The sequence below is a fragment of the Saccopteryx leptura genome, chromosome 1, assembly GCF_036850995.1.
Source record: "Saccopteryx leptura isolate mSacLep1 chromosome 1, mSacLep1_pri_phased_curated, whole genome shotgun sequence".
Taxonomy (NCBI): domain Eukaryota; kingdom Metazoa; phylum Chordata; class Mammalia; order Chiroptera; family Emballonuridae; genus Saccopteryx; species Saccopteryx leptura.
Window position 1 is genome coordinate 351,370,608 of NC_089503.1, and position 61,032 is coordinate 351,431,639.

The 61,032-nt window shown below is 42.3% G+C and overlaps 1 protein-coding gene across 1 annotated transcript; it reads right to left on the reverse strand.

Annotated features, from left to right (window-relative positions):
- Nucleotides 1-25,818: 25,818 nt before the first annotated feature.
- MTO1 (mitochondrial tRNA translation optimization 1) lies at nt 25,819-58,781 on the reverse strand. The gene is made up of 12 exons (XM_066359024.1): nt 58,462-58,781; nt 56,267-56,466; nt 56,071-56,188; nt 49,161-49,450; nt 46,211-46,323; nt 45,922-46,112; nt 45,555-45,685; nt 37,149-37,353; nt 36,900-37,071; nt 32,186-32,304; nt 28,253-28,413; nt 25,819-26,500 (listed from the first exon to the last, which is right to left on the reverse strand). The coding sequence occupies exons 1-12, from the start codon at nt 58,676-58,678 to the stop codon at nt 26,339-26,341; spliced, it is 2,079 nt and encodes a 692-aa protein (XP_066215121.1). The 5' UTR covers nt 58,679-58,781; the 3' UTR covers nt 25,819-26,338.
- Between the last annotated feature and the right edge of the window lie 2,251 nt (nt 58,782-61,032).

Consider the following 61,032-nt stretch of genomic DNA (forward strand, 5'->3'; position numbering starts at 1 on the left):
GTTAATTTTAAGAACTCAAATATCAGAAGTTTACATATAACTCTGCTATATTTCATCGTTTTGTTGAGATAATTTCAAATCTTGAATCTTCTAACTAGCATGTTACATAAAAATGTGGGCTTTGCCATTTACACATATGATACTTATAATTATGTTTTTGTAGTTTCATTTTTTTTTTTTTTTGTATTTTTCTGAAGCTGGAAACGGTGAGAGACAGTCAGACAGACTCCCGCATGCGCCCGACCAGGATCCACCCGGCACGCCCACCAGGGGGCGACGCTCTGCCCACTAGGGGGCGATGCTCTGCCCCTCCGGGGTGTCGCTCTCTTGTGACCAGAACCACTCTAGCGCCTGGGGCAGAGGCCAAGGAGCCATCCCCAGCGCCCAGGCCATCCTTGCTCCAATGGAGCCTCGCTGTGGGAGGGGAAGAGAGAGACAGAGAGGAAGGAGAGGGGGAGGGGTGGAGAAGCAGATGGGCGCTTCTCCTGTGTGCCCTGGCCGGGAATCGAACCCGGGACTTCTGCACGCCAGGCCGACGCTCTACCACTGAGCCAACCAGCCAGGGCCTTTTTAAATATTTTTTAAAGATTTTATTTATTCATTATAGAGAGGGGAGAGAGAGAGAATGGGGGAGGAGCAGGAAGCATCAACTCCCATATGTGCCTTGACCAGGCAAGCCCAGGGTTTCGAACTGGCGACCTCAGCGTTTCCAGGTTGACGCTTTATCCACTGTGCCACCACAGGTCAGGCTGTAGTTTCATTTTAATTATTGTTAACTACTAAACAAAATGGGTCCAAAAATAGAGACCTACGGTATTGCACTAGAGCAGTGATTTTCACCTGGTGTGCCACAAGAATTTTTAAAACACAATACTTATTTACTCAGGGGCACTGACCTCTTTTCCCTTAGACTGTCAAATAAAAAATGACAACAGTCAACACAACAATAGCCATCTGGTGTGAATGAATCAAAATTATACCTATATATTTTTTTGTCAGGCCAGCAAAACTATATGTTTTGGTGTGCCACAGAATTTTAGTAATTAGTTTGTGTGCCATGAGATAAAAAAGGTTGAAAATTGTTAGAGAAATATTCTTTGATTATAGTCCAGCCAATTGCAAATTCACCTAATAATTTTGCATAACAAGATTATTATCTAGGTCATTCTAGATCATTATTATTATTACCAAGACTATAATCTATGTTGCCTGACCAGGCAGTGGCACAGTGAATAGAGTGTCAGCCTGGGACACAGAGGACCCAGGTTCAAAACCCCGAGGTTGCCAGCTTGAACAGGGCTCACCAGCTTGAGCACAGGGTTACTGACTTAAGCATGGTATCATAGACATAACCCCATGACCACTGGCTTGACCCCAAAGGTCGCTGGCTTGAACCCAAGGTCTCTGGCTTGGCTGCAGCCCCCAGGTCAAGGCACATATGAGAAAACAAACAATGAACAACTAAGGTACCGCAACTAGGAGCTGATGCTTCTCATCTCTCTCCCTTCCTGCCGGTCTGTCTCTATCTGTCCCTCTCTCTGTCTCTGTTTGTCTTGCTAAAAAAGACAAAACTATACTCTATGTCCTATTTCACCACTTAAATCACAAGGTAGGCCCTGGCTGGTTGGCTCAGTGGTAGAGCATCAGCCCTGCTGTGGATGTCCTGGGTTTAATTCCTGGTCAGGGCACACGGGAGAAGCTCCCATCTGCTCTCCACCCCTCCTCCTCTCACTTCTCTCTCTCTCTCTCTCTCTCTCTCTCTCTCTCTGTCTCTCTCTTTCTCTCTCTTCTCCTCTTGTAGCCATAGCTTGACTGGAGCAAGCTGGCTCCTGGTGCTGAGGATGGCTCCATGAGCTCTTAGCTAAGAAGAGCTCGCTTGCTGAGAAACAGAGCAATGCCCAGATGGGCACAGCATCGCTCTCTAGTGGGCTTGCAGGGTGGATCCTGGTTGGGGCGCAAGGAGTCTGTCTCTCTGCCTCCTCTCCTCTCACTGAATAAACAAAACAAAACAAAAAAATTACAAGGTAATTATGATGAAATTTTTATCAAATATTTGGTAAAAGCAAAGTTAAATAGGTGATAGCTTTAAATTTACTTTCTCTCTTTGGGCAGACAAAAATAATTTGCTCTGCACTTAAGGTTACAAAGATCAAAGTGAGTAAAATCTTCTTGGAATTTATTTATTGATTGATTGATCAAGGAGATGACATCAGAGTAATGGCGGGGTAGGAAGCGATACCGATAAATCTCCCCCAAAACTCAACAAGATCTTCAACCAGAAACAGAAAAACCTATACTTGGAGCCTCCAGATGCTTCGCAATACACCCAAAGGTATGGTCGAGTGAAAAATTGGCTAAATATATAACCAAACCCCGAAGGAAATAGGGAGTAAGAAATGCTCTGCCTTCCTCACTAACCTAAACAGGGCGGCTTTCTCTGGTAACTGTGAATATAGAAACTGAGGCGGGCAAAGGGGGTGAATAGATCCAGGCCGCGGCACAAACGGCCGAACCAGGCTGTGGCACGGAGATCCAAGCCGAGGAAAAACTGATCCTGTGGCAACCCGGGCAGTACAAGCTAACACTCGCGCCAAACCCAAACAAAGAAAGACAAGCGGGGCGGCCATTTTACCCGGTCTCCTGGTTGGCGTGCGCACAGTTAGTGGGCGAGAGATTTCTTCCTAGGCTCCGAGAGTGGGTGCCCGTGTTGCCCCACGGAGAGGCAGGGTCAGAGGCCTTTCTGTGGGCCGAGGGCAGAGTCTCTGGGCAGCCCCAGCGCCCTGGGAAAGCCACGCACGGGAGGGAGTGAGAACTAATTCCAACGGTGGAAATTTTCCGTGCTGGAGCGGGTTTCACTCAGAGGGAAACGCGGCCAGCCTCATATCCTGGTTTGCGCGCGCAGATAGTGAATGAGAGATTCCTCCGAGTGCCTCGGCAGTGTGCGCCCGTGTTATCGCACAGAGGGGCAGAGTCAGGGGCCTTTGTGTGGGCCAAAGCGGAATCTCGGGCCGCCCCAGCGCCTTGCAAAAGCCGCGCACGGGGACGGAGCGAGACTCAATTCCAACGCTGCAACTTTTCCCTGCGGTTGGGGGATTCACTCAGAGCGTGAGACTGCTGGCCGGATATCCTGGTCTGCGCGCACAGCCAGTGAGTGAGAGTTTCCTCCAAGCGCCCCGGAAGTGGGCGCCCACCTGTGTTACCGGACAGAGTGGCAGACAGAGCCAGAGGTCTTTGAGTGGGTCTTTGAGTGATTATGCTAGCAGCTCTGACTGACTGAGCCTTACCCAGAGCCCTGTGCTGAGTGGAAATAGAGTGGGGAGTTGCCAGCTCTTTGAGCCTCTTACTATCCAGGCAGAGGCAGCAGCAACCCCATAGCTGGATTATCAGGCTACTAATTGAGGAAGGAAAGACTAGGAGAAAGGCTCCAGGAACACGGACTCTCTCACTGTCGGAGCCTATAAATGCTAATGAGCCTCGACTGCCAACGAGACTAAAGCACAATACATGACATTGCCATAGAGACTTATCAACTGCAAACCTCTACCTGAGCGTGCCAAAGGGGCAGAACCTGGGGTACAGAGTCACCGACCAGGAAGAGGAAGAGAAAAGAAAAAGCAAGAAGATAACCTCTCAAAATCAAGAATAATCTGCAGACTTTATAACCTATCCCATTTTATTATATTTGTTCGTTTGTTTCTCTTATCTTCATTCTTGATACTTTTTTTCCTCCTCCAATTTGGCCGATTAACTCTCTGCCGGTCTTACTCTCTCCTCTCCTTGAACTACACTACCCATAAGTGTTACATCTCCCATTATCTTTTCTCTTCTCTTCCTTTCTCTCTATGAGGGTTGCACTCCAAAACCCTTAACTCTCTCTCTCTCTCTCTCCTTTCTTTTTTCTTCTTTTAGTGGTTCCCTCTTTTTTTCTCTCTCTCTCTTTCTTTTCTCCCTCTATATTAGTTTCTTCCTTTCTCCTTTACATCTCCTCTCATTCAAACCTCAATAACAAACAAATTATCTTATCTGGGACTCAAACTTATGTTTGTGGCATTTTGGGGGGTTTTTACTTCACCTTTTTAACTCACTAGCAGTGCTCCCATCCCTGGCTCTCCATTTTATCTAGTTCTTGTTCCACTAAATACAATAGTAATTTTTTAAATTGTCCCCCCATTTTTCCATTTTCCTCTTATTCCTCTCATCATAACTCTTAGACAACCAACACCTAAAAGCAAATCATTTTATTCTTGACCCAAATTTTTTCCTTATTTGCTTTTTGTGGGTCCATACGCTCTTTTTTTTTCTTCTTTCTTTTTTTTTTTTTTTTCGTTTTTCTTTTTTTTTTTCTTGTTTTTTTGCCCCTTTATTACTTTTCCCCAATTCAGGCCCTCCATCACAGGCATTGTTTGTTATAATTCACAGTTCACCACAAGATTTTTCTCATGAAAGAGGGGAGAGGAGAGGAGAGGAAAAAAGGAGGGGGGGAATAATTTCCTTTTTTAAAAATTTTTATTTTATTTTATTTTTCTTTATTTCATTATTAATTTTTTAAAAAAAAACAACTCTTTCCGATTTTTTATTTTTTTTATTATTATTTTTTTAACTTTTTATTCTTTATTAAATCTCATTAATACTATCAACAAAACCACCCTCAGATGCCATTAAGGAAGAGAAAATCGAATATCATGGATACAAAAGAAAGAGAGGTAACACAGCTAGATGAGGAAAAATCTATGGAGAAAAAATTTAATATATTGGAAACCTTGGAGCTAAATGACAGAGAATTCAAGATAGAAATCCTAAAAATCCTCCGAGATATACAAGAAAACACAGAAAGGCAATTTAGGGAGCTCAGAAAACAACTCAATGAACACAAAGAATATATGTCCAAGGAAATTGAAACTATAAAAACAAATCAAACAGAGATGAAAAACTCAATTCACGAGCTGAAAAACGAAGTAACAAGCTTAGCTAATAGAACAGGTCAGATAGAAGAGAGGATTAGTGAAATAGAAGACAAGCAACTTGAGGCACAACAGAGAGAAGAAGAAAGAGACTCAAAAATTAAAAAAAATGAGATATCCCTACAAGAATTATCTGACTCCATCAAAAAGAATAACATAAGAATAATAGGTATATCAGAGGGAGAAGAGAGAGAAAATGGAATGGAGAACATACTCAAACAAATAATAGATGAGAACTTCCCAAGCCTGTGGAAAGAACTAAAGCCTCAAGTTCAAGAAGCAAACAGAACTCCGAGTTTTCTTAACCCCAACAAACCTACTCCAAGGCACATCATAATGAAATTGACACAAACCAACAGCAAAGAAAAAATTCTCAAGGCAGCCAGGGAAAAGAAGAATATAACATATAAAGGAAGGCCCATTAGATTATCATCAGATTTCTCAGCAGAAACTCTACAAGCTAGAAGAGAGTGGACCCCAATATTTAAAGTCCTGAAAGAGAGGAACTTTCAGCCACGAATACTATACCCATCAAAGCTATCCTTCAAATATGAAGGAAAAATAAAAACATTCACAGATACAGAAAAGATGAGGGAATTTATCATCAGAAAACACCCACTCCAGGAATTACTAAAGGGGGTTCTCCAATCAGATTCAAAGAACAAAAAAAAACAGAGCCACAAGTAAAAGCTCCAAGAAGAACACAATAAAACCAAATTTAAACTGTGACAACAACAAAAAGAAAGAGGGGGAGAAGATGGAGATTAACAGTAGCAAAGGACGATGGAGTGCAAAAGTACTCACAAAATAGTTCGCTACAATGAACAGGGTAGGGACCCTTTTCATTACTCAAAGGTAACCACCATTGAAAAAACCACCACAGAAGCACACGAGATAAAAAAGATAGCAACAGAGGAAAGATGTATGGAATACAACCAAATAAAAACAAAAGATTAATCAAGTAAAAATTGAAACTTTTATTTTGGACATGGATGATAAATACATTACATTAAAAATCTGAAATCAAGCCTGACCTGTGGTGGCACAGTGGATAAAGCATCGACCTGGAATGCTGAGGATGCCAGTTTGAAACCCTGGGCTTGCCTGGTCAAGGCACATATGAGATGTAGCTACTATGAGTTGGTGCTTCCCACTCCTCCCCACTTCTCTCTCTCTCTTCTCTCTCTAAAATCAATAAATAAAATCTTTTTAAAAAGTGGCAATTTTTCTCATACTTCATGCTGCCCCCATCCCAGAAGCCTACAAACATATTTCTCTACAGAGGGGGACAGGTGGTGCCTGCTCTGGTGGCCAAGTCTGGGTCTGGGGACAGGCCCAGGTGATCTGTCTCAGAGCCGGGAGGGGACAATGATCCCCTCCTTGTTGGGCGGTGGAAGGTGCAGAGGGGCCAGGTCCTTCCAAGTGGTTGTGGAGGGGGTTCTGTGTGGGGATGTACTAGGAATTTTAATTTTTCTATATTAAGCAATTATAATTACCCCAAACGGGTTCAGGTAATTTTGGTTTTCTGTCAAACGTTATACTGAGAAGAGATCAAAACAACAGCAAATACAATCTGAATATCACCTTTAATACAATCTCTTTTGAAAAGTTGTCTAAAATGTAGGTTATTGCTTGGGCAAAGCAGAATAGATTTTAAAATAGACATAGTCAAAAGTAGGGGGTTCTGTTTATCCTAGTGCGAGTAGCCGGCCGCAAAAGCTGCAGCAGACAGTGGGGGGTGATCCTGCAAGCGTGGTTTCAGGAGTCAGAGGACAGGTGGCTAACACCAAAAAACAAACAAAACAACACAAAATATTCTACTTGGTTACATTTTCAGTAAAATCATGTGATTGAGGGCATGAATATCCCAGTTGGTGTTGTAATAAACTGTAGAGTTGCCACATCAGCAGCTTGAGTTTCAGTGCTGCCTGGACCCCGAGGTAGTGGTTCTCAGCCTTCTGGAGAGGACATTGACAACATTTTCTGGGCCCTGGGTTTTAGCCATTGAGATGATTGGGGTGCAGCAATATCATTGCAAAAAAGGAAGTGTGACAAGCCTTGACCCGATCAGATTAGTGACTGATTAGATTGGCAGCTGATCGCACTGGCAGTTGATAAGATCAGCGGCCAGTCAGATAGAGGATGATCAGATTTTTTCTTTTTAAGCGAGAGGAGGAAAGGTAGTGAGACAGACTCTCACATGCGCCCTGACTGGGATCCACCTGGCAACCCTCATCTGGGGTTGATGCTCGGACCAACAGAGCTATCCTCAGTGCCAGGGCTGATGAACCAATGAAGCCACTGGCTGCAGGGGGTGACAGAAACACAGAGAGAGAGAGAGTGAGGTACAGATATGGACAGACAGGAGATGAGAAGCATCAATTTTTAGTGGAGGCGCTTTAGTTGTTCATTGATTGCTTTCTCATATGTGCCTTGACCGGGGACGATAGCAGAGCAAGTGACCCTGTACTCAGGCCAGAGACCCCGTACTGAAGCTGTTGAGTCACGCTCAAGCCAGATGAGCCCATGCTTAAGCCGGCAACATCGGAGTTTTGAACCTGGGTCCTCTGCGCTCAGTCCGACCCTCTATCCACTGCACCACCGCCTGGTCAGGCTGTTTCTAGACTCTTGTCAGCTTGCATGGAAAGATGGCAGGTGGCACTCGGGTCATCCTAAAAATGCAGCCAACACATAGCAAGGTGACAGCTCTGGAGCTGACAGAAAATGCCACTGCTAGAAAGAATATAGCATTCTTACACCTTCACTGGGCCCCAAGGAGCTTAAAGTCCAGCCAACTTTTCTACTTTCTCTCCATCTCATTTGGTTTCCTGCCTTTTTCTCCTCATAACTTTTCACCACAGGAAAAAACATCCTTTACCAAAATACAGAAGCTCTTCTTATTCTCAATATATTTAATATTTGAACTTTTTCATAATAAAAAACTTTTAAAAAAAAAATTCAGTGCAACTACAAAGTCACCTGTGGCTCTGATGGTCAGTGCACTGGCCCACGGGGAGAGGGTTCCGTGTGCTATGATGTGCAGGGCAGACACTGAGCTTCTCTGCCTGATACACGTAAGTATCTGATAATGGTGGAGTATTCCATATACTGTCAAAGCTAAACATGGTATTATTTTTCTCATTATTAGAACATAATATGGAGAAACTGTAAAAATGGAAGCTCAAGAAAAAAATAATATATATATATTTTAAACAAAAGCATTATACTAGCAGTTCCTCAACCTGCTTAAGACTATGCTGGTCCTATAGTAATAATGGCTCTTAAAATAGAGCTCTTTTTTTTTTTTTATGAGACCAGGGAGGACAGAGAGGAAGGGAGAGAGACGAGAAGCATCAATTCTTCTTTGCAGCACCTTAGCTGTTCATTGCCTTCTTATATGTGCCTTGACTAGAGGGCTCCAGCCAAGCCAGTGACCCCTTGGTCAAGCCAGCGACCTTGGGCTTCAAGCCAGTGACCTTAGGGCTCAAGCCAGCAACCATGGTGTCATGTCTGTGATCCCACACTCAAAGCCAGTGAACCGCCCTGGCCGGTTGGCTCAGCGGTAGAGCGTCGGCCTAGCGTGCGGAGGACCCGGGTTCGATTCCCGGCCAGGGCACATAGGAGAAGCGCCCATTTGCTTCTCCACCCCTCCGCCGCGCTTTCCTCTCTGTCTCTCTCTTCCCCTCCCGCAGCCGAGGCTCCATTGGAGCAAAGATGGCCCGGGCGCTGGGCATGGCTCTGTGGCCTCTGCCTCAGGCGCTAGAGTGGCTCTGGTCGCAATATGGCGACGCCCAGGATGGGCAGAGCATCGCACCCTGGGGGGCAGAGCACCGCCCCTGGTGGGCGTGCCGGGTGGATCCTGGTCGGGCGCATGCGGGAGTCTGTCTGACTGTCTCTCCCTGTTTCCAGCTTCGGAAAAATGAAAAAAATAAAAAAATATAAAAATAAATAAATAAAAAAGCCAGTGAACCCGCGCTCCAGCTGGTGAGCCCCTGCTCAAGCCGAATGAACTTGTATTTAAGCTGGCAACCTCGGGGTTTTAAACTTGGATCCTCTGCAGTCCAGGCTAATGCTCTATGCAATGAGTCACCACCTGGTCAGGCAAAGCAGAGCTCTTAATAGAACTGCTGTCCATTCATAGTTTGTACAAATGGAAAAGAGAGTATATAGGCATCTTAAGTAACAAATATATTTTCTACCTTCTATTTTCAGTCTTTCAGCTAGCTCTCGGCATTTAGTGTATTTCTTCAAGGGTTCTGAAACAGCCTTGGCCAGTAATTCCATGTCAACTTCTTCATACTTGAGAACATCTAGGGCACTGCAGGCACACAAGCATTTCATTAACATAGGAGTCCATACAATACAAGACAGATCAAGAACAGGATTCCTTAGAAATAATAATGTCAGAATAAATAATATCAAAAGATACCTATTTTTTCCAAGTACAGTGAACAAATGCTGCAGCCTCTGCAACATAGCAGAACCTCAGTGACACCTGTGTGATTCTTGCCAACTCCCTTCCTGTATCCTGAGAAATGAGTTGTTGGTAAAGGTTTATTGCTGTAATCCATTTGTCCTCCTTTCTTGTAAGGATGGAATCTCCTCTGATAACAAGGGTTTGATTGAGCTTCCTAAGAATTTACACCTAAGCCACAGCCATTTAAGCGCATGTTCTGTGAATGAGTCTCCTTGCTCACTCAGACCAGGTGAAGGTCTCTGGTTTGCTCCAAGACTGCAAAGTATTCTTCAGTTTCCCTCTTACTTTGTTTGGTTGTCTCGAGGCCTCAGTGATCTGTAGTCTCCTTACATTTTTTTATTTACTAACTTTCGTCTTTCCCTCTTATTTAATAGATTGCTTTTTTGATTGATTCTGTCCACCCAAAACCAATTAAACCACTTAAACCAATTATTATCAAGTCAACAGAAAGTCAGATCTGCCCATCCAGGGTCCCAAGTCCTCCCAGGGCTCACACTGACCTTCTTTATAGCTCATTGTATTATCACAGTTGTGCATTATCACAACCTGTGCAGATGTCTGACTCATCTATCTCTTAGAAGGCCTGCTCTAAGAAGATCTAGAAATTCTCTCTCCACAAGGAACTAGATAATTCATTACAGAGGCCTCACCAGATAAGCTACATTGAAACCACAGAACCCTAACCTCCAAAAGGGTGATGGTTGTCGATGTCAGAAATTATAGAACATAGTGGAGCACACCTCCTAATGACTAACCAAAAAAAGTCACCTTGGAATCTAGCAGAATGTGACCTTGAAGAAAAGTCCTTAACTATCTAATTTATAAAACAATCTTAAATCATTTGTTTATGAGGCTTGGAGTTGTTCCCGGTTCCAGACTTCAAGACATTCTTTGAATCAAGCCTAAGCCGCAGGGTTCAGGAGTCTGGCACAGAAAGGACAAGTCTCACACTTGGGGAGAAGACAAGAGAACTTCAGCTACCTAACACATCAATGGGTCTCCTATAACCCCGACAGGAAACGAGTGTGCACATGCATGTACCTATCCCTCTGGGTAAGATGCCTGTTCAACTCGTCAGTGCTTAGCACAGAGCCTGGCATGTCCGCAGTGAAAGCAGTCAGTGTATCTCGACCAACTCTCTACCTTTTTAGCTGTATATATCTAGGCATTGATAAAGTGAGTTCGTTTAGGATACTGAATGTCAATTAAAACCAAAATATAGCCTGACCTGTGGTGGCACAGTGGATAAAGTGTCGACCTGGAACGCTGAGATCGCTGGTTCAAAACCCCGGGCTTGCCTGGTCAAGGCACATATGGGAGTTGATGCTTCCTACTCCTTCCCCCTTCTCTCTCTCCTCTCTCTCTAAAAATGAATAAATTTTTAAAAAATTTAAAAAAAACAAAATATAAAATTGTTTTTAAAAAAGAAAAATAACCCAATAGAGTCAATTAAAAAAATAAAGGAAAAAAAAGAAATGAAAACATAAGTTTATTTCAAGAGGCTAAATGCTAAACTATAAATATTCTACTAAAATCAAACACAAACACGGGGACTGAGACCCTGCTTCCTCCATAAGGGAAAGACTTGAATTAAAAAGAAAGGTATTTGGCCAAATTAATTTTTTTTCCTTCTTTTCCAAGTGAGAGGAGGGGAGATAGAGAGACAGATTCCTGCAGGTGCCCTGACTGGGATCCATCCGGCAACCCCTGTCTGGGGCTGATGCTCTGCCTATCTAGGGGGTGTGCTCGAACTGAGCTACTTTTAGCACCTGAGGCAGAGGCTCCATGGAGCCATCGTCAGTATCCAGGGCCAATGTTTAAATCAATTGAGCCATGGCTGTGGGAGAGTAAGAGAGAGAGAATGGGGAGGGGAAGGAGTGTGGAAGCAGATGATCACTCCTTCTGTGTGCCCTGACTGGGAATCAAATCTGGGACGTTCTCACATGGGGCCGATGCTCTACCACTGGGCCAACCGCCCACATTTGTTTTTTAAATCATCTTAAGAAAATTGCTACTCGTGGCTATTCATGAGATTAGTTTGGTAAAAATGTAAAACAGTCTTCTTTTACATATTTTATCATCAATTAGCCTATTTCCTTATTGATTTTTATTTATTAATATTTTAGAAAGAAGAGAGAGAAAAAGGAGGCAGGGAGGAGCAGAAAGCATCAACTTATAGTTGCTTCACATATGTGCCTTGACCAGGCAAGCCTAGGGTTTTAAATGGGCGACTTCAGCATTCCTGGTCAATGCTTTATCCACTGTGCCACCACAGGCCAGCCCATCAATTAATATTTTAAACTGAGTTGAAAACAATCACTTCCCCTGCTTTCACTATGACCTCAATACATCTTACTCACATTTAATGAAATTCTAACTATATAAATTTGAAAAAGTGTAATATTTGATCAAAACAAAACATAATGTTGCCCTGGCAGGGTAGTTCAGTTGGTTAGATCATCATCCTGATACACCAAGGTGGTGGGTTTAATCCCTGGTCAGGGAACATACAAGAACCAGCCAGTGAATGCATAAATAAGTGGAACAACAGTCCTAGCTGGTTGGCTCAGCGGTAGAGCATCAGCCTAGCGTGTGGATGTCTCAGGTTGGATTCTCCATCAGGACACAAGGAGAAACAACCATATGCTTCTCCACCTCTCTGCCTTTCCCTTCTCTCCATCTCTCTCTTCCCCTCCCTCAGCCATGGCTTGGTTTGTAGCAAGTTGGCCCCAGGCACGGAGGACAGTTCCATGGCCTTGCTTCAGGCACTTAAATAGGTTGGTTGCCAAGTAACAGAGCAACAACCCACTGTCCATCCTCACTTTGTCCCCAGGGCTGGTTGCCACCACCAGAAACCTTCGTCTCTTGGGGACAGGGTTCTTTCACCGGTGTTAATAGAGCATGTGTCCCCATCGGAGAGGTCGGCCATCATCTGACTTGCACAGGCGGGTGCACTGCCTCTGGTTGGAAGCTCACGTGTTTGTCCTCTGTCCCTTTAGAGAACAACTTTCAGGAGGTTTCTACACTGCAGGGATGTGAAACCTCTCTCTGGCCTTGGAGTGGAAGGAATGCTTTGCACCTTGTGGTTTGTCTTTCTAGATTTCTGCATTATTCTTGTGTTTGTTTTAAGCCCAGGAAGGGACAGCTGTCACCTAACTAGCTTCTGGTCCATTTGTCACACTTAGTGCAGCAGTATCTACCCCTGGATAATGAACACAATTACTAAAAGGGCTTTTTTTTTTAATTACTAAAAGGGCTTTTTTTAAAAAAAAAATCTGGTCCTTATTCTACCAAGGATTTCCCTTTCAAAGGACAAATACAATATTTCAGATAAAAACAAGTATGTGAGTGCACACAAAAGGCTCCTATGTTAAGAGTTCATTGATAGGAAATGTCCAGAATAGGTCAAGGAGCAGAGACACCAAGCAGGTGAGGGCTTGCCTGGGGTGGGAGGAGTGGGGAGTATCGTTTTGGTGCAGGATTTCCATTCCAGGTGATGGAAGATCTTCAAGGAGATAGCGGGGTGCTTGCACAGCATTGTGAAGGTACTGCACGCTCAGGAATGAATGGCACAACTTAAAACCTAAACAATCACTTTTATTTCTTAATAATAATGAATCACACTATGGGTGAATAGATATAACTAGAAAAAAATAACAAAAGAAAAATAGAACAATTCCACATAAAATTAATGAAATAGAACACTGTATGATGCCAAGGCATAAATATAAATATAATGACAACAGAAAATAAAATGATCGTAAAGCTTTGTGAAAGTAAATTTTTCAGATGTCATAGGGACAGCTGATTGGACAAGTGGCCCCGAGTGTTGTGCAGGGGCAGCTCCTCCTGTCTGGGCAGAGCCAGGGCGGGATCCTGGGAGGCTTCCTGAGGAAGTGGTTTTCCGGAATCTGGGTGGTCAGGAGGCGCTGTGGGGGCCGGGCCTGGCTCCATAGCTGCATCTGGAGGGGCTTCAGAAGGTGAAATGGCTGCTAGAGTCAGGCACCCTTCCAGGTCTGGGTTGACCTCCAGGTCTGGGATGACCTCCAGGTCTGGCCATGCTGCCGGCTCCTCAGGAGGTCCCTCGAGTGGAGCAGGAGCCGACTCTGCCTCCTGGGCTGGTGCTGGAGTTGCTAGAGGAGAAAACATCATCCACGTTTACTCCTTTTTCTTTCTTTCTTTTTTTTTTTTTTTTGTATTTTTCCGAAGTTAGAAGTGGGGAGGCAGAGACAAGACTCCCACATGCACCCGACTGGGATCCACCCGGCATGCCCACCAGGGGGTGATGCTCTGCCCATCTAGGGTGTTGCTCTGCTGTGGCCGGAGCCATTCTAGTGCCTGAGGCGGAGGCCATGGAGCTGTCCTCAGCTCCTGGGCCAACTCTGTTCCAATGGAGCCTTGGCTGCAGGGAGGGGAAAGAGGGAGAGAAAGGAGAGGGGGAAGGGTGGAGAAGCAGATGGGCACTTCTCTTGCGTGCCCTGGATGGAATCGAACCTGGGATTTCCACACGCTGGGCTGATGCTCTACCACTGAGCCAACCAGCCAGGGCTCCTAACACAGAGCACAGCCACAGCCGCAGGACCACCGCAGGATGGCCTCCCTGCCTGCTGTCCAGCAGATGGGTGGTCTGAGGCCAGTGTTTGCTCCTGGTCAGCCTCTAGGGGTGCTCCCAGTGTGTCTGACAATGATCTCTCCCAATAATCTCACATGCTCTTCCAACCCTCTCCCCAATCCCACCTCCTCCACCACCTCCTCACCTTCGGATCTGCCTCCTCGGGCTCCAGATTGTTTGGCTCAGTTCCATTCACAGGGCCTCTGCTGCTGCAGGCTGGGGTCAGACATTGTGAGCCAGGGTGCGAGGAGCCTGGGCGGCTTTGGTGGAGCAGCTGCCAGACCCTGGGTGGCTCCCAGGAAGGAGACATCTGGATCATGAGTGATGACATAGTAGGAGGCCTACTCAGGCCATCGACGGGGCCCGGGGCCCTGAACACCCAGGTGGCCTCACTCACTGCGGTCCTGCATTGAATATAAGTAGCCTGGTGCACCTGGCCCACTGTTATGGAGACGGTGTGGGGTCCCCTTCCATCCGGTGCTGCTCTCCGTGTTTCTGACTGAGGTCTGCAATGACATGACCCGCAGGGGTCGGGTGGCCTCAAGCCCAGCCTGGCCCTGGTCGCTGCTGCTTTTGCCCACTGCACCTTCTGCTCCCGAATCAGACCCGAGATGTGTCTGCAGCACCTCCTCCCAGGGGACATGAGCGTCACCTCCAGGGCTCAGGATAAACCTGGGTCAGAGGGTGCCGCCCACACTTCCCGCCCAACCAGCCAGCCTTTACCTGGGTGTGAACATGCCTGGTTCACAAGGCTTCTCACCCACCTGCTCAGCCTGTTCCTCCTGAGGGCAGGCTCTTCCCCGTGAAACCCCTTACACATACACGTACACACACTTACACTCTCACACGCTCACATAGGGAACATAGATCTCAGGTGAGATCACAGTGGTGGCCTGGCCTGGAAGCACCACCTCTGAGCCTCCATGGGTTACTTCTGGGTTGCACTGAGAAAAGGGCCACAGCGGCAGCCATGGTGGAAAAATCATTATGGCTTTTTAACTGGGTGTCACGTCTTCAAGACAGGGGCAGCAACACGAGAACATAACTGTGCCGAAGCCTCTGACCAAGTGAGCTGGAAGTGGCTGTTTTAGAATGTGGTTGCCTTGCAACCAGGGTTCCGAGTTCTGGTGGGCTCTCTCAGCAGGCAGTGAGGTCACTGTGTGGTGAGGTCATTGCTGCTGCCACGTAGTGATGTCACTGCTCTTGTCTGAGGCGATGCTTGGGGTAGGGGACCAGGAGGCAGAGCCGGCTCCTGCGGCACCTGTGGGACATCTGGAGGAGCCGGCTGCACGGGCAGAACCGGAGGTCCAGCCAGACCTGGAGGGGCGCCCGACCCCAGCGCCGTGCCTCCTCCAGCAGCCGCTCCAGCTGCAGCTCTGGAGCTGATCCCGGCCTGAGCAGCGTCCCCTGACCACACTGAGGCCCCACCAGCGCTGCCTCAAGAACCCTCTGCCCAGACTGCCCTGGTTGTGGCCAGACAAGGGGAGCTGCCTGTAGACAGCGCATCAGGGCCAGCTCGAGAGCTGCGTGTCCTTCAACCAGCTGTCCCTAGAAGACTTGTTTTACACCTCTCTTTGACAGTTTCCTTTTATTTTCTTTTAAGGTTATGTTTTTATGCCCCCATGGTGTGATTCATGTAATTATTCATTTTATTTGGAATTGTTCTGTATTTTTTTATTCTTTTTGTTTTTTTATAGTGTGATTCATTATAAGTAACAAACGAAAGTGACTATTTTTTAAGTTGTGCCTTTCCTGAACGTGAAGTCCCTTCACAATGCTTGCGAGCACCACCATCGTCTCCTCAAAGAATGTTCCGTCACCTCGTATGGAAACCCTGCACCAGAACGATACTCCCCACTCCTCCGTCCCAGGCCAGTCCTCACCTGCTCTCCGTTTCTGCTCCTTTACTTATTTGGGACTTTACATATCAATGAAACATAACAGGTGTCTTTTTGGTTGTGCTCCCATACGTTTGTGTTTATCTGAAAATCCATTTCTGTCATTTGAAAGGGAAATAGGTGAAATACAGGCCAGCTAGGGGGCGGGGGCTCTTTTATTTATTTTTTTTAATTTTAATTTTATTTTATTTATTCATTTTTAGAGAGGAGAGAGACAGAGGAGAGAGAGACAGAGAGAGAGAAGGGGGGAGGAACTGGAAGCATCAACCCCCATATGTGCCTGACCAGGCAGGCCCAGGGTCTCGAACCGGCGACCTCAGCATTTCCAGGTCGACGCCCCATCCACTGCGCCACCACAGGTCAGGCTACGGGGGCTCTTTTATTAAGTGTTAGCACAGGGGTCCCCAAACTATGGCCCGCGGGCCGCATGCGGCCCCCTGAGGCCATTTATCTGGCCCCCGCCGCACTTCTGGAAGAAGCACCTCTTTCATTGGTGGTCATTGAGAGGAGCACATTGACCATCTCATTAGACAAAAGCAAACCTATAGTTCCCATTGAAATACTGGTCAGTTTGTTGATTTAAATTTACTTGTTCTTTATTTTAAATACTATATTTGTTCCCGTTTTTTTTTTTTTTTTTACTTTAAAATAAGATATGTGCAGTGTGCATAGGGATTTGTTCATAGTTTTTTTTATAGTCCAGCCCTCCGACGGTCTGAGGGACAGTGAACTGGCCCCCTGTGTAAAAAGTTTGGGGACCCCTGTGTTAGCATCTAGGGCTAGAGACCACTGTGCTAAGTGTGAGTGCAGGGCCTGATGCCAGTCAGGCAACTGTGGACCCTTCCTTGGCCTAAAACAAACACGAGAAAAATACGAAAATCTGGAAAGACACACCCGAAGTTAGAAAGCATTCCTCACAACCCAAGGCCACAGAGAGGGTTAACATCCCTGGGGTGCAGAAACCTGAAAGTCGGTGTTTTCTAAAGGGACAGAGAGCAAACACACGTGCTTCCAATAAGAGACGCTGCACAGCCAGAGTGTTTGAGGTGATGGCCGACCTCCCAGTGGGGAAACACGCACTGTGAACACTGGCGAGAGTGCCCTGTCGCCATCAGTCTGGCAGGCTTCTGGTTTGGTGGCAAACAGCCCTGAGAACAACAGGAGAATGCAGAGGTCCCAGCAGATCCCCGGAGAGGATGGTGAAAGTCCCCTTCTCTGGGACAGTGTGCTGGCCCTGTCGAAGTCCCACAGGTGCACACCTTCACCTGGCAGTGCTCGTGCCAGGAGGGGACCCAAAGAAGTTCTTGTACAGTTTTTCAAAGATGCATTTTCGAGACTACCCATCAACCACCAGGGCAAGGTCCCAGAAAGTTTCTAATTTTCATCCGAGTTAATAAGCTTATTTGTGCAGAATTTTGTACAACAGAACACTGTTCTTTTTAAATTTTCTTTGTACATTTTGGCCTGGGATATGGATTTTAAATGGACATTGTATCAGCTTCACTAAAATAAACAAAATATTGGTAAAAATCATAACAAAGATACTTTACACCTGTCAGAATGGCTATCATCAATAAATCAGTTGGTGAGGATGTGGAGAAAGGGAACCCTTGTGCACTGTTAGTGGGAATGCGGATTGTAGCAGCTACTGTGGAAAGAAGTATGGAGTTAGCCCTAAAAATAAACATGGAACTGCTTATGAGCCAGAGACTTCACTTATGAGAATTTATCCAAAGAAACTGAAACACTAATTCGAAAGAATATATGCACCCTGTGTCCATGGCCGCATTATTTACAATATTAAGATTAGGAAGCAGCCCAGGTGTCCTTCAGTAGATGAGTGGATAATAAACCTGTGGTACATTTACACAGTGGAATATTATTCATCTGTAAAATAGAAGATAATCTTAAGCTTTGTGACAGCATGAATGGTCTTGGAGAATATTAGGCTAAATGAAACAAGCCAGGCCTTTGTTCCGTTGGTCGGCAACTGAGCTACCTACCATATTTCCCCATGTATAAGACGCACTTTCCCCCAAAAGATTTGGGGACTATAAACTGGATGCGTCTTATACAGTGGTTGTAGATATTTTTACTTGCATTTCCCTCTTTTTTGTGTTTTTTGAGCTCATCGTTGAAGACAGTGATTTGTCATCAGACACAGATGAGGACAAGCTAAATGATGGGACTATGACAGTGAAGAGTTGTATGAATTTTATGAATAAAACTTGAGTTCAATAACTTTATGTAACATATTTTTTTCAAATTTTGGGCTCCAAAATTAAGGTGTATCATATTCGTGGGAGCATCTTATAAATGGGGAAATACAGTATTTTAGCACCTGAGGCAAGGTCATGGAGCCATCCTCAGCACCTGGGGCCAACTTGCTCAAACTGTTTGAGCCATGGCTGTGGGAGGAGAGAGGAGAAAGTGAGAGAGAGAGAGAGAGAAGGGGGGAGGGTGGAGAAGCAGATGGGTGCTTCTCCTTAGTGCCCTGACATGGAATCGAACCAGGGACGTCCATACGCTGGCCGATGCTCTACCACTGATCCCACCGGCGAGGGCCTCACAACTATTTCTTCATGTGCTTTGTCTTCCAAGACATCAAGACATTCTAGTTTTCCTATTTTTCTGGCTACCCTTTCTCAATCTGTTTTGTATGTTTCTCCTACTTAGCACTGCACTCAAGCCCAAAAGCACAACCAAACCAATCCCCCAATTCTATCGTTAGGGGGGCTATCTCCTGGGACTACTCCTAACACAAATTCTCTGGCATTCTGGGTCCAGTCAGGAGATTGAAATGACAGATTAAATAGGTGATATTTAATATAAGAATAATTAATTATAATGAAGAATAACTCTAAGAATCTCTGTGTAGCACTCTAGGGCTGAGGGAGAGTACCCAAGTAAGAACAAACTTGGAAGAGTTTCAGACCTCAAGTGCAAAAGGCCTTCAGAGACCTTGGAATATGGATACATAAGATAGCTTGTAGAGGGAGCGCCAGCTCTGTGTGGACTTCCTGGCCACAGGCAGACTGCACACAAGACTTGCAGAAAGATCAACAACCTAGTGTGTTTACCAACTCTAGACCACAGGCAGCTCTATGCAGGCCAGGCAGGAATCTTGGATTCCCCGTCTAGTAAGCTGTAGACAGGTTATGACCAGCGCAAGGTTGCAAGATCCCAGCCAATCACCTTCTAGGTGTGTGCCTGGGATAAGCTCAGATGTTCTCACACCCAAAGGAACATACTTCCCCCCACTCAACCCCCTTCTTCTCCTTCCACTATGCTAGAAATTGCAGACAACCTCTTCCTCCTGCAATGTCCCTTTAGCAACCTTTACTGAGAAAGCTTTACATAGTAGGCACTTAAAAAGAGATGCTTAAAAGAATTTTGTAGTTTATTAGAAAGCATATATTGCCTGATGAGGTGGTGGCACAATGTATAGAGCATTAGCCTAGTACGCTGAGGACTGAAGTTTGAAACCCCGAGTAGCCGGCTTGAGCACAGGCTCACCAGCTTGGGCGAGGGGTCACCAGCTTAAGCATGGCATCATAGACATGCCCCATGGTTGCTGGCTTGAGCCCAAAGGTCACTATCTTTTTTTTTTTTTTTCAGAGACAGAGAGAGAGTCAGAGAGAGGGATAGACAGGGACAGACAGACAGGAACGGAGAGATGAGAAGCATCAATCATTAGTTTTTCATTGCCCGTTGCGACTGCTTAGCTGTTCATTGATTGCTTTCTCAAATGTGCCTTGACCGCAGGCCTTCAGCAGACTGAGTACCCCCTTGCTGGAGCCAGCGACCTTGGGCTCAAACTGGTGAGCTTTTTGCTCAAACCAGATGAGCCTGCGCTCAAGCTGGCGACCTTGGGGTCACGAACCTGGGTCCTTCTGCATCCCAGTCTGACGCTCTATCCACTGTGCCACCGCTGGTCAGGCCAAAGGTCGCTATCTTGAAGCCCAAGGTCACTGGCTTGAGCTAGGAGTCACTGGCTCAGCTGGAGCCCCTCGGTCAAGGCACATATGAGAAAGCAATCAATGAACAACTAAAGTGCTGCAACCAAGAGCTGATGCTTCTCATTTCTCTCCCTTCCTGTTTGCCCTTCTCTCTCTCTCTTGCTATAAGAGAAGAAAAGAAAACACATATTGAAGGGTGTTTCTGCAGCTAGGAAGAAATAAACTGAAAACTGACACATCTCACAAGCTCCAGCCACATTTGTTTGAACAACTAGGCATAGTCCCACATTAGGTGGAATGAACTAAGTGCAACACTAGAAGTATTGTGACGAGGAGCCTAAAAGGATCAGTCAATCTTCGCCTGTGTCTTTCAGCATCGGCAGCTCTGCCAGCTCTGAATTCTGAATGAGCCTCTAGTCTCTTTTGGTGGCTTTCCTGGTATTTCTAACCACTTCTCTTTGACGGGGCATTCTTCTTGGAGTTGCTATTTCTGAAGTGGAAAAGTCATGGCTATTCTCATCTTGGTTGAAACTCAAAAATGACAAAATATTTTAAAACAATCTTCTTATATAAATAAAAATGTAAATGTTCGTTTGTTCAAAATCTTAAAATCTCCAGAAGTTCTTCACCAATTGCTTTGAAATTTTGACACAACACTGCATTTGAATACGTGCACTTTTGTTTTCATATACCTACTATTATATAGATGTCACACCTGTGATAGGTAAAAACATGTTTTTGAAAAACAGCACCATCTGTTGGACGTAAAAGCAACACACGCTATACTAAATATTTTACGATTCCATTTCAATGTTATGGGAGAAATATAAATCACACATGGCTGAAGGTATTTTCTGTTGAATATGCAAGGAAAATTCAAATATGAACATGGATTTCACAGCAGAAATCTACAATGAAGCGTTGATAATGATTGAAGATTTGTGCTTAGAAATCATGAACAAAGTTCTCAATCAATTGGGAATGCCATCACCGAATCGATCTGCTGCTGCTTCGTTTGATGTAGAATTGCAACGTGAATAAAAATTACAACACAGGTGATCTATTGTCGTATGTGCAATCAAATATTCCTAAGCTAACACTTGAGCAAAAAGGCATTTACAATCAAATAATGGAGAAATCTTCTTAGATGCGCCAGGAGGAACTGGTAAAATGTTCCTAATTAGATTGATTCTGGCAGCAATTCGATCCCAAAATGACATAGCCTTAGCTCTTGCATCGTCTGGAATAGCTGCAACATTGCTACCAGGTGGAAGAACTGCTCATTCTGCTTTGAAATTGCCATTGAACATGCAATTCATTGAAACTCCCACGTGCAACATTTCCAAAGCATCCGGCATGGGAAAAGTATTGCAGAAATGCAAACTTATTGTTTGGGATGAATGCACGATGGTGCACAAAAAATCACTCGAGGCTCTTGATTGATCATTGCAAGATTTGCATGGAAACATCAGACCATTTGGGAACGCATTAATATTGCTTGCAGGAGATTTCAGGCAAACATTACCTGTAATTCCTCGATCGACACCAGCGGATGAAATAAATGCTTGCCTGAAATACTCTACTTTGTGGCGACACGTAAAGACGTTAAACTTAACTACAAATATGCATGTCCAGCTGCAAAACGATCGATCAGCTGAGATATTCTCACATCAAATGCTGGAAATTGGGAACGGAAAGGTGCCGGTTGATCTGACCTTAGGACGAACTTCATTGCCTCGTGACTTCTGCAATTTAGTGACGTCAAAAGAAGAATTGGTTGAAAAAGTATTTCCCAATATTCAAACCAATTATAAGAATCACGACTGGCTGAGTGAATGAGCTATTCTTGTGGCAAGAACAAAGACATCTATGAACTTAACAATATTATTCAGTCTAACATTCAAAGTGAGGCAGTCACATACAAGTCCGTCGACACTGTTGTGGGAGCAGATGAAGCGGTTAATTATCCAACAGAATTTTTGAATTCACTCGATCTGCCAGGGATGCCACCACACGTACTGTAATGAAAATCGGCGTGCCAATTATCATGTTTGAAATATCAACCAGCCAAAGCTTTGCAATGGCACGCAGCTTGCAGTAAAAAAATTAATGAGCAATATCGTAGAAGCAACAATCTTGACAGGACCTTTCAAAGGTGAAGATGTCCTCATTCCTCGCATTCCTATGATTCCAACGGATATGCCATTTCAATTTAAGAGATTGCAGTTCCCAATTCAATTGACATTTGCAATCACCATCAACAAAGCTCAGGGCCAATCTTTAGAATTGTGTGGTTTAGATCTAGCCACGGATTGCTTCTCACATGGACAATTATATGTTGCATGTTCTAGAGTCGGCAAACCAGACAATCTCTATATCTGCACAGACAATGGAACAACAAAAAAAATATTGTATACCCACAAGCATTGTGAAATTAAACATATTAGAAATGTGTGTTCTCTTTTCTTTCTTTTCCACTTAACCAGCTTGAGCCACAGCAACGTGTGGCCAGGTACAGCTAGTTAGTAATAAAATCCAAACTCTTGGCTCTAAGGTAACTTTGTAATTCAGGGCCATGATGGTTGCATTTAGCATAGGTCCCTATCTTCATCCTCCCTCCTTCCCCCAATAATTTGAAAAATGATGAGTGCCTGCTAGCTGTTTCCTCTTTTTATTCTGGTATTTCTGTTGAAATGAACTTTAGTACCTAGCTTTTATAACTACTCAGCAATGCGGTCTGTGGTCGGTAGAGGAAATCACAAGTGCGGCCAATGTCTGTTGAGGCTGACTATTGTCATCATTGGGGATTTCTATGAAATAACTGGACTAAGGTTACAGTCTTAGCTGATGTTTTCCTGGGGCCTCCTGGTCTATAGCACTTCTGGCTAGCAGTACCAGAAGGAAGGCCGTTTTAAAATAGTCTTTTAAGTCAGGTAATTCTGTATAAGTAAACAGATGTTTTTCATTGAACATTTTTCAGTGAGGGTTACTACTGTAATGGAATTCAATTACAAAACTTACATTTCTTTATATGTCTAGTGTCACTAGCTCCAAATTATAGTTGTCAAGAACATTTCAAAGCATTTAGGAACTTTCTATTTCCTCAAAATAAATTTGTTATATTCTATTCAATAAGCACTCCATTCACTGAGTTACTGTTGCATTTAATTATAAAGTTTGAAACAGTGGTTTCCTTTCTAGTACTAAACAGTTACCACAAAATACCTTCCTTTAGAAAATACAATGTAGCCCTGGCTGGGTAGCTCAATTAGTTAGAGTTCTGTCCTGATATGCCAAGACTGCAGGTTTGATTCCTGGTAAGAGCACATACAAGAGTCAACCAATAAATGCATAAATAAAGGGGACAACAAATTGATGTTTCTCTTTCTCTCTCTCCCCTCCTTCCTCTTTCTTTAAAATCAATAAATAGCCTGACCATGCAGTGGCACAGTGGATAGAGTATTCGACTGGGATGTGGAGGACCCCAGTTTGAGACCCCGAGGTTGCCAGCTTGAGTGTGGGCTCATCTTGTTTGAGCAAAGCTCACCAGCTTGGACCCAAGGTCGCTGGCTTGAGCAAGGGGTTACTCGGTCTGCTGAAGGCCCATGGTCAAGGCACATATGAAAAAGCAATCAATGAACAAGTACGGTGTCGCAACAAAAAACTGATGACTGATGCTTCTCATCTCTCTCTGTTCCTGTCTGTCTGTTCCCATCTATCCCTCTCTCTGACTCTATGTCCCTGTAAAAAAAAAAAAAGTCAATAAATAAAATTTTTATTTTTTTATTATTTTATTTATTCATTTTAGAGAAGAGAGATAGAGAGAGAGAGAAGGAAAGAGAGGAGCAGGAAGCATCAATTCCCATATATGCCTTGACTGGGCAAGCCTGGAGTTTTGAATCTGTGACCTCAGCTTTCCAGGTCAAGGTTTTAACCACTATGCCAGCATAGGTAAATAAATATATATATAATTTTTTTTTTTTTTTCTGAAGTTGGAAACAGGGAGGCAGTCAGACAGACTCCCGCATGCGCCCGACCGGGATCCACCCGGCATGCCCACCAGGGGGTGATGCTCTGCCCATCTGGGGCATTGCTCTGTTGCCATTCTAGTGCCATTCTAGTGCCTGAGGCAGAAGCCACAGAGCCACCCTCAGCGCCCGGGCCAACCTTGCTCCAATGGAGCCTTGGCTGCCGGAGGGGAAGAGAGAAACAGAGAGGAAGGAGAGGGGGAGGGGTGGAGAAGCAGATGGCGCCTCTCCTGTGTGCCCTGGCCGGGAATCAAACCCGGGACTCCTGCACACCAGGCCGACGCTCTACCACTGAGCCAACCGGCCAGGGCCAATAAATAAAAATTTTTAAAAATACAATATAGTACTGTAATCAGTATTGCTGCTACAGTAAGAATTTTGCCTAGAATGGCCATGATAACAAAAAAAAAAAGGTTACCAACTCTGGCCGGTGGCTCAGTGGATAGAACGTTGTCCCGGCGTGTGGGTGTTCCAGGTTAATTCCCGGTCAGGGAACACAAGAAAAGCGACCATCTGCTTCTCTTTCCTACTCGCAGCCAGTGGCTCGATTCATTCCAGTGTCGGCTCTGGGCACTGAGAATAGCTCAGTTGATTCGAGCACCGGCTCAAAGCAAGGGTAGTTGGTGAGGGGTTTTGCTGAGTGGATCAGGGTTGGTGCACATGTGGGAGTCTGCCTCACTATCTCCTCTCCTCTCACCTTAAAAAAAGAAAAAAGTTACAATTTTTTGAAATTACTAAATCAAGTATGAAAAAGAATTCATCACTGCTGGATGACCCATCATTACAAGTACTTTTTACTTATTACTGCTCTTGGTCGCTTTTTGAAAAGACTAAAATTAGATGAAGCAAATCCATAAAAACGGAGCTATATCCAGGTGGCCATATTATCACTTATAGCAAGATACTTGGCTGCCTCAACCCGTAATCAGGCTTAACACCTCTCCGTAAAGCCACTTTAGGGTTCTTGGAATGATCTCAGTATCTGCTTTGGCCTGAAGAGGACATGGGGGTCTGGGCCGATGACAGGTCTGGGTTGGCATATCTAGGGGCGAGCAGGGCCCTCTGACCCACTTGGCTTTATTTATCTTCTAGTCTCTCCAAAAAGGTTGTGTCCAAGGAGCCAGTCAATGGGTCGTCCGCCCTAATCCTGTGACTACATATCATGGAAGTACTGGAGAGGAAGAGGAATGGCAACATCATCCTGACTTTTCTGTCAATTCTGACCTAAAACAGGGAAACACCAGTCATCATTAATATGGATTTGTCTTCAATGTTAAGAAATTGTGGCCACATTTTCATAAAAAAAATTGTATGATATAAAATGACTACATTTACTTTACTTTCCCTTCCTTTACATTAGTCTGCATTAACAAGGTTACCAAGTTCTCCACATTGTGAATGATAGAAAACTATGATTTCTAATTCTTCTATTTTATAGGAATTAATTCATGTTCAAAGACAATTACTACTGAGGATGTCCTGCAGAAATCTTAGAACTCAACTTTCACCCTCCATACACTCCAATACTGGATATCAGCTGAATGATTCTGGATACTGCTGTACAGTTTCAGTGTTTTAGCCCTAAGATTTAAGGGCTCTGAAACTGCCTCTGAACCTAGAATAACCAAGAAGGCTTTCAAAACAAGTTGAAAGATAAGAATTTTTTTTTCTTTTTTTCGGTATTTTTCTGAAGTTGGAAATGGGGGGGCAGTCAGACAGACTCCTGCATGTGCCTGACCGGGACCCACCCGGCATGCCCACCAGGGGGTGATGCTCTGCCCATCTGGGGCGTCGCTCTGTTGCAATCAGAGCCATTCTAGCGCCTGAGGCAGAGGCCATAGAGCCATCCTCAGCACCCGGGCCATCCTTGCTCCAATGGAGCCTTGGCTGCGGGAGGGGAAGAGAGAGACAGAGAGGAAGGAGAGGGGGAGGGGTGGAGAAGCAGATGGGCACCTCTCCTGTGTGCCCTGGCTGGGAATTGAACCCGGGACTCCTGCATGCCAGGCCGACGCTTTACCACTGAGCCAACCGGCCAGGGCTGAAAGAATTTTAATGTGGTACATTTAATGGAAAAAGTCCTTCTGAGTAGGCAAATCTGAAGCAAAGATTTTTTTCCAAGCTTTAGTTTCAGGTCCACTATATCTCTCTTGAATGAACTTTGCACAAAGTTGTATCAACAGGCTCATTATATTAGAGCACCTGAGAGAAAGAGTATAAATTAACAGATTATAACCATTTTTTTCAGATATACAAAAAAGCACAATGATAATCTCTGTCTTCTTCATAAATTAATGACAAAGCCTTAATAACTAATAAGGTTATTTTAACAGGTGCTTAATAAAAACACTTCTTGTCTTCTATCTACACTCTTACGTTGTTTAAAAGTCTTCTACAAATAAAAAGCTATAACCGTCTCTCTTCAAGCTGGTCGGTATTACACGAGCTTTGATCAGTTCTGGGCAGCTCATTCACAGCTGCGTGTCTGTGCTGAGTGGTCTTCACAAATCTGAGCAGATTGACGATGGCAGCAGGTGTCACTCCAGGTATGCGACTAGCAGCCCCAATCTATGAATTAAAACCACAAAAGAAACATAAATGCCAGCATTATTCAAATAACGTTTGTTAAAGATAAATTATCTCCCAAGAACAATTTGTATATTATAGTTTATAAAATATTTTCAAAAGTATTATCTTAATGCTTTTCTAATTAACTATAAAGTAGATAAAGGACATGTGATTATTAATATGTTCATTTTTTTCTTGACCTGCGAAATATGAGGCTTATAGAAACTTAAATGAGTTGCTCTGCCCTGGCAGGGTAGGCCAGTTGGTTAGAGTGTCGTCCTGATATGGCAAGGTTGCGGGTACTATCCCTGACAGGGCACATATAGCAATCAACCAGTGAATGCACAAATAAGTGGAACAACAAATTGATGTTTCTTTTTCTCTCTCTCCCCTCCTTCCTCTCTCTTTAAAATCAATAAAAATAAAAAGTATTAAAAAAATGATTTATTCAAGATCATATAACTAACAGATGTTAGGGTGCCTACTTTTTCTTTTCATTAAACTAATGCAGCATCCCTAGAAGTGTTGGGCAGCACCCTATAATTAATATTTCTGTATTGTATTTTTTACAGTGAAATATATGAATATTAACTTTAAGTGGTGTAAGGACTAAATAGCTTCATGCCAGTTCAGGTAAATTTAACCACCAAATGAGTCTACAGCAAACACTGGACCTTTTTGCATCTGAGAACTGTGGATAAAAGGTTGAGAATTTGATGGCCAGTGCTGTCCAACTGAACTTTCTGTGATACCAGAAATTTTCTGTCACGTTTGCACTGCAACAACGCACTGTCCAACATGTTAGCCACTAGCCATATGTGACTATGAGCACCTGAAAGGTGGTTAATATGACAGAGAGATTTAATTTTAAATTTAATTTAATTTTAATTAATGCAAATGGTCTACTTGGCTAGTGGCCATATTTCGGGCAGGGCAGCTTATAACTATGCATAAAAACACAACCCAAAACGAATAGTATACATAGGGTTATAAAGTTTAAGGCTTGTTTGCCTATTTTCCATGATGACCACTGCTAAGAACACCAAATTATATTGAGGAAATCACTCCTCCACTTAAATAATAAAAATTAAAATTATTTAAAAATTTGTACAGAACAGATTTTTGTTAAATATTTCTTTATTTTATGAACCACAGCCACTAAAAAAAGAAAAACAACCCCCCCCACTCATTAAATGATGAGACACCACCAACTTTAAAGGTACCACCCAGTTTCAGAGATGTGAAAATGTACATGTTAGAATCAATCAATAAAGCATATCAGTCTTTAACTATTTAGTAGAAGTTCAATACTATACAATATAAAGTTTTATATAGATGTTTACAATTGTATGCGAGCGTGTGCGCATTACAGGTGCACACACGCAATGTGCATACACACACACACTCAGGCTAAAGCATGGGCAGGGGACCTCTTCAGCTCCTCTCTTTCTCCCAGTAGCTCCCAAGGTCACACTATGGAGCCCTTAGAGAGGGATCTGAGTAGTAATTTGAAAATCACTTAATTATAACCAACCCAATTCTTGACTTTTGGTTATTTATTTAGATTAAGTTTTTTCATCTCATAAAAATATATTGATGCCTGTCATAGAAAGAGATATTAAAAATAACAGGTTCAATTCTTTATGATAAAATAAAATATTAGTTATGTGGCCATGATTATTCCAGGTTTAAAAAATTAAACCACCGGCTCTTAATTTATATGCTCTTCCTATCCACTGTCTATTTTCTTACTGTCTGTGGGCGACTGAAATGTAGCTTCTCACGAACTTCAGAGGACAAAGACACATCCCTGAGAGTCAAATAATCCAGGTCTTTCGGCAGCTGGAGAGCTTCATCTCGCTGAATGTTCTTTATTTCTTCTTGTTGATAGAATAATGCTGATTCATAAGTGGCTGGTGAACAAAATTATGATACTTAAGTTATATTTAACAACTTACATTTGTATAGCTTTTTACAGTTTACAAAGAGCTTTTTCTACATTATCTCACTCAACACTTATCTCAACACCATGAGCTAGGTAGGGTGCCTGTTCCCTTACCCAGATGAGGAAACTGAGGCTAAAATAAAAACAGGGAGTATCTTAAAATTAACTACAACGTTCTGTCTGGTAGTTTACTGCATGTCCTTTTCATTTGAAAATTTTGGAAAATTAAAAGGAAATTGTGTTCCTTCTCAGTGTAATTTTTTTTCTTTTTTTAAAGTGAGAGACAGACTCCCACATGTGCTCTGACCGGGATCCACCAGGAAACCCCTGTCTGGGGCTGATGCTCGAATCAACTGGGCTATCCTCAGCGCCTGAGGCCAACACTCGGACCAACCAAGCTGCCCTGAGCAACTGAGTCCGATGCTCGAACCAATCAAGCCACTGATAGAGAGAGGGAGAGAGAGAAGAGGGTGATGGAGGGGAGAGAAGAAGATGGTCACTTCTCATGTGTGCCCTGCCTGGGGATCGAACATGGGACGTCTGTACGCCAAGGTGATGCTCTATTCACTGAGCCAACCTGCCAGAGTCTCAGTGCAAATTTTGGTGGAGCATCCCTCAGTAGGCTGTGGGTTTGAAATCTAAGTCCTAATAATCAGATGTTTCTTCAAGAAAATGGTTTCTGAAGTATGGACATATAAAGCTACAATTTTAAAGTTTAAAGCTCATCAGTGATAACACATAATTTATTTCAGGCTTTATTCAGAAGTAAAGTTAAGGAAGAGAATTCAGTCATTATTTATGATTAAAGCCTTCTGTTCTTAGAAAAATAAATTCAAAACCTGTTTTAAAACCTAAATTGAGGTGGTCTTTCCATCCTGTTTAAGAAAACCAGTCTTCCCTAAAGGTTCTGGTAGCACCGGCTTCCATTACTTGCCTGGCAGCCAGAAAATCTCAGCTCTGAGCCTGGCTCTACCAATAAATTACCCTCTGACCATGGGCATGTCCTTATCCTTCTGGGCCTCGGGTTCTTTAACCAGAAATTTTAAGGGCTGACCTAGATTACTTCTAATGGTCTTTATGGCAACAAAGAGAGTTGTGAAGTACACAGGCCTTACAGCCAGACAAGCTAGGTTCAATTCCCAGCTCTACCGCTTACCAGTTGTGTGTTCTTGGGCCAGTTACCATTTATCTGTAAAATTAAGATATTAATGCTAATGCCTGTCCTTCACAGGACAGTTATAATGGTATCAAATGAAACAATGCATGCAAAGGGCTTAATGCAACACTGTAATACAACAATCTAGTACAAAGAATTGTAATATAAATTTATGACTCATGAAAGAATCAGCAGGGAATCATGAAATATAACTAAGATAACATAGGGGTTAAAAGTATATTTATTTAATCTTTCAAATACGTGTATAGCAAAACATTAGATAATACAAAGACTGTGAAACTGATTGCCATCCAGGACATATTACTGTCTAGTGGAGGATGGGTGAAGTAATTTGAAAACCACTGATAAGTGTTATGTTTTAACCTAGTGAGGTTTCTTTTAAGCCCTGGATATAAATTAGAGTCTTTATCAACAAACAAGTTAATTATTCTGGATTATTCTAACCTGAACCTGATTATTTACTGGACAAATTAAATTCCAAACAAACTTAAACTATACAATATAATCACCTATATCCAGGTGCTAAAAGCCTAAACGTTCAATAAGTTATTATTTAACAGAGAAATCATGATATTGAAATAAAAGGAAAACATTATGTCTTACACATTAGTTTACTACTAGTATGTGGTCATTTGAAAGTGATTATAAGTCTAGGTGGGTTTCCTTTTGTTGCTACACTTTGTGTGTGTGTGTGTGTGTGTGTGTGTGTGTGTGTGTGTGTGTGTCAGAGACAGAGCGAGGTACAGATAGGGACAGACAGGAGATAAGAAGCATCAAATCTTCGCTGAGGCATTTTAGTTGTTCATTGATTGCTTTCTCTTATGTGCCTTAACCAGGCGGCTACAGCAGAGCGAGTGACCCCTCGCTTAAGCCAGTGACCTTGGGCTTCAAGCCAGTGACATTTGGGCTCAAGCCAGTGACCATGAGGTCATGTCCATGATACTATGCTTAAGCCAGCAACCCTGCGCTCAAGCTGGTGAAATCGGAGTTTTGAACCTGGGTCCTCTGTGCCCAGTCCGACACTCTATCCACTGCACCACCGCCTGGTCAGGCTGTTGCTAGACTCTCATCAACTTGCATGGAAAGATGGCAGGCGGCACTCGGGTCATCCTAAGAATGCAGCCAACGCATTGCAGGTGACAGCTCTGGAGCTGACAGAAAATGCTACTGCTAGAAGGAATATAGCATTCTTATACCTTCACTGGGCCCCAAGGAGCTTAAAGTCCCTTTCTGTTTGAACAGTACATCATCATCCAACTTTTCTCTTTTCTCTCCATCTCATTTTGTTTCCTGCCTTTTCTCCACATAACTTTCCACCACAGAAAAATACATCTTATCAAAATACAGAAGCTGATCTTATTTTCATTTTCAATTTAATATTTGAACTTTTCATAATGAAACACTTTAAAAAATAATTCAGTGAAACTACCAAAGTCACCTGTGGCTCTGATGGTCAGTGCACTGACCCACAGTGAGAGGGTTCCGTGTGCTATGATGTGCAGGGCAGACACTGAGCTTCTCTGCCTGATACACATAAGTACCTGATAATGGTGGAGTATTCCATATAATGTCAAAGCTAAACATGGTATTATTTTTCTCATTATAGTGGTCCCATGTCAATCGTGGGGGTCAGGTTCCAGAACACCCTGCAATAGGCGAAAATCCTCTAAGTAGCGACCTTATATTTATTTTTTTGTTTATATATATTTTAAGGCTTTATATACCCACCCAACACTATTATAAACCTTTCCCACACTGTTATTAACCTTTCCTACACTTATTTTGCTGCAAAAATAATTAAAATAATAAATATATAAAAATTCCTATATACTGCAAAATCCCACGGTATGGCGAAAAACCACAACACAAAATAAGATATATACAATTTAAAAGTCCGTGATGCAGTGAGAGAGCAAAAAGTGAACCACGATACAGCGACGGATGACTGTATTAGAACATCATATGGGGAAAATGCAAAAAGATCAAGGAAAAAAAAAGTTCTTTTTTTTAAACAAAAGCTTTATAGTAGCAGTTCCTCAAACTGCCTAAGACTATGCTGATTGTATGATAAAAATGTCTCCTCTTACAAAAGAGCTATATCTTTTTTACAAGAGGGTGCAGGACAGAGAGGAAGGGAGAGAGACAAGAGGCATCAGTACTTTATGCAGCATCTTAGTTGTTCATTGCCTTCTCATATGTGCCTTGAGAGAGTGGCTCCAGCCGAGCCAGTAATCCCTTGCTCAAGCCAGCGACCCAGAGCTCAAGCCAGTGATCTTGGGCTTCCAGCCAGCGACCATGGGGTCATGTCTACGATCCCATGCTCAAGCCAGCGACCCTGTGCTTCAGCTGGTGAGCCTCTGCTCAAGCAGATGAGCCTGTGCTCAAGATGGCGACCTCAGGGTTTTGAACCTGGGAACTCTGCAGCCCAGGCCGATGCTCTATCCACTGAGCCACGGCATGGTCAGGCAAACTAGAGCTCTAAATGGAACTGCTGTCCATTCATAGTTTGTACAAATTGAAAAGAGAGTATATAGGCATCTTAAGTAACAAATATATTTTCTACCTTCTATTTTCAGTCTTTCAGCTAGCTCTCGGCATTTAGTGTATTTCTTCAAGGGTTCTGGAACAGCCTTAGCCAGTAATTCCATGTCAACTTCTTCATACTTGAGAACATCTAGGGCACTGCAGGCACACAAGCATTTCATTAACATAGGAGTGCATACAATATAAGACAGATCAAGAACAGGATTCCTTAGAAATAATAATGTCAGAATAAATATCAAAAGATACCTATTTTTTCCAAGTACAGTGAACAAATGCAGCAGCCTCTGCAACATAGCAGAACCTCAGTGACACCTGTGTGATTCTTGCCAACTCCCTTCCTGTATCCTGAGAAATGAGTTGTTGGTAAAGGTTTACTGCTGTAATCCATTTGTCCTCCTTTCTTGTAAGGATGGAATCTCCTCTGATAACAAGGGTTTGATTGAGCTTCCTAAGAATTTACACCTAAGCCACAGCCATTTAAGCGCATGTTCTGTGAATGAGTCTCCTTGCTCGCTCAGACCAGCTGAAGGTCTCTGGTTTGCTCCAAGACTGCAAAGTATTCTGCAGTTTCCCTCTTACTTTGTTTGGTTGCCTCGAGGCCTCAGTGATCTGTAGTCTCCTTACATTTTTTTATTTACTAACTTTCGTCTTTCCCTCTTATTTAATAGATTGCTTTTTTGATCGATTCTTTCCACCCAAAACCAATTAAACCACTTAAACCAATTATTATCAAGTCAACAGAAAGTCAGATCTGCCCATCCAGGGTCCCAAGTCCTCCCAGGGCTCACACTGACCTTCTTTATAGCTCATTGTATTATCACAGTTGTGCATTATCACAACCTGTGCAGATGTCTGACTCATCTATCTCTTAGAAGGCCTGCTCTAAGAAGATCTAGAAATTCTCTCTCCACAAGGAACTAGATATAATTAATTACAGAGGCCTCACCAGATAAGCTACATTAAAACCACAGAACCCTAACTCCAAAAGGGTGATGGTTGTCGATTTCAGAAATTATAGAACATACTGGAACACACCTCCTAATGACTAACCAAAAAGTCACCTTGGAATCTAGCAGAATATGACCTTGAAGAAAAGTCCTTAACTATCTAGTTTATAAAACAATCTTAAATCATTTGTTTACGAGGCTTGGAGTTGTTCTCGGTTCCAGACTTCAAGACGTTCTTTGAATCAAGCCTAAGCCGCAGGGTTCAGGAGTCTGGCACAGAAAGGACAAGTCTCACACTTGGGGAGAAGACAAGAGAACTTCAGCTACCTAACACATCAATGGGTCTCCTATAACCCCGACAGGAAACGAGTGTGCACATGCATGTACCTATCCCTCTGGGTAAGATGCCTGTTCAACTCGTCAGTGCTTAGCACAGAGCCTGGCATGTCCGCAGTGAAAGCAGTCAGTGTATCTCGACCAACTTTCTACCTTTTTAGCTGTATATATCTAGGCATTGATAAAGTGAGTTTGTTTAGGATACTGAATGTCAATTAAAACCAAAATATAAAATTGTTTTTAAAAAAGAAAAACAACCCCAATAGAGTCAATTAAAAAATAAAGGAAAAAAAAGAAATGAAAACGTAAGTTTATTTCAAGAGGCTAAATGCTAACCTGTAAATATTCTACTAAAATCAAATACAGGGACTGGGACTGTGCTTCCTCCTGAAGGGAAAGACTTGAATTAAAAAGAAAAATATTTGGCCAAATTACTTTTCTTTCTTCTTTTCCAAGTGAGAGGAGGGGAGATAGAAAGACAGACTCCTGCAGGTGCCTTGACTGGGATCCACCTGGAACCCCCAGTCTGGGGCTGATGTTCTATCTAGGGCCATGCTTACAACTGAGCTATTTTTAGCACCTTAGGCAGAGGCTCCATGGAGCCATCCTCAGTATCCAGGGCCAATGTTCTGAATCAATTGAGCCATGGCACTGGGAGAGTAAGAGAGAGAGAAGGAGGAAGGGAAGGGGTGAAGAGCAGATGGCTAATTCTGTGTGCTCTGACTGGGAATCGAACCTGAGATGTCCACACATGGGGCTGATGCTCCATCACTGAGCCAACCGGCCAGGACCCCCCCCCCCTTTTTTTTTTTTTTTTTTTTGTATTTTTCTGAAGCTGGAAACGGGGAGAGACAGTCAGACAGACTCCCGCATGCGCCCGACTGGGATCCACCCGGCACGCCCACCAGGGGGCGACGCTCTGCCCACCAGGGGGCGATGCTCTGCCCCTCCGGGGAGTCGCTGTGCCGCGACCAGAGCCACTCCAGCGCCCGGGGCAGAGGCCAAGGAGCCATCCCCAGCGCCCGGGCCATCTTTGCTCCAATGGAGCCTTGGCTGTGGGAGGGGAAGAGAGAGACAGAGAGGAAGGAGGGGGTGGGGGTGGAGAAGCAAATGGGCGCTTCTCCTATGTGCCCTGGCCGGGAATCGAACCCGGGTCCCCCGCATGCCAGGCCGACGCTCCACCGCTTAGCCAACCGGCCAGGGCCCAGGACCCCCCCTTTTTAATCACCTTAACAGAATAGCTACTCATGACGTTTGCTAAAAATACAAAACTGAAATCCTTCTTTTACATATTTTTAACATCAATTAGCATTTTATTTACTTATTGACTTTTATTTATTAATTTTTTAGAAAGAAGAGAGAGAAAAAGGTGGCAGGGAGGAGCAGAAAGCATCAACTTATAGTTGCTTCACATATGTGCCTTGACCAAGAAAGCCTAGGGTTTCAAATGGGCGACTTCAGCATTCCAGGTCAATGCTTTATCCACTGCGCCACCACAGGTGAGGCTCAGCAATTAGCATTTTAAACTGAGCTGAAAGCAATCACTTCCCCTGCTTTAATTAGTCACATTAAAGCAAATTCTAATTATACAAATTTGAAACAGTGCAATATTTAAACAAAACCAAGCATAATGTTGCCCTGGTGGGGCAGTTCAGTTGGTTAGAGCTTCATTTTGATACATCAAGATAGTGGGTTTAATCCCTGGTCAGGGAACATACAAGAATCAGCCAGTGAATGCATAAATAACTGGAACAACAGCCCTGGTTGTTTGGCTCAGTGGTAAAATGTTGGTTCATCGTGCAGATGTCCCAGGTTTGATTTTTTGTAAGGGCACACAGGAGAAGCAACCATCTGCTTCTCCACCCCTCCTATTTCCCTTTCCTCTCTCTCTCTCTCCTCCTCCCTCAGCCATAGCTTGGTTGGAGCAAATTAGCCCCAGATGCTGAGGATGGCTCCATGACCTTGACTCAGGCACTTAAATAGCTTGGTTGCCGAGCAACAGAGCAACAGCCCAGATGGGCAGGCAATGGCCTGGAAGGGAGCTTGCTGGGTGAATCCCTTTAGGGCACATGCAGGAGACTGCCTCCCTGCTTCTCACTTAAGAAAAATTAAAAAAAATAAAAAAGTCAGCCAGTGAATGCATAAATAAGTGGAACAACAAATCTCTTCTTTCTCTTTAAAATCAGTAAAACTTAAAAAAAAAAAAGAATGTTATAAAATATCTGTAAAAGCCTGAAATAATGTGAACTCTCCTAAATTTAAACAAACAAATAAACAGCTTGAAAATTAAGTGAATTATAAATATAAACATGTTTATACTACTACCACCTCTTGGTGCAATTTAGCTGGTAAACGAAGATATCATCACCCTTATTTGTGATACAGGTTCTCATTCCTGTGAATGAGATCCTCTGATTTGGGTGACTACGATGCAGCTTCTTTATTTATTTATTTATTTTTTACAGAGACAGAGAGTGAGTCAGAGAGAGGGATAGACAGGGACAGACAGAAATGGAGAGAGATGAGAAACATCAATCATTAGTTTTTCATTGCGTGTTGCAACACCTTAGTTGTTCATTGATTGCCTTCTCATATGTGCCTTGACCGCGGGCCTTCAGCAGATCGAGTAACCCCTTGCTGGAGCCAGCGACCTTGGGTTCAAGCTGGTGGGCTTTTCCTCAAACCAGATGAGCCCGCACTCAAGCTGGCGACCTCGGGGTCCCGAACCCGGGTCCTCTGCATCCCAGTCCGACGCTCTATCCACTGCGCCACCACCTGGTCAGGCCAATGCAGCTTCTTTGATAATCACTGCTACTATAACTGAAAACCTGCTTAACATCCTCCAACACAGAGGACAGTGCTTTGTGAAATTCCCATGAAAAGAAGACCTTGGGAACAGAAGTACTAAACAATATAGTATCATGATGAGATGAAAGCCAAACAAGGACATGTTATGCCTGGCTGTTAATGAAAGAGACACCACTTGGACAGGTTAGAGACAATAGATACATATGAGAATGATAAAACAAAAATAACACCCCCTCAAGAAACAAGGGACTCAGCAAGTAAGTCCAAAGAATTTATAACACTCTGCTTAATCGAAGAAGTTTCCTTTATATACTTTACAGGTAAGATGAGACCACCGCAACTGTTCCACACTTCTAAAAGCAACCGGATAACTGTATTTCTTAATTTGTACCCTCTATATCTTAGCAAAGCCACAAAAACTCAATGGGAGCCATAAAAAATTATATAAAATAAGTAATCATGTAGAATCATACATATTTTTCAATACTGAATAAAGAGGTAAGTTATATTTAAAGGATTTTGAAAAGCAGTCAAAAGTAAGCATCATTTAAAATGAGAAGGCAGAGAATCTATAAGTAACATCTCTCTGAAATGATCTTGTTTTCCTGTAAAAAGTGAGAGGTTTATATTAAAAATGCTTACCTGAGAGGCTCACTTCTACTAATACTTATAGAAGCCTCTGGGATTAACTTTTTCCATTTGGAACTTGAAAACTCAATGGATTTTAGCATAGAAATGCCTTCTTCTAAAGAAGACTTCATCCAAGAAGCTCTTTCATGCCTTTGTTGGGAAACACAGCCAGCTTCCTTATATCCTAGAAGAGGGCAGGAGAGAATATCATGAGAGGTCTGACAAGAACAAACCTGGTCGGTAGACTCTGTGAAAAGTTACCTCGGAATGTGAGGCGGCTGTCAGCATTATCAGGGCGCAGTGACAAACGGAACTCCGCTCGGCTCGTAAACATTCGGTATGGTTCATTGGTGCCCAGTGTGGTGAGGTCATCAATCAAGACTCCTATGTAGCCTTCTGTTCGGCTGACGATGAAAGGCGGCTTGTGTCTGACCCGCAGACTTGCGTTGATTCCAGCTATCACACCCTACAAGAGGACTGAAATGTTTAAAAGGCCATCATGAAGTGAACAAAGAGCTCTGCTATTCAGAGCACTACCAGAAAAATCACATGGGGCAGGAAGAAAGGAGGCACTACCTAGAAAGAATAGAATAGAGATATGCTATAACTCATTGTTTTCCAAATACAGTAAATTCTTGAAAGGCCTAGATAGAATCTTTTCTTAAAAATCCACCTGGAGAAGAAAAGATGGCGATGGAGTAGGTGGACGTACCAACTTCCACCTCCCAGAACCAAAGTGGATTACAAACTAATTTTAAGAACTATCATCTGGAAAAACCAACTTTGGACTAAACTAAGAGGACTCTTCAACCAAGGAACACTGAAGAAGCCACACTGAGACTGGTAGGAAAAGTGGAAACGCGGAGAGGGCTGCCCAGCTCCCGGGAGCAAACAGCAGCCGGGAGAGACTCCTGTGGCGGGAAGTGAGTTTAGCAGAGAGGGGAGGGTCCTGAATCCCAGGAACAAAGCCCCAGCCTGCAGCCCCAGAGCCTAGAAGAGGTGTACGGACAGTATTTAGCTGGAAACAAGACAGGCTACTGTTTGTGAGAAAGAGACTGATTTCTCTCAGACCCAGAATTCTTCTTAAAGGGACCACGCAGAAAACCTCTCTCACAACCACTCACCTGGGGCTCCAGGGGATGGGGGAGAGGAGAGGACCGGAGTAGCAGGAAGACAGTGTAATCTAGGAGGCACAGGGAGAAAAATTTTGGGAGACAGCCACCCTAACCCCTGGGACAAGTCACTCCCCAAATCTGAAGTGAATATTTCCCCTGGAAACAGCAATACCAGCAAAGGGAAGCAGGACGCCAGCCAAACAAGCTCTCCCGCAGTACACAGAGCAGAGTCACTTAGAAGGAGGGAGCTTTCGGGTCTACAGTAGAGAGTCTTAGGGTCTGAGCTGCAGTGCCCCCACCCACACGGCTGAGGGCTTGCCCAAGGGAGGGCGGCGGCGGGACACGAAAGTGCGGTTCTGTCGACAAGGACGGAAGCCTGCTGGACACCACTGAGGCCCAGGTGTGAGCTTGGTCTTGCCCAGCTGGGGAGGAGGGGGCGTGCAAAAGTGGTCAAGCACAGCTGCAGCCGCCTGCAATCCAGCCTGCGGGGGAAGGGCAGGAACCCTGGAAAAGGTAGAGACCTGCCCTTGAGCAAGGGAGCAGGAGCATAGCTCTGTCCCGCCCGCTTGTGGCCTGACTTGGAAGCTGGCTCCTCCCATGGGGGTGGAGCCAAAAGGCCAGAACAGGTGGAGTCCCGCTACTGAGCATGGGCACGCAGTCCCACCCAGCCTCTGGAGCCAAGGCTTGCAGCCGTCCCATGAGTGGGCTCCTCCTGCAAGGGTGGGGCAAAAACCCGGAATCAGGCGGAGACCCGCAGCTGAGCAAAGGTGCTCGCCACTGCCCTCAGGGCTGAGCATAATGCCAACCACGGGGGCGGGGCAAAGGCCAAGGCCACCGAGGCTTGTACACCCAAGCACGTGATCACAGCCACTCCCGTGAAGGAGAGGTGGAAACCACAGCAACAGCACCAGTGGGCAGGCACCGGCAATGCCCATACCCAAACACCCTAGGCAGCAACAGCAGAGGGGGTGGCAGGCATGCAGACAGATCACACCTAGGGAACAGAGGCCACACCCAGTGGGCTCCAGTGACCAAAATCTTCTTTTACACAGAGAAAATGAAAAGGCAGAGAAATGCCACACAAATGAATCAAGAGAAATTCCCAGAAAAGGACCTGAATGAGTCAGATATAACCAAATTACCAGATGCAGAGTTTAAAGTAACAATTGTTACAATGCTCAAAGATATTAGAACAATAGATAGTCACTACAAACACTTAAATAGATAGCAAATATAAAAAAGGACATTGAAATAATAAAAAAGAATCAGTCAGAAATGACAAATACAATATCAGAAATGAAGAACACAATAGAAGAAATTAAAAGCAGGATGGATGAAGCTGAGAATCGAATCAGCGAGTTAGAGGACAAGATGACTAAAGGCACGGAAGCAGAGCAGAAAAAAGAAAAGAGACTCAAAACGTCTGAGGAAACTCTAAGAGAGCTCTGTGACAACATGAAGAGAAATAACATCCACATCATAGGGGTTCCTGAAGAAGAAGAGAAAGAACAAGGGATAGAGACTTTGTTCAAGCATATCATAGCTGAAAACTTCCCTCAATTAAGGCAGGAAAACATCTCACAAGTTCAAGAAGCACAGAGAACTCCATTAAAGAGAAACCCAAAGAAATCTACACCAAGACACATCATAATTAAAATACCAAAGCTAAGTGATAAAGAGAAAATATTAAAAGCTGCTATAGAAAAAAAGACTATCACCTACACAGGAGCCCCTATAAGGATGACTTCTGACTTCTCAACAGAAACACTGGAGGCCAGAAGGAAATGGCAAGAAATATTCAAAGTAATGCAGAACAAGAACCTACAACCAAGACTATTTTATCCAACAAGGCTATCATTTAAAATTGTAGGAGAAATAAAAAGCTTCCCAGACAAAAAAAAAAAATCAAGGAATTCACTACAACCAAACCAAGGCTGCAAGAAATGCTAAGAGGCCTGTTGTAAACAGATCAAAGGAGAAAAAGAATATAGCAAAGGAGGAATACAGCTTTAGAGAATAAAATGGCAATAAACAATTACATATCAATAATAACCTTAAATGTAAATGGATTAAATCATCCAATCAAAAGACATAGGGTAGCTGCATGGATAAGAAAACAGGACCCATACATATGCTGTCTGCAAGAGACACACCATAAAACAAAAGATGCACATAGACCAGGGGTCTCAAACTCAACTCAGCATGTGGGCCGCAGAGCAAGATCACAGCCATTTGGCGGGCCACACTAAGTCTACAAAAGGCAACTGTTACGCAACACTTTTCAGTGTCACAAAACGACCAGAAACTGTAGTTCGCATCACAACTGCTGTTAACTAAGCTAATATCTAGCTAGGATGCTAGAGAAAGGAAAAATACAAGTAGGCCCCTAGGCTTACTTAATTTTATCCAAAATATTTTGAACTTCGTGAATTAGTCTGCGGGCCGCACAAAATTGTTCGGCGGGCCACATGCGGCCCATGGGCCGCGAGTTTGAGACCCCTGATATAGACTGAAGATAAAAGGATGGAAAAAAATATTTCACGTAAATGGAAATAAAAAAAAAAGCTGAGGTAGCAATACTTATATCAGACAAAATGGACTTTAAAACAAAGACTATAGTAAGAGATAAAGAAGGTCACTACATAATGATAAAGGGAGCAATCCAACAGGAAGATATAACCATTATAAATATCTACGCATCTAAGATAGGAGCACCTAAATATATAAAGCAGACTTTGATGGATTTAAAGGGCGAGATCAACAGCAATACTACAATAGTAGGGGATTTCAATACTCCACTAACATCACTAGATAGATCCTCAAGAAAGAAAATTAACAAAGAAACAGCAGACTTAAAGGACACACTAGATCAACTCAATTTAATAGATATCTTCAGAACCTTTCACCCTAAAGCAGCAGAATATACATTCTTTTCAAGTGCTCATGGTACATTCTCTAGAACAGACCACATGTTAGGGCACAAAAGTGGTCTCAACAAATTTAAGAAGATTAAAATCATATCGAGCACTTTCTCTGATCACAATGGCATGAAACTAGAAATCAACCACAACAGAAAAACTGAAAAATACTCAAACACTTGGAAACTAAATAGCATGTGATTAAGTAAAGAATGGGTAAACGATGAGATCAAAGAAGAAATTTAAAAATTCCTAGAAACGAACGATAATAAGCATACATCAACTCAAAATTTTTGGGACACAGCAAAAGCAGTCCTGAGAGGGAAGTTCATAGCATTACAGGCATACCTCAAGAAGTTAGAAAAAGCTCAAATAAACAATTTGACCCTACTTCTAAAAGAACTAGAAAAAGAACAGTAAGTAAAGCCCAGAGCTAGTAGAAAGAAGGAAATAATAAAGATCAGAGCTGAAATAAATGACATAGAGGCTAAAGAAACAATACAGAGGGTCAATGAAACCAGGAGCTGGTCCTTTGAAAAGGTAAACAAGATCGATGAACCTTTAACCAGACTCACCAAGAAAAAAAGAGACAGGACTCAAATAAATAAAATTAGAAACGAGAGTGGAGAAATAACAACTGCCACAACAGAAATACAAAATATTGTAAGGAAATACTATGAAGAACTGTATGCCAAAAAACTAGACAACCTAGGTGAAATGGACAAATTCCTTGAATCATATAATCTTCCAAAAATCAATCTGGAAGAATCAGAAAACCTAAACAGACCAATTACAACAAATGAGATTGAAACAGCTATCAAAAAACTCCCAACAAAGAAAAGTCCTGGGCCTGATGGCTTCACAAGTGAATTCAAAAAAAAACTAACTCCTATCCTTCTCAAGCTATTTCAAAAAATTCAAGAGGAAGGGAGACTTCCAAGCTCCTTTTATGAGGCGAGCATAATTCTGATTCAAAAACCAGGCAAAGACAACACAAAGAAAAAAATTATAGGCCAATATCCCTGATGAATTTAGATGCTAAAATCCTCAACAAAATATTAGCAAAATGGATCCAGCAATATATGAAAAAAAATCATACACCATGATCAAGTGGGATTTATTCTGGGGAGGCAAGCCTGGTACAATATTCACAAATCAATCAATGTGATTCATCACATAAACAAAAGGAAGGAGAAAAACCACATAATAATTTCAATAGATGCAGAAAATGCATTTGATAAAATCCAGCACCCATTCATGATCAAAACTCTCAGCAAAGTGGGAATACAGGGAACATACCTCCACATGATAAAGGCCATCAATGACAAACCCACAGCCAACATCATACTCAATGGGCAAAAATTAAAAGCAATCCCCTTAAGATCAGGAACAAGGCAGAGGTACCCCCTTTCACCACTCTTATTCAACATAGTTCTGGAAGTCATAGCTACAGCAATCAGACAAGAAAAAGAAATAAAAGGCATCCAAATTGGAAAAGAAGAAGTAAAACTTTCATTATTTGCAGATGATATGATATTGTATATAGAAAACCCTAAAGTTGCAGTCAAAAAACTACTAGACCTGATAAATGAATTCAGCAAGGTGGCAGGATATAAAATTAACACTCAGAAATCAAAGGCATTTTTATATACTAACAATGAACTGTCAGAAAAAGAAATTAAGGAATCAATCCCCTTTACCACTGCAACCAAAAAAATAAATTACCTAGGAATAAATTTAACCAGGGAGATTAAAGACTTGTACACGGAAAATTATAAAACATTGATAAAAGAAATCAGGGAAGATACAAACAAGTGGAAGCATATACCGTGCTCATGGTTAGGAAAATTAAACATCATTAAAATATCTATATTACCCAACGCAATTTATAAATTCAATGCAATACCAATTAAAATACCAATGACTTACTTCAAAGATATATAACACATATTCCAAAAATTTATATGGAACCAAAAGAGAACACGAATAGCCTCAGCAATCTTGAAAAGGAAGAATAAAGTGGGAGGTATCACACTTCCGGATATCAAGTTAAACTATAAGGCAATTGTTCTCAAAACAGCCTGGTACTGGCATAAGAACAGGCATATAGATCAATTGAACAGAACTGAGAACCCAGAAATAAACCCATACTTTTATGGACAACTGATATTTGACAAAGGAGGTAAGAACATATATTGGAGTAAAGACAGCCTCTTCAACAAATGGTGTTGGGAAAATTGGACAGCTACCTGCAAAAAAATGAAACTAGACCACCAACTTACACCATTCACAAAAATAAACTCAAAATGGATAAAAGACTTAAATGTAAGCCGTAAAACCATAAGCACCTTAGAAGAAAACATAGGCAGTAAGCTCTCTGACATCTCTCGCAGCAATATATTTGTCGGTTTGTCTCCACGGGGAAGTGAAATAAAAGACAGGATAAACAATTGGGACTATATCAAACTAAAAAGCTTCTGCACAGCTAAAGACAATAAGAACAAAAAGACAAACTACACAATGGGAGAATATATTTGACAATGCGTCTGATAAGGGGTTAATAACCAAAATTTATAAAGAACTTGTAAAACTTAACACCAGGAAGACAAACAATCCAATCCAAAAATGGGCAAAAAAAATGAATAGACACTTCTCCAAAGAGGACATACAGATGGCCAATAGGCATATGAAAAAATGCTCAACATCACTAATCATTAGAGAAATGCAAATTAAAACCACAATGAGATATCACCTCACACCAGTCAGAATGACGCTCATCAACAAAACAACACAGAATAAGTGCTGGCAAGGATGTGGAGAAAAGGGAACCCTCCTGCACTGCTGGTGGGAATGCAGGCTGGTGCAGCCACTGTGGAAAAACAGTATGGAGATTCCTCAAAAAATTAAAAATCGAACTGCCTTTTGACCCAGCTATACCACTTTTAGGAATATACCCCAAGAACACCATAGCACTGTTTGAAAAGAAGAAATGCACCCCAATGTTTATGGCAGCATTGTTCACAATAGTGAAGATCTGGAAACAGCCCAAGTGTCCATCAGAGGACGAGTGGATTAAAAAGCTTTGGTACATATATACTATGGAATACTACTCAGCCATAAGAAATGACGACATCGGATCATTTACAACAACATGGATGGACCTTGATAACATTATACTGAGCGAAATAAGTAAATCAGAAAAAACTAAGAACTATATGATTCCATACATAGGTGGGACATAAAAATGAGACTCAGAGACATGGACAAGAGTGTGGGGGTTACGGGGTGGGGGGGAGAAGAGAGAGGGGGTTGGGGGATGGGAGGGGCACAAAGAAAACCAGAGAGAAGGTGACGGAAGACAATTGGACTTTGGGTGATGGAAATGCAGCATAATCAAATGTCAAAATAACCTAGAGATGTTTTCTCTGAACATATGTACCCTGATTTATCAATGTCACCCCATTAAAATTAATAAATAAATTCTTTTGTAGTAAAAAAATATATATCAAAATAACCTAGAGATGTATTCTCTGAACATATGTACCCTATTTATCAATGTCACCCCATTAAAATTAATAATAAATAAATAAACAAATAAAAAGGGAAAAAAAATCCACCTGAAAAACTTTTCTACTTTTTTCCCACTTACAAGTACAAATATAACTTCCCACTTAAAAGAAATAATAACATGATCTATCTATCTCTCTTCCTTCCTTCCTTCCTTCCTCTCCCTCCCTCCCTTTTTTCTTTCCTCCCTCCCTCTCTTCCTTCCTTCCTTTTCTTCCTCTCTCCCTCTCTCCCTCCTTCTCCCCTCCCTCACTCCCTCCCCAAACGCTCCCCTTTCCTTTTCTTGTTTTAAGCAAGAAAGAGAGAGGGAGAGACAGGGACAGACAGGAAGGAGGAGATGAGAAGCATCAGCCCATAATTGCCTCATTTCAGTTGTTCAATGATTGCTTTCTCATATGTGCCTTAACTGGGGTGCTCCAGCTAAACCAGTGACCCCTTGCTCAAGCCAGCGACCTTGGGCTCAGACCAGCGACCATAGGGCCATGTCTATGATCCCACACTCAAGCCACTGACCCTGCGCTCAAGCTGGTGAGCATGTGCTCAAGGAGGATGAGCCTGCACTCAAGCCAGCGACCTCAGGGTTTTGAACCTGGGTCCTCAGCACCCCAGGCTGACATGCTATCCACTGCGCCACCACTTGATTAAGCATGATCATTTTCAATAAAATTATTTTGAAAGAGTCATAAAGCCACAAGTGTTTTTTGATTTACTTATTAAAATTTATTTTTTAAAGTTTACTGATGTTAGAGAGAGGGAGAGAGAAAGAAATATCGATTTGTTGTTCTGCTGATCTATTCATTTATTGGTTGACTATTACGTGTGCCCTGGCTGGGGATTGAACCCACAACCTTTCCATGTGGGAAACACCGTCTAACCAACTGAGCTACAAGTATTTCTTTTTTAATCCTGTTGTATACAGTAGCCATCATCCTATACCCTGAAACAGAAATGTCTTCTATTAGTTAGGAATTATATCTAAGATCTGCATAATTATCATAACAAATGTTAAAAGGAGGAACGCCAGTTCAATAGCCCCTTTCTGTTTACATTGGCATCTGAACACTTACTTGAGCTGCAGCTTCCTCGTAGCCAGTAGTGCCATTTATCTGTCCCGCGAAGAAGAGCCGTTGCACCAGCTGAGTCTCAAGAGAAGGACTGATCTGACGTGGATCTAAGTAATCATACTGAACACCATAGCCTGACCAATGAATAAATGGTACAAAATAAGTAAAAACATAGCAGAATTTGCATCAAGGTAGAGATGCAAAGGTTATCGTTTCATTAAATGCTCTTTAAAAATAAAGACTAATTGAAATGTGCAGACGTGCGGCTTTGCTTTCTGAGACTCAAAGCAAGCATGACTGGAGCTAGGCTCTCACTGTCTGCTGAGGTGATGCTGAGCTCATTCTGAAAAGTGGCTGTGCTTCTCTTTACCTGGCTCGATCATTTTAGCTTTCTCCAAGCCTCTGATGCATGTGATCATCTTCTCTTGTAATTCAGCTGGTAGTGTCACAGATAACCCTTGGGGGTAGACGAGGTCAGAATCTATCCCTTCCGGTTCCAACCAAACATGATGTAGACGGTTTGGGAAACGCAAAACCTTTGATTCAATGGAGGGACAGTATCTAGAACAGGATAATTATATTTAAAAATTGAGTGAAACAAACAAAAAAGGATTGGCAACATTCCTTAAAGTAATTGAACTGTGATAGTTGACCCTTACCGGGGTCCCTTCGTAGTTTCCTTAATGTGACTATTAAGGTGAAGGTTCTCAAGGATAATCTCATCCACTCTAGGGTTGGTGTGAGTCAGGTAACATGGCAGCTGATCTTCTGGCTAAAACACATGAATTAGTTATAACATTTTTGCTTCTCAACTAGCATGCCTCTTATTCAAATAAACTGCACACTTACTTTTACAGACATTAAATCTATGCATAATGCCAAGTATTACTTATGGAATAGTCTTGCCGAAAACAACCCAAAAGATGAACCTAAATTTAAGCAAGGCTCTATCTAGATCTATTAGTTTAGAGGAAACACAGAAAATGGAGAAACAGTTCAAGGCACCAGCAGTGGGATCAAATCAGAAAAATTGAGGATACTGGATCTAGAGTATAAATGACTATTTCTTCCACATACATATGTCAAAAAAAAAAAAGAAAAAAAGAAAAGAAAAACAACAAAAAAAGAAGGGGTGGAAACTATTATAAGGCAAAGCATCCAATGAATGGATATTCTTTTTTGGTTCCTGGTTCAAAAATAAAACAACTATAAAGAAACATTGAAAATAAACAGTACAAATTTTAAATAAATATTTTAAAACAATAATAAGAAAAACTAGGGAAAACTGAACACTGAGTATTTAGATAATGTTAAGAAGAAATTATCTTTTGCCTGACCAGGCAGTGGTGCAGTGGGTCGAGTGTTGGACTGGGACACAGAGGATTCAGGTTTGAGACCCCAAGGTCTCTGCCTTGAGTGCAGGCAGGCTAGCTTGAGCTCAAGGTCGTTGACTTGAGCAAGGGGTCACTCGGTCTGCTGCAGCCCTCCAGGTCAAGGCACATATGAGAAAGCAATCAATGAACAACTAAGGTGTCGCAATGAAAAACTGATGCTTCTATCTCTCTCCCTTCTTGTCTGTCCCTATTTGTTCCTCTCTCTATCTCTCTCTCCATGTCACAAAAAAAAAAAAAAAGCAAAAGCAAATTAACTTTTGCCTGGCCTGTGGTAGTGCAGTGGATAGATCATCGACCCAGAATGCTCAGGGCTCCAGTTCGAAACCCTTGGTTGCTGGGTCAAGGCACACACAAGAAGCAAGCAATGAACAGTTTAAGTGAAGCAACTATGAGTTGATACTTCTCACTACCCTGCCCTCATCTTGTCTGTAAAATCAATAAATAAAATCCTTAAAAAAAATAAAGAAATTATGTTTTGTTGGGTGTGGATAATAATATTGTGGTTAATTTTTACAAGTTTTTATCTGTTGAAGACTTACACCAAAGGATTTATAAGTGAAATGATGTGATCTGGGATTGTTGACACACTCAGCCAGGAGAGTGCTCTCCCTCTCAGGAGCAAGGCCACGCCTTTCCCGCCTTTCCCGTGTCCCTTCCCCCGCAGGTGCATTACCTTCATCCTCCTCTCTCCTAAGGCCCAAGGGCCCTTGTTTGCCTCTGTAGCTCATTTCCTGGGCCAATTTCTTTTATGACTCACTTCTCCTACCTCTGTGACTTTCTTTATTTAAATTTTTAATTGATTGTGTTGACTTGGTTTTAACTACCTCTGTGACTTTCTAAATAAACTTTCTTTTATATTCTGAAAGAAAAAAATCAGCAAGAAGCAAATGTTCAGGAAAGCTAAAACAAGACTGCCCAAAAATATCATTTGTTAAAGCTGGGTGATGAACACACTGACAGGAAAGGAGATGAGAAACATCGACTCATAGTTGTGGCACCTTAGTTTGTTGATTTCTTCTCAGATATGCCTGGATCAGGAGGCTGCAGCAGAGCCAGTGACACCTTGCTCAAGCCAGCGCCCTTGGGCTCAAGCCAGCAACCCTGCACTCAAGCTGGATGAGCCGTCCTCAAGCTGGGAACCTCAGGTTTGAACCTGGTTCTCCGCATCCCAGGCCGACGCTTTATCCATGGTGCCACCACCTGGCCAGGCTATAATAAATGTTTTAAAATATACATACCAAGAAAGTTTCATCACAAGTTTTATTTTTCCACAGCAAATATATAAAAATGATTTTTCAAAAAAACCCAGAATATTTGAAGCCACTGATTAGGATAACACTCTCAAACCAGGACCATCAAGTATTAGTCCTTAATTCTAAAAACATAATATACTTTTTTTTAATATTCAAAATATAGGTAAAAGTAACCTATATTCTTAAAAAATATAGCATGAAAGACTGAAGAACGGATTTAGATTAAAAAAATAAAATAATTAAATGCTATATACGACCTTAATGTGGAAAAAAAGGTTGGCATAAAGGACAATAATGGGACAATCAGCAAAATCTGATTATGGACTTTATATTGTATAACACTATCATATCAATGTTCAATTCTGCAACTTTCATCACTGCATCAAGGTTATAGAGAAGAATGTTTCTGTGCTTAGTTGAGATACAGACTGAAGTATTTAGAGGCAAAGGGTCATGATCTTTGCAACTTGCTCTCAAATGTTTGAGATAAAAAACAATAATAAGAATAAATGTGTATACTACTGATTTATACTGTATATATGCCTCTAGAGAGATACAAATATGACAAAATATTAACGATGGGTGAATTTTTGTGGTTTATAGGAGATTCTTTTAATTTTCTCACAACTTTTCTGTATGTCTGAGATTGTTTCAAGTTTAAATAGGCCAAGTTACTGAAGTAATGAAATTTAAGAACATATGGAAAAATAATTACTCAATTGGCCAAATTAGCTAATCCTTTTAAAGATCATTTTTTTTCCACTATAAGTAATAGTTATGTAAAATGAATTGCTACCAAATGAGAGAGAGAGAGAGAGAGAGAGAGAAAGAGGAAAAAAGGTAGGGAGAGAGGGAGGGAGAAATGAAGCGAGGGAGGGAGGGAGAGAGGGAAGGTTAGGCTATATCCTGCTGTGAACAGACAATATTTAGCTGTAAAGCCAGATTTTCCTAAATTATCTTACCTTAATCCACACTGTTTCGTTAATAAAGCTAAATGGAACGGATGGATTATCTGGTGTCTGCTTGTTTAGAATGCTAAAATTAATGGATGCTTTGGCAATTCGGGGTGGAGTCCCAGTCTTCAATCTTCCCACCACAAACCCCAACTTCTCTAGAGTCTGAGCCAGCCCTACGGAAGGCTGATCCCCTAAACGTCCTGCTGGATGCATCTCCAATCCAATTACAATCACGCCTCTCAGAAATGTCCCGGTAGTCAGAATCACGCTGTCCGCAAATACTTTGCTTCCATCCGCTAAGAGATAGGAAAGAGAGTAAAAATCATGTTCTAATTATTTCCAAGGATCAAATCAGAATGTGACTATTTTACATTAGAACTACAGAAAAACTTTCTCTTTAGAAGCTTGAGAAATTACTTAAATGGGTAAGAAGGCTTTATGTTATCAAGGTCTAGAATCCAAGAAAGCTGGAAGAACATAGTGTTCTACCATCAATTCACATGTTCCTAAAATTATACCAGGACTGAAAATGATTAAATCAGTTGACTTTTAAGATTAATTAATGTTAGACTTCCGATTACATCTGATAGACTACATCACATGATTCTTTCTGCCTCATAAAACTCCAAGAAAATGAAATAAAATGGGGGGGAAAAGATATAAAATCACAAGGACAATGTATGGGAGAGAATTTGTCAAAAGATGAGACATTCCAAAATATTTTGGTAAGATTGTATGTGTTTGGAAGACTGATAACTGATCTAGCAATGGGGAGAAGACTATAAGTCAAGAAACTGAAGAGAATGCACCCATGAGGATAGACTAATTTGCCCAACAAAGGCCTAGAAACTGGAGAACTGAGAATAAGAACTGAAGAATATAGACATGAAGCTTGGGGTGAAATTAAGAAATATATACATAAAGATTATATCTGCAGACAGATTTCTTTACAGGAAAATTTAGGTTTATTCTTCAAGTAATGGAGAGTTACTGTTTAATATAGGTACAGAGTTTCAACTGAGGACGATGAGAAAATTCTATAAGTTAGTGGTGGCAGTTGTACAATACTGTGAATGTACTAAATGAAATTGAATCATATACTTAAAAATGGCGAATATGGGCCCTGGCTGGTTAGCTCAGTGGATAGAGCATCGGCCAGAGTGCAGATGTCCTGGGTTCAACCCCCAGTCAGTACACTCGTGAGAAGTGACCATCTGCTTCTCTTTCCATCCCTCTCAAGACCCCTTCTCTCCCTCTTCCACTCTTGCAGCCAGTGGTTCTGTTGGTCTGAGCATCTTTCCGGGGCACTCATGATGGCTTAGTTGGTTCGAGCATCAACCCCAGATGGGGGTTGCTGGGTGGATCCCAATGGGGCCACATGTGTGAGTCTGTCTTACTATCTCCCTTCCGCTCAATTAAGAAAATAAAATGGCTAAAATAGCAAATTTTATGTTGTGTACATGTTACTAAACAAAAACATTGTATTACTGAGCCTAAAAATATAGACAGGGTAAAAAGATAGCATCTAAAGATATGAAATTAAGTAACAAAAGGATAAATAATTTATTTTTTAATTTTAATTTTTTTTTTTACAGAGACAGAGAGAGTCAGAGTGAGGGATAGACAGGGACAGGCAGACAGGAACAGAGAGATGAGAAGCATCAATCATTAGTTTTTCATTGCACATTGCGACACCTTAGTTGCTCATTGATTGCTTTCTCATATGTGCCTGGACTGCGGGCCTTCAGCAGACCAAGTAACCCCTTGCTTGAGCCAGCGACCTTGGGTCCAAGCTGGTGAGTTTTGCTCAAACCAGATGAGCCTGTGCTCAAGCTGGCGACCTCGGGGTCTTGAACCTGGGTCCTTGGCATCCCAGTCCAATGCTCTATCCACTGTGCCACTGCCTGGTCAGGCAAGATAAATAATTTAAAAGTATTAAGGTCTACACTAATAAAAACAATATAATCATGAAATCCAAAGATAAGAGGAGGCAGGAGAAAATAAAATGAAAATAAAGCTAATTTAATAACTGTTTACAGAAGGAAGTCAGTAAACATTGACAGAAGGAGAAGATGAAACACATTATATAAAATCATATTTAGGTAATCACCAAAACAAAAACATAGGCTTTTTAAAAACAAACAAACAAGATATACATAGTTCCCAAATGCAAAGCAAACACTAAGTGGTTAAAAGAAAGTACAGAATAGTCTGCATAATATGCTGCCATGTGAAATACACACACACACACACACACACATACACAAAGATACATATACATGTACAGATAGAAAGACTATACAAGAATCAAGGAATGCTCCTGAAGAAGAAAACTGATTGCCTGGGCGACAATATGAGAGAGAGAAACTACCTTTTCATTTGTCCCCTTTAAACTGTTTACCTTGTATACGTAGTTCCTATTCAAAAAATATTAATAAACCTATAATAAAAATTAACTCTACAACAAGGAAGTTAAGTCCAGATCTGTATTTTAAATAAGATTCTCCAGCACAGCTCCTCTAACCATTGTTTTCCTAGAATGCTGGCGGCAGCTCTATTGGTCCTCAAGGCAGAAGACTGAGTCTTCTCTTAAGAAATAACAGACATGGACATTTGAGAGTTCCCACAAAAACCAGTTCAATCCCCAATCACCAGAGTAGTCAGCCAAGCAATGCAATTAACTGTGCACCCACTACTCTTCCAATCAGTGTTTCTTTTTTTTTAAACTTTATTTTCTTAAAGATTCTATTTATTGATTTTAGAGAAAAAAGAGAGAGGGAGAAAAAGAAAGTGGAAGAGGAGCAGTATGCACCTTGACCAGGCAAGCCCAGGGTTTTGAAACAGCAACCTCAGCATTCCAGGTCAACACTTGATCCACTGCGCCACCACAGGTCAGGCCCAATCAGTGTCTCAGTACCTCATTAAAAAAATCTGAACAGGTAACCAAAGTTCCCCAGACACTTGACAAAGCTGTGTACATGAAAATAAGCAGCCCAAATAAATGAACAGAATTAAGAAATCTCGAGAAAACAATACAGAGATCAGAAGTAAACTTCAAAAATTTGATTGTTAAAATCCTTGTAAAGACTATAAAAAAGGCTGGACCTGTGGTGGTGCAGTGGATAAAGTGTCGACCTAGAACACTGAGGTCGCTGTTTTGAAACCCTGGGCTTGCCCGGTAAAGGCACATATGGGAGTTGATGTTTCCTGCTCCTCCCCCCTTCTTTCTCTTCCCTCTCTAAAATGAATTTTAAAAAGATTATAAAAGATATTAAATTCAGCCTGACCAGGCGGTGGTGCAGTGGAGAGAACATCGGACTGGGATGCAGAGGACCCAGGTTCGAGACCCCGAGGTCGCCAGCTTGAGTGCAGGTTCATCTAGTTTGAGCAAAAGCTCACCAGCTTGGACTCAAAGTTGCTGGCTTGAGCAAGGGGTTATTCGGTCTGCTGAAGGCCCGCGGTCAAGACATATATGAGAAAGCAATCAGTGAACAACTAAGGTGTCACCATGAAAAACTGATGATTGATGCTTCTCAACTCTCTTCGTTCCTGTCTGTCCCTGTCTATCCTCTCTCTGACTCTCTCTGTCTCCGTTAAAAATAAACACAAAGATATTAAATTCAGAAACCAAAATCAAGAGGCTAAAAAAAAATTATAAAAAAAGAGACCCTGTATATAAATGAAAATATTAACTTTAAAAATTCATTACAAGACAGACCTGGCCATCTTGCTCAGTGGTAGAGCTTCGGCCCGGCGTATGGAAGTCCCGGGTTCAATTCCCAGCCAGGGCACACAGGAGAAGCACTCATTTGCTTCTCCACCCTTCCCCCTCTACTTTCTGTCTCTCTCTTCCCCTCCCACAGCCGAGGCTCCATTGGAGCAAAGTTGGCCTGGGCGCTGAGGATGGCTCCAGGGCCTCTGCCTCAGGCACTAGAATGGCTCTGGTTGCAATGGAGCACCAGCCCCTGGTGGGAAGAGCATCGCCCCCTGTGGGCATGCTGAGTGCATGCGGGAGCCTGTCTCTCTGCCTCCCCACTTCTCACTTCAGACAAATACAAAAAAAAAAAAAAAAAAAGGAAAATAATTCATTACAAGACATTGGACAATAAAGTTAAGGAAATCTCCTAAGAAATTAGGGCAAAATGACAAAATAGAAAAATAGAAAAAACCTAGGCCAATTCAGGAAGGGTAGGAGTTACAGAAAGTGAGCGTGGATAAATCATAAGACTAGAATACCCCAGAAATCAAGGACACATATTTCTAATTAAAAGAGAATACTTAGTACTCCACCACAATGAATGAACAAAGAACACACTGAGGGACATAATTTTAATATGTCAAAACACCAGCCCTGGCCAGGTAGCTCAGTTGGTTAGAGTGTCATCCCAATACGCCCGGTTGCAGGTCCAATCCCTGGTCAGGGAACACACAAAATCAACTAATGAATGCATAAATGAGCAGAACAACAAATTGATGCTTTCTCTCTCTCTCTCTCTCTCTCTCTCTCTAGCTTTCTCTCCCTCTCTCTCCTCTCCTAAAACCAATCAATAAATAAAAATTAAAAAAAACAACTTAGAAAGCAGAGACACATACAAGATCCTAGAAACTTTCAGAAAGGAAAAAAGCATATGCAAATATATATATATATATTTAAATTTAAGTCAATATGCACTGAGCTTCTTTACAGCAAAACTGGAAGCTAGAAAATGCCAGACTGTCAAATTCTCAGGAAAAAGATTTAAACTAGAATTCTATTCTCAGCCAAATTAAGAATCAAGTCTAAAGGGAAAATAATATATTTTTAAACCTGCAAGGACTCAAAAACCTACATCCAGTGCATCTTTTCATAGGAAGCTACCAGAAGAAATAGGGTAGTGAGAAACAGACTACCCAGGGTCCCAGGAAATAAGCGATGATGTAAACACCACAAAGTAGTGACAGGAAGTCTCAAAATGGCATCTGTGCAGAAGGCCTAGCGAGCAACCGTCCTGATTATAGCAGACGAGTTGAGCGAGATTGTGGAAGTTGATATTTCTAGAAAGGAGGCATCCAAGAAAACAAACACTTAAAAGAACCCCAAGAATGGACAGATGATTTGAACACTAAGAAAATGATAGTATTTTTTTTCTGATAAAAATGCTGAACAGGTATACAAATAAAATAAGAAAAAAAAGATAAAGCAATTATTAATCCAAGGCAAAACAAAGAGGTACATGAAAGAAAATATACTAATACACACTTGGATCTACAGTGAACAATGTTTAAATAATAATAATAATAATAATTTAAATATTATCAACCAAAATTTATGTATAATTTTATTGGAAGCATACAGGGAAGGAAAGCAGGGGATTAAAGATAGCTACTATAATAAAGTTAATAGATAATGTCTAAGACTGATAATTTAGAGAGTAAAAATATAAACATATTGTTTAGAAATATGTAAATATAGATCAGAAATGACAGCTAAGAAACTGAACTGATTAGGCTTGTAGAGGAGATAAGGAGATAATTAGTTATCATACAAATGTTTAAATTTTATTTGATTTTGCCTGACCAGGTGGTAGCACAGTGGATAGACCATCGGCCTGGGACACTGAGGACCCAGGCTCAAAACCCCAACGTCGACAGCTTGAGTGCAGGCTCACCGGCTTGAGCGCAGGGTCACTGGCTTGAGTGTGGGATCATAGACAGGACCCCATAGTCGATGGCTTGAGTGCAAAGGTTGCTGGCTTGAGCTCAAAATTGCTGACTTGAGCATGGATCACTGGCTCAGCTGGAACCCTTGGTTAAGGCATGTATAAGAAAGCAATCAATGAACAACTAAGGTGCTGCAACTATGAATTGATGCTTCTCTTCTCTCTCCCTCCCTGTCTGTCTGTCTCTCCATATCTCTTGCTAAAAAAAAAATTGATTTTTATAAAAATTAGGTGCATATGTTATTTTGATTAAAAAATAAATACATGGTCCTGGCTGGTTAGCTTACTGGTAGAGCGACGGCCCAGCATGTGGATGCCCTTGGGTCAATTCCGGGTCAGGACACACAGGAGAAGCGCCCATCTACTTCTCCAGCACTCCCCCTCTCACTTCTCTCTCACTGTCTCTTCCTCTCCTGCAGCATGGTTCAATCAGAGCAAGTTGCCCTGGGTGCTGAAGATGGCTCCATGGCCTCTGCCTCAGGCGCTAAGAATACTTCAATTGCTGAGCAATGGAGCCACATCCCAGATGGGCAGAGCATTGCCCCCTATTGGGCTTGCTGGGTGGATATCAGTATGGACATATGCAGGAGTCCATCTCTGCTTCCACTACTCTCACTGAATTAAAAAAAATAATAATACATAACTCTTAAATAAAAAATATATAGCCTGACCTGTGGTGGTGCAGTGGATAAAGTGTCGACCTGGAAATGCTGAGGTTGCTGGTTCGAAACCCTGGGCTTGCCTGGTCAAGGCACATATGGGAGTTGATGCTTCCAGCTCCTCCCCCCTGTCTCTCTCTCCTCTCTCTCTGTCTCTCTCTCTCCCTCTCTCTCCTCTCTAAAATGAATAAATAAAATAAAAATTTTTTAAAAAGAAAAAAAATATAAAAATTTTATAAAATACAAGTTTAAAAAATTTAAGGTCAGAATTAAGAAAAATAAAAAGTAAAACAGAAAAACCAACATAAAAAGACACAATTATACAGGCTATAAAGTCCTACACATGGTACTGATGAGTCCAGATATTGACTGGGCTTCACGAAGGCCAAACTGAAAGAAGAACTATGATTTTTTTATAGAGTTTTCCTCATTTACAAAGAGAAAGCACAACAATTTCCTAGAATAAGCAAAACATCTCTATACTCTGCTCTAAAATAAATTGTTTACAAGGAGCCTGATGCTATTATTATTAACAGAATGTTAGTAACTAGTACATACCCAAAACAACACCACTGACACGGCACTTCCCAGTGTGCTCGGGTTCTGGTTCTGTAAGAACAAGATCTTCTACAGCTCCCTCCTGAACAGTAAGCAGTGGTGTATTTAGGATTTCTTTCTGTCAAAAGAGAATGTGAGTTAAAACAACAGTTAAACGGTCACAACAATCTCTCCTGTTTTTGTGCCCTGTTCTTACCTGCATGTTCTCTTTATAGAGTTTCCTATCAATCTGAGCTCTCAGACCCCAAACAGCTGGTCCTTTACGCCGGTTTAATACTTTGTAATGTACACCAGACTGGTCACAGATTCGGGAACACAGGCCATCCAAAGCATCAACTTCCCTCATTAAATGCCCCTTGCCAATGCCACCAAAGGAAGGATTACAGGACATCTGACCTAAAGAAAACAGACAAAATAAATATATGAGCACCTTGCAGTAGTGAATGGGTTTTTTTAAAGAATTAATTGTTAGAGTCAAAGCTATCTTTATGAGGTCTAGCGAAAATACCTAACACTTGCCTGACCAGGTAGTGGCACAGCGGATAGAGCTGCGGACTGGGACGCCGAGGACTCAAGTTTGAAAACCCGAAGTTGCCAGCTTGAGTGCGGACTCATCCAGCTTGAGCACAGACTCACTAACTTGAGCAAGGTGTTGCTGGCTTGAACATGGAATGACAGACATGACCCCATGGTCGCTGGTTTGAGCCCAAAGGTCACTGGCTTGAAGCCCAAGGTAGGTGGCTTGAGCCCAAGGTCTCTGGCTCAAGCAAGGGGTCACTTGCTCTGCTGTAGACCTCCAGTCAAGGCACATAAGAGAAAGCAAGTAATGAACAACTACGGTGCTGCAACGAAGAACTGATGCTTCTCATCTCTCTCCTTTCCTGTCTGTCCTTATCTGTCCCTTTCTTTGACTCGCTCTCTGTCAAAAAAAGAAAAAAGAAAATACCTAACACTCCACTACATCCAAATACCTTAAAAAATCGAAAGTCTGGTTTTAAGAATTGTTATTCACTAAGCTCATCTATAAGAGTTATTAAAATATCTTTGAAATTTACTTTAAAATTTACATCATAGTTTGTTGAGAATAATATGAATTTTGATAGGAATCCCTTTATCCCTGACAGATCTACATAACATACATATAATGATTACCTTGTTTCAATAATACTTTTTTGTTCATTAGATTTTTGTTCTTGAAAGGTGGTACAAAAAGCTACATTGTATAATAAGAAAAGTGTGATCTTTTGGATAATCATATAGTCTCTCTCCAAAAGAATCACAGTTAACAGTGTATATTTCTCCCCAGTTATGATCTGGATGGCAACTTTAAAAAAGTATTTCATTACTCAAAGATGTGATGTATTCACAATTTTTTCAAAAACAAAACACAGTTAATATTTTAATTACTGTTCTCTCTTGAGCAAAATGCAGTAGGATATCCATGGGCATGCATAATTTACAAGATACTGGTTTAGCTATTATGTACAATACTATTATGCAAAAGCGTGGTCTTGCTGCAAAATATGACCTTCTACCAGGGGTCCCCAAACTTTTTACATAGGGGGCCAGTTTTCTGTCCCTCAGACCGCTGGAGGGCCGGAGTATAAAAAAAACTATGAACAAATCCCTATGCACACTGCACATATCTTATTTTTAAGTAAAAAAACAAAACGGGAACAAATACAATATTTAAAATAAAGAACAAGTAAATTTAAATCAACAAACTGACCAGTATTTCAGTGGGAACTATGCTCCTCTCACTGACCACCAATGAAACAGGTGCCCCTTCCAGAAGTGCGGCGGGGGCTGGATAAATGGCCTCAGGGGGCCTCATGTGGCCCGCGGGCCGTAGTTTGGGGACCCTTGTTCTAACCATTACCCATTAAGGGCAAAAGAAGTATTGTCGAGTCCTAAGCACGAAACTGGGGAAACATCCAGCAGAAATATAGAATGCAACAAAAGGTAGCATAGTTCTTCAAAAAGGCTTCACAAAATCTCGAGAAAAACACAACGGTGGTTTAATAAACGACCACTAATAATGTTAATTCACTCTTTATCCAAAGCAACAAGCTAGTCAAGTTTACATGACAACAACGAAATAAGCTATCAGCAAGTATAGTATTCTTAGTTTGCCCTTTCCCAAGGCACCGCCCCGCTCATCCCACAATCAATTACTCTTGACAGCACCACCAGCAGCCAACTCCACGGTCCACAGAGCGGGCTAATTCCCGCCCGTTTGTCTTGGACACAAATGAGGCTAAAACCGCAGGCACTAGGATTCTCACTAGCCTTGGGAGAATAGGTTGCGCACAACAGGCACTGGGAGAGAGAGAAGGGCATTATTCGAGACTTGCGTCCTGCGCCGAGCTCCACACCACTCGTGCTCCTCACCGATCGTGTCCACACGGTGCGTGAGCAGCAGAGTCCTAGAGCCGCACCGCGCGGCAGCGGCGGCGGCCTCCGTCCCGGCGTGTCCTCCGCCGATGACTACCACGTCGAAGTGCGGGGTCCGGGGCGTAGCGCTGTCACCGCTGAACCGGGACAACGGAAGATGCTGTTTGGTGAGGGAAGTCGCAATAGAGCGACCGCAACCTCGGAGGGAGAACATGGATGGAGAGAGGCAGTCTGTCCGACTGTAAACGTGACACGTACAAGGGGCACAACTTTAGGGCAGAAGAGTAAGCCGTCAGGGCGCAGCCACCTTGCTCTGATGTCACGGCGTAGCACGTCTCCGTCCAGCGTCGCCGCTGATTGGCGGTTTGGCGTGACTCCACCCCGCAGCGGCGCTGGTGGTCCTGGAGGTGTGGGTCGAATACGTGTGGTTCTGGAGTGCGGCTTCCCACTCCGTTTTTTTGTGTGTTTTTTTGTTTTGTTTTGTTTTGTCCTTTAAGGCAAGTTGCAGTCCTGATGGCCTGGTGGCTACCTACAACCAATGGTTTTGATCACTTGGCTTTATCAGATTCTGTGAATTTTCTGGCACACTATCATATCACCTCACCTTCTGTTTGCTTATAGTGATTAGAACCTTAATAGGAATAGATTTGAAAGGAGTTGGTGAAAGATTTATGATGGCTAATTAGGGGAATCCAACAGTTGAAGGGCAATTGTCCAGCCTTTTAGAATTGATTTCTTTTTTCTTTTCCTTTTTTTTTTTTTTTTTTTGGCTTAGGGAGACAGAGAGAGAGAGTGGGAGAGTCGGGGACAGACAAGGACAGACAAGAAGGGAGAGAGACGAGAAGCATCAACTCATAGTTACAACACTTTAGTTGTTCATTAACTGTTTTCCAATATGTTCCTTGACCCCAGGGACTCCAGCTGAGTCAGTGACCCCTTACTCAAGCCAGGCACCTTGGGCTTCAAGCCTGCTTCCTTGGGCTCAAGCCAGTGACCATGGACTCATGTCTGTGATCCCATGCTCAAGCCGGTGACCTTCGGTTTTCAAACCTAGGTCTTCAGTGTCCCAGGCTGACTACCGATATTTTTAATCTTAAGAAACCTTTGACGGATTAAAGAGTGAAATAACCTGTGTGGGAGTTTTATTGCTCATTATTAAAACCTATCAAATACATAATTTTGTCATAGTACATTAATAATAAGTGTTATAGACATAATTTAAGTCTTACAGAAATACAAAACTCTTGAGTTAAAAGAACCTATAACTTCCACCAGGCTTTCTGATTCCCACTTCTATAATCATTGTCAGCATTTTCTTGTTAATTCCTCCTAGTTTTTTAATATAGTACTAACCCTATTATTTTGCATACGTATATGATTATGTTGTTTTTCAGTTTGCTGCTTTTTTATTATATGTTTCTTTTTACTAACCTCTAGCAGAAGTCTGATAATTTTTAAATTAAATTTAATTTTATTAGATTTTACTTGCTGATTTAAGAGAGGAGAGAGAGAGAGAGAGAAAGGTGGGTGCTGGTGGTGGGTGAAGAGTAGGAATCATCAGCTCATAGCTGCTTCTCATATGTGCCTTGATTGGGCAAGCCTAGGATTTGGAAACAGGGACCTTAGCGTTCCAGGTCACATTTTATCCACTGTGCCACCACAGGTCAGGCAGTTTGCTTTTTTTTTTTTTTTAATTATTAAGTGAGAAATAGGGAGGCAGAGAGACACACTCCTGTATGCACCCCAACCAGGATCTACCCGGAAGCTCTCTATTGGGGTGATGCTCTGCCCATCTGGGGCCGCTGCTCCATTGCTGCACAATCGAGCTATTTTAGCACCTGAGGCGAGGCCATGGAGCCATCCTCGGTGTCTGGGGCCAACTTTACTGGAAACATTTGAGCCATGGCTGTGGGAGGCATAGAGAGAGAGAGAGAAAGGGGGTGAAGAAGCAGATGGTCGCTTCTCCTGTGGGTCCTGTCTGGGAATTGAACTGCGGACTTCCACATGGAAGGCCCACGCTCTATCGCTAAGCCAACTGGCCAGGGCCGGTTTTTTGTTTTTTTTTTAACATTGTATTTTTTACCGTGTTTGCTGGTTGTAAACCCCAGGCTTGCCCCAAGGTACCTAGGAGAAACAACTACTATATGTTGATGCTTCCCACTCCTCCCCATCACCTTTCTCTCTCTCTCTCCTCTCTAATAAATCCACAAATAAAATCTTTTTGAAAAGATAAAAAAAGAAATAACAACATATATTTTACTCTCTCCATGCCAGTATATATCACTCTATCTGACATTTTAGTGTTACACAGTATTCAATTGTGTGTATTTGAGCTGTAATTTATTTAATCAATTCCAATTATTGGGCACTTGGATTGTTTCCAATTTTTTGATAATATGATCATGCTTATACAGATCTTTTTGAAATTTACGGGACTCTTCTGAAATAAAAATACTAGATTAAAAGACTTTTCATTGTTTAAGTTTTTGAAAACTGCTAAATTAACTTTCTAAAAACTTTGTGTCAGGTTGTACTAATAGTATAAGATTATTTCATCACAGTGGAGGC

What these genes read in the sequence shown, in the direction of transcription:
- MTO1 (XM_066359024.1), bottom strand. Translation starts at nt 58,678, where the DNA reads ATGTTCTCCCTCCGAGGTTGCGGTCGCTCTATTGCGACTTCCCTCACC. An exon ending in GCACCGTGTGGACACGATCG is followed by an intron (nt 56,467 to 58,461) that starts GTGAGGAGCACG and finishes TGTTTTCTTTAG; the next exon opens with GTCAGATGTCCTGTAATCCT. An exon ending in GAAACTACGAAGGGACCCCG is followed by an intron (nt 46,113 to 46,210) that starts GTAAGGGTCAAC and finishes ATCCTGTTCTAG; the next exon opens with ATACTGTCCCTCCATTGAAT.